Source organism: Lepidothrix coronata, unplaced genomic scaffold (genome assembly GCF_001604755.1).
Source record: "Lepidothrix coronata isolate B3197 unplaced genomic scaffold, Lepidothrix_coronata-1.0 Scaffold12, whole genome shotgun sequence".
NCBI classification, from domain to species: Eukaryota; Metazoa; Chordata; class Aves; order Passeriformes; family Pipridae; genus Lepidothrix; species Lepidothrix coronata.
The window spans coordinates 3,925,432-3,997,520 of NW_016690192.1; the positions used below are offsets into that span (position 1 = coordinate 3,925,432).

General features: G+C 45.6%; 1 protein-coding gene across 1 annotated transcript; it reads right to left on the minus strand.

The window, feature by feature from the left end:
- Window positions 1–11,113: 11,113 nt before the first annotated feature.
- Window positions 11,114–55,345, minus strand: PLPP3 (phospholipid phosphatase 3). The gene is made up of 6 exons (XM_017805578.1): window positions 55,164–55,345; window positions 30,629–30,786; window positions 25,714–25,997; window positions 24,615–24,672; window positions 17,339–17,515; window positions 11,114–12,940 (listed from the first exon to the last, which is right to left on the minus strand). Exons 1-6 carry the CDS (start codon window positions 55,300–55,302, stop codon window positions 12,815–12,817), a joined length of 942 nt encoding a protein of 313 aa, XP_017661067.1. The 5' UTR covers window positions 55,303–55,345; the 3' UTR covers window positions 11,114–12,814.
- Between the last annotated feature and the right edge of the window lie 16,744 nt (window positions 55,346–72,089).

A 72,089-nucleotide genomic window follows, 5' to 3' on the forward strand; every position in this document is an offset into this window, starting at 1 on the left:
CTGCTCTCCAGGAAGTGAATGTGAGACCAACACCTTTAAAAGCTTTCAGATAGGAAGACAGCTCATGTCTTGTCCCACAGCTGGTCACAGTCCAAACATTGGGGGATAAAATAATTTTAAATACTTTTTTTGAAAAATAGTTAAAGCAGTAATGCGGTTACTTTGGCTGGATGAACCATATATTTGTGAACAGCCCAGACCAGCTGCACCATTCTGGTGAGACCACAACCAGGAGCTGTGTCGCGGATAGGGAGATTTTGCCATGAAATCTGACACAGTTCTGGGGTTCCCACATCTCCATCAAAGGCCTTTGTGGCTAAACCCACACATTTTTGGACCACAAAGCACCTTATGATGTCAAGAAACCTGTCTTCAGGAAAGCTTTGTTAGAAAGAGCTGGTTCCCGTGAAAAGTTTCTTTTGGAAGAAAACCAGAACAAATAAAAGACAAAGCAGAAGTAGTTCATCCAAAACTTCCCAGGTATCTCCTCACCATTAGGTTTTGGGAAACCTCATGCTAATCCATTTGAGACAGTAGGTCAGCAGCTATAGATTCTCCTTTAAATAATTCTCCTTTGAATCCCATGGACTCCTAATTCGTGCCACCCCCCTCATCTGACCACTAGTTTGGGACAGATGTGGTGTTTACCTTCCCTGCTTCTCTGCTGGTAATAATGGGAAGCGGTGACTGCTGCCTGCTTTGATGAAGTCTCCTGTGATCTACAAGTGAAAAATACAGTGTAAATGCAAGGAATGTAATTATTACTATCACCAAAGAAACTGCCTGCTGACCTCAGAGATGATTTGTAGATTTGTAATTGGTTTAGATCAAAATGGTGATGAGACATGTTTAAACATGTTTAAGCATTCCTGCTATGCCCAAGCCAGTCTTGGGGGACAGTAAATATTGCAAGCATAGTTAACCCACATTTCAGGACACTGCAATACCTTCACCTTTGATAATCTACAGTGGTCCAGCTGCCCCAGTGATGCTGGTATTTGGAAATTCCCAATCGATACTCATTGTGTCACACAAGCCAGGTTAGTTTTTAGCTTATGTTTTGCCACGGTAAATTGTGTTCAGACCTCAGGAATGAGAACCCAATGCTATTTGACATTTACAGGGAGTATTTAATTTCAGAAAGAGGTTTTGTGTATAACAGCAATGAAGAGCCCCTTCCAGCCTGAAAAACAGCTACTATTTATTATACCTTACGCTGCCCTTGAAAACAGAGGGTAAGGATTTGAATGTTGCATCCAGTTAAAATTACAGGAAAAGCCCCTATAGACCGAAAGCCATTTTCCAAATGGGAGTATAGCTGTAATTATGGGTCAAACAACTCCTCTTAAGTAAGAAGTGTCCTTATTTAATGATGTGACACAGCATCGCTGTAGGGGCTTTTCTTTTCAGCAGTTTTTTTCCTGCCTCTCATTTATTAAAATAATCTGGCCAGAAGGAGAAAACAACATAACCATGGGGAGGGCTATAAATCTTCCTGCTTTTGAGCAGAACTCGAGCCTTAAGCAAAGAGAGGTTGGGAAGCCACTTCCTCCATCAACAGGTTGTTCCATAATTATCCTCTCCTGGGCTTTCTCCACCTTCCCCTGCAGCCTGTAACCAGAGTTGGAGCCAAGATCCTGGGCAGAGTGGACACACTGCCAGCCCCCCTCTTTCCCAAAGTTGTGCAATGTATTCTCTGTTATCAGTGTCCTCGGGATCTTCCCACAGCTGAGACAAAAGGTCTGGGGTTATTTGTAGATGTCTATAATTTGCAGGGTCCTCCCTTTAGTTTGATTTGCTCTTAAATATAGGACTGGGAACTACTGTACAGAGTCGTCCCTCTTATTGCTTGATGTTTCCTGTGTACTAAGCGTGCTGTCAAAACAAATATTCCCCTGTCCTTGTTTACCACGTTCAAGTCTGGCATCTCATACATCGGGCCGGGCTTCCTCCCACCTGCTTATAATCACGATTGCCTGAACAGGAGCTATTAAAGGCTTTTAGCAGTTCTTTCCCACCCAAGAAAATTAACCCAATCATTCAGCTTCTTTCTGTGAAAACGGATGTTAGAAATCCACTTAGCTGCTGGGTAAGATCGGGATCATCTGTCCTTAGCTTCCAGCTGTCCCCCTGTAGCCAAACTGGCTCCTGGCTAGTATCCTTCGCAGATATTCAAAGACTTCTGTAGTATTTATCTCTCTTTTCTTTGCTCTTTGTGTGCTAGATCCTCGGATTTGTGTTCCATCAGTTTTCATTGCTTTTCCCATGTTTCTGCTTGCTCCCAAGGTTGTGGATAGAGGAAACCCGTGGAGACGCTGTGGATGGCAGGAATGAGACCATTGCATTCTACAGCTGCTCCCAAGGTCCAGCATAAGGTGGGGCTGGTGTTTCCCACAGGTCCAGCCCACAGACCCACCCTGTTTCACACCAGAGCAAAACCTCTGTGATGGAAACTATCGAGCTTAGGCTGAGTTTTTTTCTCCTTTAGGACTACAGGCTATTCTGGACTTGTGAGCTGCAAGGGGACAAACCTGATGATTTATCCACTAAGCCACATAGGCCCCTCAAACAGCTCCTTAATGTGAAACATGTGCTGCCGAGCCCCGCAGTTAGTTCTCACTTCTGCTTAGCCCCTGTTTGCTCAAATGCCGCGCATTCGGACGACAGATTTTTTCGGTAAGGAAAGCAGCATTCCTGGAAATCCCGTTGCTGTAAGAACTTGCTCTTTCTGCTGGCACTTATTTTGACTCTGGCCTGAGTTATTTACAGAAGGTGAAGGATGTTTTGCTTGACTTTTATCTAATTATGATGGGCTTACACAGATTAAGCATTATATGGCATGCTATTTGTGACAGCAGAACATGGGTGCGGTGTGCAGGGCTCACGCTCAGGACGGGGGTTCCGTACATAAAAGGTTATTTAGATCCCTTGTTTCCAGCTAGCAGTAGCTCCTGTTAAAATCTGCAGGAGCAGAGCATCCAAATAACCTGACAGAACAACGCCGGGATTCCCAAACACCTTTAGGTGCTTGGCAGATGCCACTCAGCAAACTGAACGTGAAACCAGAGCTGAGCGACTTGTATTGCTGAAGTCATTTTAACCCCCATCACTTCATTGTTGTTGGCATATTAGCTCCCACTTGTCCTACCTGCATTGCTCTAGGGAGAGGAAATGGGTCGTCACAATAAATATCACCTTCCCCGGAGGCTTTAGCACAGGGATGGCCTCACCATTTCTAAGCGTCCTCTAAAGCCTTAGGAGCGATTAGCACAGCTCGGGGGGGAAGGAGACAGGTAATCTCTGCTGAGGAACCCGGCAGCTATGCCAGGAGGACCGAGTTTTCCTGAGCTCTGGAGCGCGACTCCAGGCAATATCTCGCAGGATGGTAAGCAAATGCACTTGCACAACTGCTGTCTCGGTGAACACGAGCTCACCACACTTCTATCCCAGCCAGTGGGCTGGCAAAGAACAAGCCTTGCCACTACACTTACTTCAAAATAATTAATCTTCTGTTCCTCCTTGTACCATGTCTTGAAGCACTAAAGAAAAGAAAAATGTATGCCTCGAGTGCTTTGATATTTTAAGTGATGTTGGAGTCAAGGTCGCTTCTTCAGTGCTTAGTGCCTGCAGCTATGTGGGGCTGCACTGTAGAGGGGCAAAGAGATTTGCACAAAAATGCTTAACATTTCCTAATGGGGATTGTTTGGAATTTCCCATTCGATGGAAAAAAAAAAAAAGTTAATATTTTGATTTGCTGACTCGATTCAAAGGAAAACACACAGTAAAATATTGGAATTTCTCAAGGGAAAACCCCAAATTCAAAGCTGCCTTAATAAAGTGAGGAATGGTAACGAGAAACCCCAAGCATTTTTGGTGACCAGAAATACCAGCAGATTGGTTTCCTCTTCATAAGGTTACCTACCTTGGCTGATAGTGTAGATAGGGGGAAATACCATACGGATGTCTCTTGAGGATACACTTCCCTTCTGACTCTTGACACCCTCGCCGGTTTCCTGGAGAACTTAAACCCACCCATGAAAGGTTTTCCATGGGTGGAGCAGGGTGACTGCTTTACAGCCAAACCCACCTCCATGCCCCAGCCTCACTCCACTCCTGTTCACCTTGGCACCTTAGTTTTGCCTCTCTTTGTTCTTAAGCTCATTTTGTGTTTAATAAACCCCTTGATTACCTGGCTTTTATCTGCAAAAATGTATATATTTTCCTCATAACAAAAAATAAAGCACAGCAGCTGATGAACGGACGTGAACCGCCCCAAAAGGTTGCCCTTTCCCCACTGCAGCAGTGGGTGCAGGGGCAAATGAAGCTCTTTCCATGCCATTTCCCCCCCCTTCAGTACTTAAACAAAAATAGCTGCTCGTAAATATAAGCAAATTGGGAGAAAACGTCCTGAGGCAAACTGGAAGCTCATTACAGGTCCAGTGCTGTAAATGTTTGTGTTAGGTTTCCATTAAAGCACAATGTGTATTTTGGGAGGTTGGCTACAGGCATTCTGTTCTCTCCCAGAGCCTCTGGCTCCTTGCAGAGGTGCCAGCCTGTCGAAGGCTGTACCGCTATGTGCTAATATCTTCTCCCAGTGAGGTCTGACGGTGGTTCATTAGCTTAAGCAGTAATCCATGCTGCCTGTTCTTATTTGTATGGAGACCTGCTCTGCAAGAAAGCTGTTTTCCATGCTCTTTCCTCTGAACAGTTAATCCACCTGCTCGGTGCCTAACCCAGTTGCTTCTGCAGAACGGCTCCCTTCACTGCAAGATAAGACATGCATGGCTTAATGCCTCCAGTAAACCTGCCTTCTCTATTCAAATCTTCCTGCAAGAGCTTAGCCAGGCAATTGTCTTCCTATTTTCAGTGCCAGTTCAGACAGGGAGCAGGCACACAGTTATTTGAATATTTTGTCCATAATAAATAAGACTGAAGATGTAACCCTCTGTCTAGCCCTGCTAATACCCCTCCAGCCTATTAGCACAGGGTGGGTGGAAAGTCTTCTGCAGCCTTTTGTTCAGCCTGGGTTTGCTGGTGTCTGTGCAGTTATCCACTACCAACCCATCCTCTATCAACCCCTGCTGCTGCTCTGTGCTCTCAGCAAGGTCAAATCTGCATTCAGCTTTGCTCTGGCTCTGCTGGTACATCAGCTGCAGTGCAAGAATTTAGCATAGAGGTGACTTCCAGTTCCTCTGTAGCTCCTTTGGAAAGCTGTAATCTTTATAGATTGTTGTGCTCTGTGAGTTTAAAGGCACATATTAATCCACGACAAAATCATCTTTCCAAGACTTAACCCTTCAGCTTCACATCACCCCATGGAGTCATCTCCAAACCTCTAAGACTTTTGCCATATGTTCCCTGGCTCATGGTGGCCAAGTTCACTTGCCTAGCAGTGTCATACCTGATTTAAACCAAGTATAAAGGTATTTATCCCCCTCCCCCAAGCTTGGAAATGATGCCCACCTTCAATGTTGCTTGATGAAATGCATCTTACACATTGGTTTGGAAGTCATTAATGCTCATTTTGAAAAGGGGCCTCTTCTGCAGCTACAGACAACCCCATGGAGGGTTATCTGCTGTTCAGAAGTACCCTGAGGTCTAGCAGATAAGATGCCTGACTGAAGAAGGCTTGAAGCAGGGCAAATGCTGTCAAGCCTCTATTTTCCCAGGGCCTGGAAGGTGGAGGGGTTAAGACCTGATAAGGAATCTCTCCTTTAGGAGAGCACCAGATTAAATCTGACCTACAAGCAGAAGGTGCTCCTGTCTAATTGCTTGTGCAAAGGAAAATTGGTCCCCAGCTGGTCCCTTCCCCACTGATTTTGTGAGAACTTGCAGCCTTTCTCATGTTCTTGTAGGGGAGGCAAAAACCTGAGCAAATTTTAAACCTAGAAGCATTATTTATGAGTAAACCCCATGAAAAGTTAATCAGGGAATTCAGCTCCGGGAAAATGGCTCAATTTAACAAGAAAAAGCTTTTTTTGATAAATAAAAGGAAAAGGATATGGGACATGGGAACACAGAAGCAGTTATTAATGAAAACCAAGGGAAGAATTAACATATTTTTAACAGTGAGGCCAATGAGCCAGTGGGACAGCTGGCCAAGGGATGTGGGAAATCCAATTTAATCTGTTAACTTCACATCAAGCCCGGATGTCTTCCTAAAGGACTTGCAGTACCGTAGCCATAGGCAGCTAAGAGCTACTGGATGATTTCTGAGCAAGGGCTGGAGCATCCTACCGGCCTCAGCATTAAATAATTTGTTTGATGGTCACTGTTGGTGACTCTCAGAAGTAGGTGAGTTGGAAATGCCGTGTCTAACAGACTCAGATTTGCACCATATCTATTCAAGGGTTGGGTCTGCTGAAAAGAATTACCTCTCCTGAATTAAGTAGTGTTTTTTCAGCTGCAGTTGTCTCATCGTTTACAAGCAAAACTTTCATAGACTTTTTCTGGGTTTTATTGTTTTCCCATGGAAAGAAATACCTTGTAAAGAAAAAAAATCCCCATTGTTTTATTTTAAATAAAAGCTTGGATGGGCTTTTTTCTCCTTCCCCTAAGTCTTGGTAGCTATTCTTCCTTTAATTTAAGCAAGGCTTATATCAGTTGACGTTATTCTTGTGCTTACTTGACTTGAGGTAAACACGACTAATCCTGCTTAAAACTGAACTAAGAATATCTACACAGTTTAATGAAATGGATTAAAATTTTACCTCATATTAAACATTAACAACTTTTCTTGTTCAGACAAGCCTTGGGAGGCTGGAACAATGTTACTCATTTGCCTTCAACATCACTAAAATTTCTTTGAAAATAAGCAAATTATGCACTTGTGCAGAAGGCAGGTCCCTTTGAAATGATGGTGCTCATGGGAGATCTGGCTCCCTTCCTCCTTTGGATAAAAAGAGGGTTTCTTTTCTTTTTTAGATTTTATTTTCTTTTTAGATTTTATTTTCTTTTGGAGTTCCTTATTAAAACAGCACTGTTCTTTCTGCTCCATTCATGGTGTTTCTCCAGGGGAAAAATCAGCCTAGCAAGAATTAAATGCTCCTTTATTTAATTTATATCACAGGCTGACCTCAGCTCTCATGCAGTCACACCACACACCTGGAAATGGAGATGTCAAAGTGTGATGGGAAAGCCAAGATTTTCACACCAGTTCCTGTACAAATGAAGTGATGGCTTTGTTTCAATTTATTCATTTTTCAGGTGGGAAAGAGAAGTCACATTATTTCAAGTTTTGGTATGTTTTGAATCACTTCAAAGATTTCAGGAGCAGGCTGAATTCCCCACAATTCCCATTTCTCCCATCCATAGATATGTGTGTACACATAGTTTGGTGTTTTGGTGGTTCTGTTTCTCAGCTTTCTGCTGACACGTGGAAACACTAAAAGGTGTTTTTCTTAAATAATAGCCCATTGTTCCTGCTGGTTATGAACCCTTCACATAAAGTGAGATCAAACCCTGCAGAGTTCATGCCTTTAGACACCGCAGATGCTGATGCCTTTGCCACCAGCACTGAGTTGTCTGGCAGCTTCACACTTCACGTGTCCCGAAACGCAGCACACAGAGTCACCTGATGAAAGATAGAAACAAAAAAACAAAACAGAAGCAAAGATGGTTATTTTCTGGGTTAAAGACAAAAATTAAATGCTGCACGAGGCCACACCACTATATATTAAAAGCAGCGTTGCCTGCAAGCTACCGCCGCGGTGGCAGCCAGCTCTAGAGAGGGGCAGGAACTCGTAGAACAAGACTTTCTAAGGAAACTGGGAGATGTTCCTGGTGACTTCACTCCCTTCTAGCTACAGATAGGATGAGGCGGGGACTCAACACAACCAGCTGGATCATTATTACCCAAACACACACATAGGTGTAGTCTGTGCCCCGAGGAAATTATAACTCAGGACAAGCTAACGCAGGCACTCCTGCGCCGGCTGGTGCCAGTGGGGGTGGCGTGCAAAGGTGATAATTGAAAGTTGTTGGGTTTTGGGGTTTGTCTGTGTGTCTTTTTCCCCTCACTGAGTCAACAGGAGGTTGTTTTCTACCTTCTCTTTCTTCAGTGAAGGTGACAGCTTCTGTTCAGTTGTGATGTAGCTTGGTAAGACAAGCAGTTGGCCATCAGGACTGTGTCAGAAGCATCACCTGGCACCCAGGGAACAAGGGTAGGAAAGTCTGGAGGGAAGGGGCAGTAGGTCCTGTCTGTGGGCAGGTATAGGGACCATGTTTATAGAAGCCAGGAGAGAAGTGATTCACCTCATTCATAAAAGTCTGAACTTCTGATCTAGTCTCCAGAGGAAAACACAAGGTGGGAATCGCTTGCCTTTTGAGAAGAGAATAGTGGATGAAGGCAGAGGGTGTGTCAAAGGAAAGGGACAGTGGGGGGAGAAATGCAATTGAAGTGGGGTGCTGACTCCAAGGACAGTCATGTTGCACCCCAGGAGCATGGGCTTGACATCAGCCCTCTGGTGCAGCAGGACCTCAGCCTAACCTGTCCTCTAGCTCCATGGTTGAATGCTGGTTTCAGCTTTACAAACAGCTGGGTGAAACCTTTGGAAACCCAAAACAAGGAAGGTTTGGAGTATGAGAAAAACAGGTCTCTGCTTGCGGGATGAATCTCCTTCCTCCCCCTCCCTTGATTGAGAACTTCATATCCGAAAATCATTGAGCAGAAGTACAACAGCTTCAGCCTCTGAAGGCTGCCAAGCATTCTTGCTGAGTGAAGCTGTTTAGGTACACTGAGACATGGCCGAACCTAGCGCTTGCGTAAACCCTTCTTACCCTGGAACAAAGGACCTGCTCCCATGGCAGTCAGGTGCATGCACGAATCCCTGCCTTTGAAAACACGCTGAACCGGTCTCTGTGCAAAAAAAGACAGGTTTGACCAGAATGTCCCCTTGTGCAGAAAGGATCTGCCAGCCAGGCCCCAGCATCAAAGGCAGACGGCTGGGTGCTCCACAGCCTCCGATTAGCATCAGCATGAGCAGAGCCCAGGTTTTGCAGTACTAAAGGCCACAACCAGCATCCAGCCTCAGGCTCCAGCAACACGTCTTGTTTGCATGAGCACATCTGAGTTTGTTCATCTGTCTGCCTCGTCAGGATCACTGCAGGGAGCTACAGCATGCAAACCCCAAAGTCTCCTGGCTGCTCAGCACCCCAGCAGGAAGGATGAAACACCACAGCACCAGCAGTGCAAGGTGCAAGCATCAGATGCACCTGCAGACACTGCAGAAGTGGTTGCCTCAGGATCCAAGTGCTTGTATGGGTTTGGGTTTGTTTTCTTTTCCATTTCACCCATTTCTCTTTCACTTCCTTCCTGCCCCTCAGGAAGTGCTGGCAATAGATACGCCCTGTCACTGTGCTTAGGGCTTGAGGTATCTACACCTCTGCTCCTTTGGCTTTCACTTCTCTGTGGGGTTTCATTGAAATGCTCATTTAAAATCAGTGCTCATTTCCTTCCGTATCACCAAAACATTCCTCTGTGCTTTGCTATCCAGAAACGTCTCCATGGACTGTGACACCACATATCACCTTCTCCCACCCATGCCTCCAGTAATTATCACTTCATTTAATTCCCAACCAGTCAGTATGGGTGAGCCCCACCAAAGCTGCACCCACCCACCCAGCACATGCTGCCGTGCGAAGCTGCCCTTACCCTCCCGGGATCGGATGGAATCCGACAGCACCGGAGAGGCAGACAGGAAGCAGAGGAGGAAACGACCATTGCTCAGCCAGAAATAGGACTTGGCACTGCTGATGCTCAGCCCCATGCTATAGTGTCCAAGCCTGTTGCCTTCTATACATTTATCCATAGCCTTTTCTCCCTCTCACCAAGATGACCTACACATCCTGAGTGAGGTCCCATGACTCGCTGGCCCCACAGCCCTGCCCTGTCTCTTATCACCTCCTGTGCTGTTTCCCCTCTGACACTTCTCCAAGCCCTCCTCTTTCACCCAGACATCTGTATTCCTGTTTTTTCCAAGTAGCTGGGGTTAAGATGCAAGCAAACACTTTTCTCAGCCCAGGGCTTGCTGCACCGGAGCCAGCTCTGCACATGAAGGGCTCCATGGGGCCAGGCTCCTGCCAGGCTCAGGCAGACATGGCAGTGTTTCCTCCTCCCATGTGGATTAGTTATATCCAGGCAACATATTTTGGAGATAAACTGGAGATTAAGCGTCTGTCCTCAACAGCCATTGTCCTAAAGTTGATGTGTAACCTCTACAACCCACTCAATCCCCAAACACTTTTACACTCAAGTCACACATGGCACCATGAAAACTTTCTTTGCATTTAGGACAGGTGTGGGTTTACGAAGTTTTTCCACATGTAATAAAATATTACTTCTAATTAGGATAATAATAGCAAGTGCTAGCTGAGTTCTGCTGGCTTAATTTCCACCTGCTCTTTATTTGCAGTTTGATGTGGTATTCACTTCCTGTCATGCATTCTTGCATATTATTTCTGTGCTGTGTTATCTCGCTGATGTGGTTCACCCAAGGAGTGGTCGAAACGCAGCTCTGACCGTGTGTCACCACCAAGAAGTTCATTTGCTTCTGTAGGAGGAGGAAAATAACAATAATAAAAAAAATTAAATTCAGGGTTGCTTGTTACTTTTTTGTTTTGCCCTTTTGCTTTTTTGGGACCTTTTTTTTTTGGTTTTTTTTTTTTCTTCTTTTCCCCTTCCACCCACACTTGCAACCCAGTGAGCTGCGTGGTTTTTTGTTCAGCTGCAAAGTGTCTGTTTTTCATGGAAAAGGTGCTTGTGCAGGGAGCCCTCCTAGGCAGGGGCTGTCCAGGACAGCCAGCAGCTGTTAATTTCTTTAAATAAACATTGCTAAAGATGCCCTCAATAAAATGGGATTTGCTTTAAGACCAGGCATACCAAAGAACAGATCAATGCAAAAACCCCATGAGTGTCCTCAGCCAGGAGCTGGTGGGACTTTCTCACACGCCCATTGAAAGCACCATCAGGTCCTTTTTATCTAGATGCCCTCCTGAACCATCACATCCCCAAGTGTCATCCAACATCCACATCACAATCCCAACTGGGCAGGGACCTTATTTCACTGGCAAGGGAAGGGCAACCCAAAGGCAGAACACAATGTGCACTAGGATGTTTAGTTGTGTTATGAGCTTTTATTTAAAAAGCACATTTATACAGCAATAATTTCGCAGATACAAACTTCAGTTTTGTATTCTACAAAAGTCTTTGAATATTCTTCTCTTTACAAAATGGAACATTACAAAAATACAGACAATTTAATATGATTTTTTTATACAAGTGTCTCTAATTGTAGTTATTTTCATTAAAATATTACTACCACAGACCTACAATATTTTAGTCGACTATAAAAAAATTAATTCAATGCTTTTTTAAGCAGCAAAATGTAAATAACACAGGTCAGGACACAGTTTATAGTCATAGTGGATATATCTAAAATTGTTTCAGAAATAATATTTTACATAGTTAATTTTTAAGGTTTTATACATTATTTATATAATATTTATAATATAAAAAAAAATCATAGCTTGCTATAAGTTGAAATGATAGGACGGATTCTGTAAGAAGGATGTGCAAATGGCCGTTCTGCATGTTTTGCGGGATCCCTTTGCAAACGCGCTTGGTGAAAGGGCTGCAAACCAAGAACCTGTGGTTTCTGGGCAAAAAAAATTAGTCATCACACTCAATATCGGCACAACTGATTTACCACCAGTGTGACCCAGCGAAGCACAGGACCTGGTACCTGCCATGGCACACACCGGGGTGCCCAAGGGAGGAAGAGGAGGAGGAGGAGGAGGAGGAGGAGGAAGGGATGCACAAACCGACTGACACCCAGGCCAGGACGTGCCGCCCAGCAGCCCGTCCCAAAACTGCAGAATAAAAGTTTCCCCAGGACTCAGCCCTGAGGTTGTAGTGCGAACGAGTCTTCGGCAGAGCTGCCGCTACCCACTTGCAAACCGCCAGCTCCCGTGGGCACACAGAAAATCTGCTGTGATTTTTTTGGGGAGGGGGATGGCCAGGAAGTGAAGGATGCTCTTTTCATGAAGGGCCATGTTGGGGGCTCAGACAGGATGAACCCTCACCAGGGAGCGAGCGGAGAGGAAGAAATGTGGCTTCTCTGCGCGGAGGAGGGAGATCTCCAGCCTCACTGCGCGTCTCAGGGCCGCTTGTTAAAGGCAGGTAGTGTGAACAGAGAGAACAGAGACCCTTTGGAGATCTTGGACTGGGCAAGCTTCTTCTAAATTAAGTCACAGTATGGAATAGAGGAGGCAAAAATAAACTAGGATCAAAAGGAGAAAAAAGCATCTCTTACAAACCAACCCCAGATCTTGACTCAGTGCTGTTGCTTGTATATAGTGCTATACAATTCAGACATGAGTTGTTTTTTTTCTCGCAGGCATTGGAAATCTTCATAGTAAGAAAAAACCTAGGATGGCCAGCTTTCCAAAAACCCCTTAGTGTTCATTGGGCTATGAACAATTTGGCGTTCACTACAACATGAACACTCAAACCAATTGCACATCCAGAACTCCGGCACCTCTCTTTGTTTGTTCGGCTTTTGAGTTTTGTGGTTTTTTTCTTTCTCATTGTCACCTTTGCCTTAGTTGACCACCACCACCCCTTTCATCAAAATGTTGCAAGTTGAAAAGACCACAGAGTAAGACTTTACTGGTCGGGCAAGAAAGTCTCTCCCTACATTCTACTGTCTGATGAGATTTGAGAGCAGCAGGTAGTTGCTGTCAGCAGTCATTTTTTTGCCAAAAAAAAAAAATAAATTTAAAATAAAATACAACACCCATCTGATTTCTCGAAGTTCTACACCATGTTGTGATGGTTATTCCTCTCAATGATGTCCACAGGTGAAAGGATCTCCTTCCGGATGGGTGGTGGAGGCAGGCAAGTCTTTGTCTTGGGCTTGAAGAGATCTGAGACGTAAAACACCTGTAGAAGGAAGTGAAAAAGGCAAACTTAGCTACATTGGGTGATGCTTCGTTTGAAAAGTTGGTTTACAGAGTATATAGACATCTCTAATCTGCAAAAGTAGCTTTTTTTGTGCTATTGAATGCCTGCCTGTAAGACCAATAGCTGTGAAATCCCAAGTGCCTGCTACCACCTTTCTGTACAGTGCAGAAAAAGGCTCAAGCCTCTCAAAACAGTGTAAAAACATGACAGAACAACTTCATTTCTCACTGCGTAATCACCGAGTGCAACACCCAAACCTCTGCTGAATGGGTTGAAAAGCCAGGAAACAGATACACGACCTGCACTCCAATAAAATAACAAAGGTCTCCAAAGGGCTGTCCTCACTCATGGTGCGTGGTTTCAGGGACGGAGTCAGTGTGAAACAATTCATTCAGCCAGATATCAGGTAGGCAATTAAAAGCTTTCAAATCAAAGCTGTGTTAAAAGTTATCAGCAATGAGTCAATGGTGAGTGATGCTCCTCATACCCCCACCAAAGTACCAATACAGAGCCAGGGTTTGGTCTTGAAGCCAAAGGCTAAGGAGCAGAGGAGTTATTCCTGACTACTTCTTCCTAAATATCCCGTGATGTAAGCCCTCTCCAGGATGTGAAAAAGGTTGGCAATTTCGGAAGGTAGCAACACAATAAGAAACAAAATGCTGGGAGGAAACTTCCACATCCTCTTTTGGCAGCCACCGCACAAAGCTTATCAGTCCTCCAGGACCGGGGCACTTTCACCCTTGCCAGAGCTCAGCCCTGTTCCAGAAGGGAAAAGAGTCAGACAGCACAGATCCTCTGGACGGTGTGAGAAGTGGCTAAGACTCATCATTTTGTTACCTGGCACCAAAACCTCAAGCTTCCGTCCTGCCACCAACTGCCTCTGCCAGCCCAAATTGGCCAGCTCATCTCAGACATCCTTAAACCCTGATAATCTGGACCGAGCTGTGGGTTTGCTAAGCTGAAGTCCCAGGATGAGCAGCACATGGCCATAGGAATTAGCAGTACATTTGTGTTTTCTCCCACAGTACTCTAATGCAACATTTAAGCAACCAGATAAATCAGGTGAAAAAATAATTCCAAGATGCTCAAAGAATAATATTAGATTACTACTTCCAGGCTGGGTAACACAGGAAAGAAGCAAAGGTTTTCCCTACCTGCATCTCCATATTTTCTAACTACCCAGACCCCTGTGCAGCAGGTCTAGCTGTCCTTGGAAATAACTTTGGCAAGTCCCTATCAGCAGATAAGGCACCAAGCTGAACAGACAGCAAACCTGTTGTAAGCAGCAATTTACTCCTACAGTTGTAACTGGGAATGCAGGAAGCTGAGCTGTTGTTGCTTGGCTTTTATTGCCTTGTGGAAAAGCAGAGAAGGAGACAATTTATAAAACAGTTCTTTTTTTAGTGTATGTGCTGGTGTCTGGCCATCTAATCGTATAACAGAGACCATAAAGTTGTTTACAGGGCATCCAAGTGGCAGCATTTGTACCTTTGGTTAAATAACAGGATCCAGCTGACCTCACCAAGGATCACAAGCTGGAGTCTGGCCTCTTGCTGCAGCACTATGCTGTAAAAGCATGTTGAACTGCTCTGGCACTGGGTTTCTTTTGGATTGTTAATAACTCTAACCCCCCCATTTGGCTGGTTTGGTGCACTTCTGATGCCATCTCAAATACTTGTCCACCTTGGAGAACTGGATTCAATCAAAAAGATGTCGAACTTCTGCACCAAGACAGCCATGACAAATCAATTTATGGGAGGAGATTGCTGAGTGCAAGGAGCATATGGGGATTGCACCGAGTTTGGTCCTTATTTTGGACAGGAATGAGTTATGGTGGAGTGTCATCCTGGGTATTTTAGCTGTTACTGTGCTGCTTTTCAGGGTTTCATTCAGAGGCTGGTTAAGAGGTTTCATTTCTCTTTAAACTGTATTTCACTTTAACATGGTTGGAGGTCATATAAACATTTATAGGAATCATGAAACGTGATCTATGGGGGTTAAAAGTGTGTTAAATCCTCCTAATGCTTGAACTGTTTAACACAAAAAAGGACTAATAAACGTGTGAAGTTTTTCACTTGGATTAGCTCCATTTCCTGTAGAAGGTGCTCTCCACCCATAAAGAAAACTTGACAGGAGAAGGCTGAGAGCATTTTATACAAGTAAGCCAATATCTTATATTCCAACTTAACAATTCCTATTACTTTTCATTATATTGAAGAAATTTTTAATCATATACAGAGAGGTTAAAACAACTCATCTAAGCTAACCAGAGCAACACTGGGAGCATGTCCTTCCAATATCCCCCTTTTCTCTCTCCCTCAGATGAGACATAAACTACACAACACATAGCAAGCATATAAAAACTATTTCTATTTAAGAATTCCTCATCGTATTTCATCCTGGATCCAAGTCTGAATGTTTCATCAGCTGGAAGTGCTTGACATTAATGTCTTCTGCTTGTTATTTCAGGCACTGAAAGACAAACGTGTCTGCTGCAGCACGACCTGGATTTAAGCTCTGGCAGCCTTCAGAGATGAAATCCACAATTGGTTTCTTCTGAAAATTATGGCCTGATAACTGTGGTGTTTTAACAGCTCTTGACTATCAGCAGAGTGGACTCCTGGGTGCTTTGCCGGGGAAGGGGTGGCTGAGAGCACCCAGGGTTGGAGGTGATGAGCCTCCAGGTCTCTCCCTCTGCTTCAGAGGCCCGGACACAAGAGCTGGGCAAGAACCACCAGAACATACCAATAATTTTAGCAAAAAGCTGCTAAACCACTCATTCAGTGAAAACTCCAGGGAGTGCCAGGATGACTCTTCCTCTTGTCCCTCGCTGCCACGCCCCAAGATGGAGGAAAGTCTGCCAGCCTCTCCTAGGCAAAGGGTCCCACCACCAAAGCCAGGTTCTAGAGAACAGCAACATACCTGATGGTTCCTTGCAAGCTGATGAAATGGGACAAGGGTTGGGTTTAAACCCTGCCCTGAATACTAAGCTGCGGCCTGAGACATTCCGAGTCACTGAGCTATGCCTGCAAAGGCCTTGGAGACAACTGCCCCTTCCACAGGCCAGCTGGGAGAGCAACACAGGTTGCCCCAGGCTTGCAGGCAAACCAGAGCCTGCCTGGGAAACTCCAGGCAGCTGCTTCCTATGTCGGTTTACCTCGACACAGGAAAACTAACCCAGCACCACCACAGCCTCCCCTTCCCAGCACAGCTTCCAGCTGCCGGAGGGCTGGGAGGGGACAGCTAGGCCTGCTGCTTGTCCCAGCCAGGAAGCAGCCGGACACCCATCCCGAGCATCCGGAGAGCTATTGTCTTTCTGAAACCGCTGCTGGGATCCTGAGATGGATTGTCTGGTCCCTACTCCCCTTATGTATTGCTGTTATTCCACTTCTCAAGCATAAAAACACACACACTTCTCTCACTTCCCCCTCTGGATTTGCCAGCCCCGCATGGGACACCAGCATCAAGCAGTGGGAAAACCCAACAGCTACTGCTCAGAGAGTTAATAATACTTCATAAAAACTTTCCAACAATGACATTTTTATTTCAGCTTTGGAATATTATCAATGAGTGGGAAGTACATAAATAACCTATTCTCTCTCCTTGCAAAATGTAACATTAGTGAACTTAACTCCTTGTCTCCTAGGCTGACATACTTTTAGACCAGCTAAAAAAAAATTTAAAAAAAACAACCCAAAAAGTGGTGAGCTGTTAAAATCTTGCTTTCAGGAGCTTGCACAGACACAGAAACTACCACAACCTCCATCTCCTTTGTGTCTATCTGAGGCAGCTGCCTGACCTGGTGTTCCCCGTCCTGCCAGCTTGAAACATCTTCATGTGTCACTTTGAGTTACGGGGCTGTGCAATCAGGTCACCCTTTGGAAAGCAAATGGCATGAGAACAAGCCCAGCAGCTGAAGACAAGAGGGTACAGCTTTTGTTTGCCACTTTCTCACAAGCTCTTTTGCTCCATGAAAACCCACCACCCATCAAAGCAGTCTGCCTCCCCTTATCGGGCAGACACAGCTCCCATGCCCGGGAACAGCTTCTGGATGGATTGTATTGGGAAGTGCCATAATCCCAACTACCCCAGACTCTCTGCTTGGGTGCTGGTGGAAAGCCTTGCTAATGAGCCAGTGCTCATTACTGAGAACAGCTGGAGAAGCCAATGCTGCTGGGCAAGAGGGAAATACTCTCCCTTGACTGAATGCCTTCCCAGCACCCTGATCTGCCTGGACTGAGCCTCTGGAGAATGCTGCCTCCTGTCACTTCCTTGGATCTTAAGGGGAGTTACCTGAGATGGCAGAGGCATCTGCTGTTCCCCAAGGACCCTCCAAGCATCCCTGGTGCCATTCCCTGCCCGGTTTTCCATACTTACCACGCAGTAAGCCACCAGGGCTCCCTGTGCAAAGCCTGCCAGCACGTCGGTGGGGTGGTGCTTGTGGTCTGACACGCGGGACAGGCCGGTGTAAAATGCCATCATGATGAGGGTGAACTGGAGGAGGGGACGGAGCAGGCGGGCTCCCTTCCATGTGAATCTGGCCTGCAGATAAAACTGTGGGAAGAGAGGAAAACAAAAAGGTTGTGTAATAATTTGCCCAAATTTGCCCAAAATATGCACATACAGCAGCAACTGCTCTGTGGGGCTGGCCGTGGGGAACCCACAACCCTGTGGGTCACGGAGGGGGGAGCTGTCAGAAAAGAAGGATGCTTCTTGCACATGTGTGGCCTCCATCATGCAGAGCAGAGTGGAGCTGGAGGGATTTTAACTCATAGAGGGGATGCAGACAGAGGTGGATGGGTGCAGATCCTCCTCAGTGAGCCAGGATCAGGGGTTTGGGAAACCCTGCATCCCGGTTCACACCGTGGCCCCACTTCAGCCTCCACACAACATCCCATGGGGCTGAGTAAGGAAATTCCTCTCCATCGCTATTTACTATGCAACAGAAGCAAGGTCCCAAATTTGGGGTATGTAGGACTCACAGCATCTCTCAGAGGCAAAAAAGGAATCAATGCAGGATGCTACACCTTCAGAGCCAGTCCTGAGAATTTCCAGACATGGCCACAACCACTGATGATGTGCACAATGCCATCCTCTAACATGGGAATTCCCTCACTGGGTGGGAATGACATGCAAAGTCCTGGCCCAACCCAAAAAGATGATGTAGACATGATGTCAAATAGGCATTGTACCCTTGTCGTGACTATCTCAGGCCCATTTCCGTTTTAGTTGAGGGGCATGGCTGGTTCCTGTGGGAACCAGGAAGCTGGGCGGGAAGAGAGGACAGGAAAACGGCAACTCACTGCCCATAGATGAGCACAAGGAGGAAGGCTACGGGAAGGGAGGGATGCCAGAGCAACCTTCAGGCTTGGGGAGCAGAGAGACTCAAAGAGTGTAAAAGGTGTGGCAAATGCAGCTCAGCTCCTGCAGCTCAGACCCACAGCCCATGGGCTCAGCTGCAGTAGGTCTGTTCTGCCTGTTTTTAAATGAAGCACTAGAAGTCAGACCTGGTGTGCTTCAAGAGACTCTGCAACGTCAGAGGGCTGGAAAGGGGTTTAATTCCCATTTATGATCCCTTTTACACACCCAGAGCACTTTGCACTGCCTTAATATGAAGGGAATGAAGCTCTTGCTGGGTTCCCTGAAACCACAAATAACTTAATGACACCATTTACCTATAAAAGCAGAACTAATTGGGAAGCTGATAAGGGGGAAGCATCATTTTGGCCAATTTAGTAATCTTGGCTGTTGCATAAACATTGTATTTACCCCTTTTTAGAAAGAACACACACTGGGCTCTTCAGAAGAAATGAAACATCATGTCGTTTAAATGGAGCAGATGCTCCAAATTATCCAAATTGTTATCCAATTAACATGGAAGAGAGCAGTACCAAAACAGCTTGGTGCTGGCTAATGCACACTATGATACTGGGGAATATACGTGCAAACCAGCCCGAGCCTGGGAATGGAGCCACATCCCCACAGTGCACACCCCACACCATGAAAACGTGTGCACACAATGTACGGGATGAGTTTCAGCTCTCAGACCCCACAGCAGACCCACGCTGATGCAGCCCAGCACATAGACCAGTGGGGTGGTTCTCTAGTTTGTGACAATAATTTTCATTGCCATGGTATTTGTGCACCCAGTGATCTGCCCCTGAGAGTAACTGTGCAGGCACAATACAGTTGTGGATGCCCCATCCCTGCAAGTGTTCAAGCCCCAGGGTGGATGAGGCTTTGAGCAACCTGGTCGAGTGGAAGGTGTCCCTGCCCATGGCACGGGGGTTGGAACTAGGTGATGTTTAAGGTCCCTTCCAACCCAAACCATTCTAGGATTCTATTTTCATGTTCAAGAGCCTCAGCTCAGCCCAGGTGACAGTGCAAAATTCAGGTTCAAGTATCTGCTGAAGAGCAAAGTTAGCTGCAAGTATTATATATTATAAACCATCACTCTTAGTTCTACCAGGAAGACTTGAAACCTGATGTCTTATTTTAATCTTGTGTCTCTGTCACATCAAACCCCTTAAGAAATAAATTTGCTGCCAGATAATCTGACATTTGTCACTTTAGCAGAGTCTTGACACCTCCTTAAATCATTCCATCCCACAAGCGTGGACTAAACAGGTCATTGAGAGGTGAGGATGCAAAGTATCAATTAAAAATTAGCAATAAAAAGCTAATACCAGGTTTGAACACCCAATAAAACAGACACTTTTGGGGCTGAACTGTGTGCCTAACTACATACTTTAGCCCTGGAAAAGGAGTGCAAAGGCAGTGTGGCACCATACAGGGTGTGCTGGGTGTCACTCAAGCCCCCAGCGCTCAACTCACACCCACACATGCATATCTTGGAGGAGTAAAACCCACAGGAACAGATGACCCTCAGACACTGCACTACCAGTGTGAGGATCTTTGCTGACTTCCTTTTACTGCCACAATAAAGGTCATGGAAAAAGTGCTCTTTATTTCCCCACTCACAAGGAAAAAGAAAAGGAGGGTAACAACACTTCTCATATTCCATAAACATATTTTGAACATGCAGTATTATGGAAACTGCTCTGAAACACCAGGGTGCTGAGGATCCCCTAAATACTTTCAAGGCAAGACTCAGAGCGCTCCAAACCTTGCCTCTGCCCTTAGTATGAAAGTAAAACCCAGTTAATAAGAGAAGATCAAAAAGTGAAAGTAGAATTTAGGGGCTGAAAAGATTAGAATTTCCCTAAAGCAGGAATTAGTTCTATTTCCAAGAAATAGGAAGTTCCTGGAAATTTATCTGAAAATCTGCTTATGAAGGTGCTTTGTGTTTTTTTAAACCCGGGAGCAGATCTGAAGTGCTGCCTGCTATGGACTGCCAGATTTGTATGGGAATGTATGGCTGGATGGAGCCCTTCCCGAGAGGGGGTGGGAGGAGCAAGACCACAACCGGGGTTATTTCCACTGCAGATCATCACAGGGCAGTGAAAACCAGGAGCATCAACAGGAGAAAGGGTGGATGGAATGATATGAAATGGGATCATACAGAGCAGGAGTTATTTGGAGTTCCCATCCACTGTCTCCTGGCAGAGGCTGAGTTACCACAAAGCAGATGGCTTGAGGGATGTCACATCACTCTTCTTGTGCCAGGGGACTTCCACAGTGCTGGTGGGGACAGCCCACAGCCACACACAACCCCTGGGCAAACCCATCGAGGAAGAGCTGGCAGGGGACACCGTCTAAAAGAGTCATGTCCAGCCTCCCGGGGCTTTCTGCTATCCAGAAATCCCATCCTGTTCACGCTCTCCCACCACAAGGCTGAATTCCCTCAACCACGACCCTTAGTCACACCTAAAGTTTCCCTCTGGGAAATGGCTGGGCTTGTTTCTGGCTGTCTGACCTGAAGTGACCTCCGCCTCCAGCCCCATCTGCAAAGAGAGTGGTGCCTAAAGTGGTACAGGGACAAAACCTCTCAAACCCAGACTCACTCCGGTGTAACACATTGCTCTGGCTGGACAAAGTCAGCTAGAGGACAGGGAATGCAGAATTTGGCTTTTAGCACCAAGATGGCTAGAAGAGAAGGACAGGAGATGGGCAAAAACCTCTCAGGGCAAAAGGCATGTGCTGTTTGCTTCTTCCCTGCCTTTGCTGAGCATACAGCATCCTCCCACTCCATCAGGAATACCCCCTTCAACTCAGCAATGCAGTTGACACCTCAGCCTTGGCCTCTGATGTGATTCCAGTTTATTTGCTTACTTAGGTCACTGCTAAACTTGACTCCACAAGTCCACAATCACCACAGGGGTTCCTTCACAAGGGCACATCATTTCTCAACAGCACCAGGTCACTGGACCTTCTCCGCCCTTCAGCAAGAAGCTCCAGTGAGAAGCCTCATGCTCCCCCTCACAAAACCAAACATCTCTAATTTTTCATTTAAATCAGTAGAACACACCACAATCCATTCTGATCTGAAGTCTTCAGCCTCACCCATCGACACACAATAAATACACAAGCTGCCCTGGTTTACTTGCATTTTATCCAGAATCAGTAAACATTGTTGAGGGATATTAATTTAGATTTTCTGATACTTAAATTTAGCTTTTCTGCACCCTCTGTGTGGTTGGCTGTGATGTCAGGCAACTTCATGCTGCAAAAAATATCAGCATTATGGTCTCACATGCTTGAGGGGTGCAGAAAGCATCCACTGCTCTCTGCAAAGACTCCCCCACATCCAGAGAAACAAAACCAAGAAGTGTGGGTCAGGTCCAGAGGGCTGCCTGGAATAAGCTGTTCCCTACCTCCTCTTTCCTCAGCCTACTATAAATATATATTACAGCTCACTCAGCCAAGGAGTAACAAAGCAAGGAAAATTAAGACAAAGAGGATTACCCAAGTGTAATTTCCCTTTTTAAATTTTTTATACAAAGGCCTGATGTTAATTGAGTATTCCTGGTGACAAGAAGGCTGCAAGAAACTTAGCTCTGAAGTCTCAGCATTTAGAACGAAATCCCAGGGGATTTCCTGTATTGCAAGTGCCTTTCCCTGGGACTTTTCCTCCAAAGCCCTCCAGGGCTTGGCATCTATTGGTGTTTTCCTACCAGGAGCCCGTGGATAATACAGGGCTCTGCTGCTGGGCTGGGAAATGGGGAAGCCATGGTCACTCATCCACTGCCCACAAAATACCTGGACAAATCCATCCCCGTGGTGCAGGCAAAGCCCTGTGGAATGCGTGGGAATTTGCGTATCTTTTAATAGACTGGCTGAATTTTTCTGGCACCCGTCTCCATCAGGTGAGGCAAACAGTTTAATTCAGAATGGGCTCTGAGAGTGAAGCCAGGCAACGCCAGGAAAGACGGGAAGTGACTTATCCTTGAAATATGAAGTATTGTTCAATCGGGAACACACTTGGGATGCAAGTGATCAACCAAACCTCTGCAGGACACACTCAGCCCCACAAATACCCCCACTCTGCAGAAGCTCCTGGCAAACTCCTGGTATCCAAAGCATAGGCAGCAACCTGCTGCAGCACAGCCCTCACTTCCTAGGAACCAGTGAGCTCTTGATTGAGATGATTCCTTGATTAAATCCATCAAACTCACCTCCTGCAGGCACTGGCATGGTGGATTCCACATTTCTAACCAGGTTGAAAACCCCAACTCATTCATTTTTTTTTAAATTATTTTTTGGTATTATCAGCCTCTCCCAATCTGACAGATGTTCTGCTTCCCTTTTTCTATAAGATTTTTCATTCAAGTTCAGTCAGTGATCAAGGATCTGGATGCTGCTAGACATGTTAGAATCATAAAATCATTTTCTTTATTTAAAAGATTCTTAAGATCATAACTTCATCACCTCTGATACACATCACATCACAATGTCTTGTCACAAGTTGCCTTTTTCTCCCTTCAATTTATGACCAAACACTTGATGTAATTTTTCCCAACTTCTTAAGGCACAAAGCAACTGGACAACTAGTCAGACAGAGCCTGCTACCAGCCTTATCACAGATTTGGGACAAGTTAAAAATTAAAAATAAAATAATTTGTAAAGGGATTGGCCCCCCATGGAAAGGGATAAGTGGAGCAGCCTGTCCTCCTGGATCAGGAGGTGTGTGACAGGGGCTGCTCAGTGCAGATAGCTCAAGTGCTCCCATACGGGGAGAGGGAACGCAGCAAAGGAAGACCAGAGGCAGCTCTCTGCTCTGATGCCTCACCCTCTGAAGCAGGTCTTCCGTGCATTCTGTGGGAATGTTGAATGTACTCTGCAGTTTTGGGGTCTCCAGTGCACTCTCTGCCACCAGCCCCCCCAGCCACTGTATTTCCATTTGTTCCTCACTTGCTCCGCAAGTGCTGGATTTTCAGAAAAACACATGGAAAAAGAAACTGGCAAAGCAACAAGGTTTGTCCAGCACCCTGCAGAAAGAGGGTCAAGCTCTGGCAGAGAAACCATCACCAACTTAATAGGGGCTGGCAGTCCTTGCTGTTTCCAGATGCTGGGCTCAAAGGCATCTCAGGGCTGACTTATCTGCCTGCCCACAGATCTCCTCAGAAATAAATAAATGCTGGTGTGAGCGATGGTTTCCAAACTCAGCTCAGAAAGTTTTACGATGGGCTGAGCCTCCTGTGAAGCATCACCAAGGCAGCTCTTCATTGTAACATGGCTGGGAGGAAACGGCCAAAATCTTTACTGAAGAAATTCACAAGTTTTCCAAAACCAAAACAAAGTAAGAGGGAAAACAAAGAAATAATTTAATATGCCACCCACAACTGACTGGAAAGTTCAGTGATTCAGTTACAGAAATTGCTCAGAGGGAGGGGGCATCCAGGGCTGAAAAGGCAGGAGGGAGCAGTGGTCACTTATCTTTGCAGAGGGTAGTGGATTGGGGGAAGCACTGCTCATAGATAAAAGCTCATGTTTAATGTTTTTATCAGTGCTGTGCTGTTTCTCTGGTTGTTAGTTAGAGCTCACAGGGGATGGAGGAGGTGTACAAATCTTAAAAGGAATACAAAATCTTTTTCTGCCTGATTTTTTACAAAATAAATAATTTTTAAATAGGGAAAACCAGACACAAATCACTATCCAGACTCTCCCAAATGCTGTGTGTGGGTCCAGCCCATGTGGGCAGCGTGCCTCCTGCAGTCCTGGCAGGAAGCACCTTGGCAGCCACCCCAGCCCCCAGCCCCAGCACAGGAAGGGCAGAGCCATTTCTCACTGACAAAGAAAAACAAGTCCCAGCCCTCTGCTCCGGAACCAGGCAGGCAGAGGCTGCTCCACCTGCTCCACTGGCACATTTCAGAACTGGCCATCACACCCTGACAGAGCCACGACTGCCCTTCTTCCCCCTCCATCCATGAAACCTTTTGCCTCGCCCCAAACTCTCCTCAGTGGAAACCACAATATAGGGTGAACAAAATTGCACAGGTCATCCACATTGGTAGGATTTAGATTTATTTGCAACCTTGGCTACATCCCAAAGCTGCACAGCTCAGCTATCACCCCAGGAGTCTCCATCCTAAATAATGTCTGAGAGTGGACCTTCCCACCACCAGTTCACTCTTTTTTTTTTTCAACCAACTTTCTATCTCTGATGCTCATAGTGCCATTAGTGCTATGGAACGTGGGTGAGTGCTGCAGGAAAGGGGGACAGGAGATCAATCAGCTCAGTGAGGTTACTTACCACTAAATACAGCATGGTGTACAGGGAGAAGGACGCGTGCCCGGAGAAGAAGGATTTCCTGCAAAACAAAGCAGGTGCTAAGAACCAGCCAGCAAAAGCTTCAATGTTATAATTTAAATACAATACAGTGACTCTCCTGCCTCTACTGAGGGTGCCAAAGCAGAAGGATCCACAACATCCAATCCTTTGGGTTATAAAACCCCCACAACCCCCAATCCTTTAGGTTATAAAACCTGTGTTATCCGCCCTGCTTGCTCATGAGGCAGAAAGCGAACGGATGGACAGGATGCTTGCATTGTTTGTCCCTTCCTGGTCTACTCGTGGGACAGCAGTTATTTCCAGGATAACCCGATAACTCATCATCTCGCCTCAAATAACCAGGAAACTGTAAAGAAATAAGAAGTGAGCGACTTCTCCGGTCGCTTAATTGCAGTATGTGAAATGTGTCCCTGGAAAAGTCAAAACTGACCATCTGATGGATTTGATAGAGAGCTCGAAGGGGAGGCACAGCAGCCCTGCCTGTCTGGTGGAGCCTTTCTGAAGGAGAAGCTCTCTGTTCCACCACACAGGACAGCTCAGGCTGTTCACCATGAGCTCAGCTCATAGGGTGAATTCCCACACTGAGCAACAGCTCTGGGGAACAATAGTGTAGGAGTACAGAGAAAGGAAAAGAAATATTATTCAGCCAAGTGCCACACTTCCCAAGGGAAACTGCCGGTCACTGGAAAACAGATTTATGGCCTTCGGAGAAAAAACAGCATTTCATAGAATAACCAAATGGTTTGGGTTGGAAGGGACCTTCAGGATCATCTAGTTTGAACCTCCTCCCATGGGCAGGGACACCTTCCTCTAGACCAGGTTGCTCCAAGTCCCGCCCAACCTGGCCTTAAACACTTCCAGGGACGGGGCAGCCACAGGTTTTCTGGGCAACCTTTGCCAGTGCCTCACCACCCTCACAGGGAAGAATTTCATCCTAATATCTAATCTAAACATGCACTCTCTCAGTTTCAGATTTGAATCAGCTATTGCTGACAGAGAAGCTCCTGAGACACCTTTAGTGGCAGCAACTCATCGCTTCAATGCCACTTTGGGCTCTCACCTGGCTTCCTGGACCCTGCTGTCGTTTCCCCTGCAGGTGTAGTTCTGGATGTAAACTCCCTTGGCACAGTTGATGACGGAGAAATCCACGTCACAAACTGCCAGGAAATGTGGCCGCAAGCGCCCGACGGACACTTTGGCAATGTCTGTGAAGGACTGGCTGATGGCACAGCCGAAAACGAAGCAGCCCACTTGCTTGTAGAGCGCTGCCACGTAGGGGTTCTGGATAAAGGAGCGGGATTTCTCCTTCAGGTAGTGGATGCGGTAGAGCTCTCCTGTTATAATCTGTGGAGGAAACAGAGAGGTTAGAGAGAAGGAAAAGTGCTGTGCAGGACCCCTGATGCGTGTAAATGCAGGGCTGAGATATCTCTTTGTGCCCTGAGCATCTCGAACCAGGAATCTGCTCCCTCAAGGAGGAAGGAGAACCCACAGCTCAGTGTCTCTCCATGCTCCTCTTCTTCCCTCTCAAGAAGAGATTGCAATGCTCAGAATGTTGTTTATGGAAAAATCCGATACACAAAAACAAGGTAGATTTTGCATTAGCACACTGGCATAGTTTTAAAGAAGTGAAATAGCACCCCAGAATAGTGGGGGGAAACATTAACATCAATGAGATAAAGAATCAGTTCGTATTGGGAAGGAGAGGCCAGATCCACTACCCTCTTATCAAACTGATTTTGGGAGAAAGTAAATGAACAACCTGCTTATCTTACTCTCTTAGAATCATGAACACAACAAGGGAAGAACCAGAATGTCCCAAACTTCATATTCTGGCCTAAAACTTGCTGCCACCAGACCCAATTCAAACCTCTCGAAGCCTTCATAAACGCCAGTACTTCAAGGCATTTCAAGGGGTCTTGCATTTGCGTGGCAGCAAATTATGTTTTTCTTGTGTCAGGGGTGCTGAGGTTTGACAATATCGCCATAAATCACTGTCAGGGAGCAGAGGACCCGACTTCTCACATTCATGACTCTTAAAAGGCAGGTTAATGAAAATCAGGCTGTGAAATGAAGTCCAAATGTCTCACCTCTCCCAAAGAGGCAAAGGCTTAAATTGTTCTCCGTCACGCTACACACCTAAGTTTTAAGTTCCAGATTTACAGCTTTAGGATTTTATTCATTACTTTAAATGTTTTTATACCTGAGTAATAAATCGAGGCAGAGGATTTTTTTTGGGTGCCCCCTTGTCCCTGCTTCTCTCTAGTCATGGAGACTATGATATGTAAAATTAACTGTCAGGAAAAATGCCTTCATGTTAATCCCTTTCTGGAGCAGCCAGCAATATTCCTCCTGGTGTGGCAGCCTGCCAGCTGTAAACAGCAGACGAAGCTCCCCTGCCTACCTTTTTTAAAAGCTTGGCACAGCCCTTGGAAACTAATAAACTGGAAAAGTATGGCAATTAGACTAAGAGGAGATGAAGCTGTATCATTGTTTGAACTCACTTGTACCAGGGCTTGAAAAAACAAAGGTTGACCTAAGGCAGCTGAAATTGCAGCTAAGCAAGCTTTATCAAAGAGAGATACAACTAGAATAATAAAAAATAAAGGCCAAGCTAGAGTGTGCTCTGCTACCGTGCACAGGAAAGCTTTTGGTGGCTGCACCATCATTTTGGAGTTTACATGTCACAGCTGAGATTTACTCTTGGAAATCTGTCAGTGACCAAGAGTTGTTTAGGCAGCTGCAGCTAACCAGCTACAGCATCATTTTAATTCTCACAGTCTCCAAAGACCATGGTTTATCTCCATTTTGGACCATTTTCCAGTACAAGCTGGCAAGCCAGGAAACTTACTGGCATGAGGACTGCAGGATCAGGTTGTCCTGGATGCACACAGAGGCTCCTGTACAAGGTCAAAGCACCACTTGCACTCCTGAAAGCCTAAATTCACATGAAGGGGAGCTAAGAGGCTCAAAACTCATGGCTTTCACAGGGGGGAGATGAGACAAACTAAGGATGATATCTCATACTGGCAGATGTGCCACTACTCCAAACTCACAAACACGTAAACCTGAGGCTCTTGGCCTTGGAAAGGCATGTGACCATTTTAAACAGGGACCAACAAAGGTTTGGGGATTAATATTTTTCTCTCACTGTTGGTGGTCTGGGTAATTGCACACATGTAGCAGATTGTAAACTGGAGCCTTCATTCCTTCACTAACATGCTGCTGGGTACCTATGAACCCTCCCCACTCAGTGAAAGCCATGGCTCAACCGTAATGAGAAGGTAAAAATTGGGTAAACTTGTTTTTTTGGCAGCGATGTCCCAGATGAAGCAGGACGGTGAAAAACTAATGCAGCACAGATGTGCATGGACTGGAAGGACATCCTGAAAAGAAAACAAGTTTTAAAGATATTAAGCTCTTCTCATGCCTCACATTTCTGGCAAGCCATCCACATGGGACATATGCCATTCCCAGGTGATGGGCACAGCTCCCAGGGACTGTCTCACACATTTAAGAAAGATGGTCACTAGAGAGAAGTCAATATCAAACTTTTCTGTCAGTGAATGCTTTTTGCAGACTTTTGGTTGTCATGCCCATTTTATTCTTATTATAAGCAATTCAATGAGCCTATAATTACTTTTAGAGCTTTTCTAGTCACTTATGTCTCTAGTGTAATGTTCTCTGTGCTAATCACATTGGTGTATCACCTTCAACTGTAAAACACCCAGCTAACCCAGCTGTGTAACGTAGATCACCTAGGAAATTAATTTTCCTAGGAATATTTCAAAGGCTTTCAGGTGTGGGGACACAGGAGACCACAGCAGTGGTAGCTGTATGAGGCTCAGGAAGAGGAGAGTGTCACCTTCCCCTGGCCATCCAAGGGACCACCAACATAAAATTTACAATTTCCCAGCATGAAGAGCAGTCAGGAGAGATGTGAGAGTGCACAGCTCAGAGGCACGAGCCTATCCAGTGTCATCTGCACAGAAATTTGCCTGAAGTCAGTAAATATACAGATATTAAAACCAAATGTATATCCTCTCACATCCTGATTGAAGCCAAGGACTCATCTCTGCCGTTTACTTAACAAGCTCTCTGGGTGTCCTCAAGCCACTTAAAACATGACCTGGACCTTTTACCCCAGGCTACACTGCCTGTGACGCCACATAAAGCAAGGGCGTGAAATTTTGGCTGCCCCATCCCAAATGCCAGCTCCGTGGAAGTCCTCACAACCACCGTCCCGCCTTCCGAAGGCAAATGATGGGAGCGAAAGGAGCAGAGTCAGTGCTTTGTGGATTTGGAAGGAATTCCTATTATGCTACAGTAATTCTGGTATCTGGGTTACATCTGAAAAAAGAGGTCAGGCTGACTTGAATTTTCCATGCAGGCTGCCTTAGCAAAGAAATCTGTTGCTTCAATTCCTCGTTAGCCATTTGTGTCACTCAGCAGCAAATAACTGAGCTTTTGAATTTACCTTATTAAGTTACATTTGTTGTGGGCACAGTGAAACCAGGGCAGAAACATCAAATTCTTTGGGGATTTTCTTTCTCTTTTAATTGACCTGCTATTTCGTGGTAGAAAGTTGATGGATCACATAGGCAGCTGATTATGTTTCCAGTCTCTGTTCCAACTCCTATATTTGCCACTGCCTCATTACAGATCAGAAGAGCACTCCACATGGAGCTGGCGTGCCAATAGCTCAGGCAGTAATGCAAAAATGAGAGGCTTTTTCATTTTGTTTTTATGGCTTTTCCACACTTGGGGGTTATTCACCTGCAGGGTAAAATTCTGCTGTGTTTATAGAATTGGGGGTTTGGCACCTTTTGGGCTTGCTTTGGGAAGGGAGGGGGCATAGGAACAGAGCAGTTTTGGGGACCCGCTTTGCTTAGTGAGTGTATGTGGTCAGGAGATGATGGAGAGATCAGGAAGTGATGCAGATATTCATGTCAGGAAGCAGCAAGGCTGAGGATGGGGTATTACCAAAACAGGCACTGTGCCATCCTAAAATATCTATTGCCTGTGACATTGCTCCTATGAGGAAAGACAGAAGTTACAATGAGAATAAGTATTCCTGACCTCTCCATCACCATCCCTCCCAGCTGAAGGACTGAGAGGAAGGCAGTGTCACTGGGAAAGCACCTGAGCATTTCTGGCAGCAGGTGAGAAGGAAAATATAGGTACTTTTCACAGGAGAATTTCATCTTAGCTGGAAGCGTTTAAGCAACAACCAGGAGACAGCTCTTGTCTTCTGCCCCAGCACCAGGTACATGCTGGCATAAAGACACTCAACTCTGTGAGCTGAGTTCAGCATTTTGGCTGACACTGAAAGCTCTCACCATGCAATCAATTCAGGTCTAGGGAAACTATCAGGAAAAGGAAAACTAAGAGACATTGGGAAGGTGGTGCATTACCTACTTTTTACAATGAGGACTCTGGGAATATGCTCCCCATGGAAGGTTTTAATTGTCATTTGAAAATGGCTGTAATATGCAATCTCTTAAAAACCTAATACTAACCTGTTAAACTTTTCCAGGCACTGGCTAGCTGAAAAGATGTATCCTTTCTTTGTTTTTTAAACCTTATGAAATAGGCAAATACCAAGAGTGATTTTAATAGGGACAAACTATGCCAAGTCCTTACTGACATTCAAGTGTATTTGCCTCTACTCTGAACTCCTACCGGAGGGTGAAAAAGCTCTTGTGAAGCTCACAGACTTGCCCAAACAGCTTTGGGCCTGTTTACGGGCTTCAAGACTAATCTCATTCCTCTCATTACATGCTTTCATTTGCAAATGTTTGCTGCCACGCTTACAGTGAAGTCAAATCATTGCAGAGGAGATGTGAACCTTAGTAGATCCTGTGAACACACTGGCAAGACTGTGTTAAACTCCCCTGCTGACGGGATGTTGGTGCTAAAAGAGGTGACAAAAAAGCCCCTCAAGGGACAGAAGAGGAGATTTCAGAGGTGCTACTTACAGCGAGGATGGCAATGAGGATGCCTGCAGCACACAGCACTGCATCGTTGATAGTCTCCACATTCTTCTGTGGGTACCTGATGCTTTCATCATCGCAGTAGAAGCCCCGCTGGTAGGGCTGGATTGTGCTCGTTTCAATGATGAGGAAGGGCAACCCAGCTACAAAGAAAGGGAGAAACAACCAAACCCATTATCAATACAGGCAAACACAAGCAGCTTACAAAAAAAACTCAACTAGAAAACCCCTTGCAAACCACGCAGCACCGTCCCTGATGCTTGTCTTTCCATATTCCTATCTTTCCAAAGGGAATAGGTTTGGGATTTGTTTTTCCAAGTCAGTCTTGCGGGGAAAAAGCATCTCCTCTGTTATGGTTATCAGATGTCTGTGCAGCCTGGTTTCAGTTAAGCCTTGTGCATTGCAAATATTAACTTACAGGAACAGACCCCTGAAGCAATCCCTCTGCAAAAGGCCATGAAAACTAATCTGGCACTTTTCTCTAGGGAGGACCCGATGCTCTGCCGAGCGCCCGGTGGCCGGGCAGCCCAGAGCTGTGCAAATAAACACTGGAGGATCGAGTATCTGTATGGCTTCTACCTGGTCAGCCCAGCTACACTCCAGGCCCATCACTTTTATGCCTTTGAAGCCTTTCTTGGCTCACCCCTCTCTGTATTTACAGGGTATATGTGTGTTTGTACCTACTCATGCAACAAGTATGTGCCTTGAGCAGCTGTGGGATACCCATCCTTGACCCACCCATGCAAGGACCAGCCCCTCCACAAGAGCCAATGGAGTCCCATCAGAACCTGTTCACCTTCAATCACAATAAAGCCATGTGAAATCTGTTTTTTAAATGCTATTTGTGAACCCTCTGTGCAGGATTTCCTGCATCTGCACAGCCTGGCTGGACCTTTGCACCAGGTAGGGGGCAGATCTGCTCAAAAACATGAGGCTAGGACATACAGTGAAGGGAACACCTGGAAATTGCTAGAAATGTCTGTAACTCCAAGTTCTTATAAGTTTTTCAGAGAAATACAGCCTTGCCTCAAAACTAGAAGGAGAACCCTAGTGTGTTTCCCAGCCACAATGTCACCTTGGGCAGGGCACCCTCCTTCCCTTTGCCTCAGTTTCCCCATCCACCTTTGCTATTAAGTCCATCACCAAGAGGAGCACTACATCCCCACCAAAATAAGCCCCAGATTCCCCGAAACCCACATTCAGAGTAATCACAAACCACAAGGTACAGGAAACCCTCCTCCCACTTGCAGAGCGAAACCCAGGTAAGGGGAAAAACAAATGCACAGTGGTTCAAGCTGTCCTTGGGCCAAGACAACAGGTCTCACGCCCAGATCCTACAGAAAGCACTAGGGAATACTTGTCGACCACTAACTTGCTTAAGTATCTGTGGGTTTGTTTACACAGCTAGAAGTCAAAGACATCAGAGGGTTTTTCCTTCTAAAATTAATAAAAAAGGAAATAAAAAGTGAAGTGCTGTTGGGTTTGACCCAAATTTGTTCACAGTACATTTGTAGTGAACACAATCTACTAGATGTGATTAGCAAGGGCATCATCCAGGTTGCTACAAAGTGTCATCGAAATAATATTCCACATGTTCTCCACATGAACCACTCTTTGGATCTCACTTTGCGCAATCCCTTTTGGCTCCTCTTCCTGTACGTTAATAGGTTTGCCTAATCCAGGATTACTACAAGGTTTTCTTAGTCTTAAGAAAAAGGAAAAACTCCATCACCTGTGAGCAAGGACAACACACACAAATATGAAGCTATTCAGGGAGCCAGCAGCGGTCAAGGCCACTGCTCAGGGCCCCTTTCAGATCCTCTCTAAAAGCTCTGGAAGTAGGTTAATTGCAAATTCTGGGCTCCGTGGTGCTTGGCAAGGCAGAATAGTTTCCACCACATGTGTGAACCAGCGAGGAACAGTTTCAGAACTGCCTGCCCAGCTCAGATTTGGTAAATAAAATCGGACATCTCGCATGAATCCAGTTGATCTTCATTCCACTATTTAACTGTTTTGATGCCCGGCCAGCTTGGCCCCAAAACGCACCTCTGATGCCAGCAATCCTATATTAATAGGTCACTTAAAAAATCTTTAAGTTTCCAAATGAAAAATGGCAGGAGAAGCGCTAACGCCGCTCGGCGCGATCCGATTTTACACGCGCTCGGAGCGGCAGCGTAACAGTTGAACTCGGGGAGCAGACATGCCACGGTTACGTGGCTTATTGTTATTCCTCCAGTTCCTCTTGTTAATAGCTTTCACATGACAGGTCTGTAAAACACATGTTCCCACAGACAATAAAATACATCTGAAAGCTAAAACTGGCTTAAAGAAAAAAATTAAAAAAAAAAAGACAATAGTGTTCCTATATATTATGTGAACCCAGGAATAATAAAGATTTGTTTTCTCTTCATTCATTGAGCAGCATGGGGTAGTATTTCCGCGATTCAATTATGTGTACACTTGCCACAGCTATAATAAGAGCATAAGTGACCTATATGGGACACATTTTCATAAAGCACATAGGCATAGTTTAGAAAATCCAATGGGTTTGTTTTCTCTCCTACAAACTTGTGGTTTAGTGGGATATTGCCAATCAAGTCTTGATATTTTTCCAGCAAAACAGTAACCTCAGATTACCTTTTTTTTTTCCCTTCCCCTTTTTTTAACATGAGAAACATAAACACACTCTCCATACCTAAACGGATATTACTTATAAGACATAACATGCCTTTAATTTTGAGGGCTGGGTGAGAGGCTGCTCTTTCACCCAAGGAAGAGAAGACCCCGGCCCATGGCAAACAGTAAATCGTGCTCAAAATGGCTCTTCTTCCACAAGGTTATTTCTTGGAGGATGGGTTGTCTAAGGGACTAGGTCACTGCTCATATTTTTTTTGGCAAGGGGGTTGCAGCACAGAGAAACTTGTACCAGTACCAAAAGACAGCCAGAGTATGGGTTTTGCAAAAAAAAACTCTACAGAGGGAAGTCTGGAAGAAGATAGAAAATTAAATGCCGAGAGAGATGCCCTTGGAATCCCCAGCAAAACACTAGAGACATTATTCACACTAGGAGATCTGCCAGAGGCAAAGGTATCCAGAAGTGGGGCTACAGCCCACACACCTTGGAAATGGAAGGCAGGCCGTATAGGTGTAGGGTTGTACTGTGAAGATGAAACATCTGTCCCCATCACCTTTTCTGCCCCAGTCTGCCTGTTGGATTCAGCATTTTAGTAGGAAATTCAGACTGTGCATCCCTGGCTACAGGGATTTGGATGTAGAGATTCAACAGCCAAAACCCATAAAGCTGCTAAGTCTTCCCACCCCTATACATGGTACAAAACTATTGAGAATACAAGAGGTACATTTCAGAAAACAGTAATTAATGGTGACTTGCACTGAAGTGAACAATAGAAATACAGGACAGGCAAAAAAAATTACACTGATTTTGGGGATAGTCACCCTTCTCTGAAAATAATCCTGCCCCCTTAATACTGGTATCTCCATGCTAAGAAACGACACAGCAGCCTGTGGACCATGTCCTAAAGCATGGGGGCAACACTGGTACATCCATATAGAACTGTGCAACCAGGGAAGGGCTGCTATCCCCACCTCACAGACACAGGAAACTAAAGCATAAAACAAAGGGATTTGCTTATTCCAACGTATAAAAGGTAAACGGAGCTGAAATTACCTTCTGAACTCTAACATCATTCACAAGGTGAAGCAAAGTTTTTTTCGTTATACAAAGGGGATTTTTTACTTTAATAAAAGAACAAGGGAATCCCAACCACAATCTTTCATCCAACTATGCTGTAGGAGATCAAACACAGCTCCAAACCATGAGCATAATAGAAATCTCTTGAGGACTGATCCTGCCCCATCCAAACAGGCTCAGCCCTGCTCCAAGTGTCATGGAGCAGGTGTGGACACTAAAGAATTGTGCAAGGCACTGCAGGATGCTGTGGGACTGGACATTGAAAAATGATTGCTGGGAGGAAGTCCAAGTGACTTGGTGACCTCTAACTGCTGGTGTCCTACACTAAGGTATTTCAGAGTAGGGTTTAAATTTACTTGTCTTTCCATTTAATAAAGCCAATCAAGTTTGGAAATCTAGCACCAAGGAAAAAATATTCCTTTCTCTGGTCAGCACCTTTATTAAGAGGCAATTAATAGGCAATAATCCTGGGAAGGCTGGCAGCATGAAAGCTAAAACCCCACCACCAAGCCTAAACAAAACCCCCGTGTACTCTCTGACCAGCCTGAAATGTGCATAAAATCAAAGGCAGGAGAAAAAAGGGCTCTGTGTTGGGTACAGCACTTTGAATCTCAGTCTTTGAAAATTTAACACTTGTGCAGATTTAATGGGGAAAAAAATTTAAAAGGGGATAAGCTTTCATTGGCCACTCATCAAAAAGCAGAAGGAGCGGAAGGCAGGAGGCATTTCTGCAGCGACCCACCCATGCCACTCTCATCTTCCCAGCCACACAGCCCAGCCTTCACCTTTGCACCAAATTAAACACCATCACTGCCTTTTTCTTTCTAAATGTTTGGTTTTGATGGAGGTTGGGTTTTTTCCTCCATTAAATCTTTCTTCTTTCAACCCTGCAGGTCAGTGGGATGGTGCTGGCTATCTCAACAAAGCAATGGTAATTTCTAACAAGCATTCCATGATGTGTTTGCCTGCCTGTGTCCAGGCCCTAGGTGTTCTTAAGGTTTTGGTAGATTAGACATCCAGCTTAATAAAGTGAAAAAGACCATTAAATAATTTGGCAGGGCTGAGTGGAGTCTCTAATTCCTCATTTAAATCACACTCTGTAAATATTTGGGTACCTACAAGAGATAGGCTTTCTATTTGAAGTACTTAGTGGCTGATCTTGGGTACACGTAAACCTTATTTGGTTTACAATACTTGTACATATTTTAAAATGCATAAAAACTAGATTAGCCTACGGTAGGCTTTTATTTGGGCTTTAAAAGTTGGCTTCCCCAACTTGTAGAGAGGAATTGCAGCACTGCAAGACCAGCCTTGGCAACTGCTACAAGAGTGAACAGCTCTTGCAGCCAATTTACATTGTATGTATGTGTATATATATATATACATACACACAAATAAAATGTAACAACCCAAAGAATAGAAGTATTTCCACATTTTCCACATTTCCACCATATCAGGCATATGCTGTCAATCAAAACAGAGGCCATTTATGCACCAGCACTGGGAGCATCTGAAGGAATGGTAGGAGCATCACCAACCAAAAAATAACCTCAAGGGACCAGATCCACAGCCCAGTGGCAGACAAAAGAAGGATCCTACCACAGACTGGATTGAGCCATTATGTTGGGATTTTTTAATGTCTTGAAAGCAGCAGTGATGCACCTCCAAGACCATGGTTTTTGACTGAATATGGATAGTCAAGGCCCATATATTCACTAGGACAAGAAGGACTAGGATGCAATTAGGCTAACCATCAGCTCTGCTATTTTATTACGTGCGCAGTCTTAATTGTTCTTCACCTTGGTTCCAGCAGTCCAGAAGATTGCTCTGTGCATATGCCTGTATTTTGGAAACACATCTAATATCTTTGTTTGCAAAACAGATTCCCATTCAACTCTATTACAGTTCCACTACTCTCAGCTACACAGACACATGAGGATAGAAAATTCTCCACACAAACAAACCCTAGACTTTACAGTAAAACAGGTACCTGCTTTAGAGTACTAAAGAACCTATAAACAAGGATCAGTATATATTGCATTTCTCTGATTTGACCTGTTCAGAAAAGTTCTAGGATACAACAGGTTGATTTCCACAAAAACATAAAAAAGGCAACAAATTATTAGTTAACTTCCGACTTGTTGTACGTTCTTTCACGTAACTCACATGAACGTTTGCCCCTATCTATGTCAATCTGTCTGGTGCTCTTCCTATGAAGAGTGTGACATTTCCATCCACTTTAATATTATTAGTTATATTTCAGCCAAATCATAGGAACTTTAACGTAAACCTCACCATTTTTAGGTCCACCAGACGCTACAGAGTCCAGAAGACTTCCTAGTGGGCAGACACAGATTCATTATGAACTAGATGATATTTTCTGGGTCCTTACTTTTTGGGGGGGTTTCTGTTTGTTTTTTAATAAGAACTGGTTAACCAGGAACACAGAAAAGCATCTTCTCATGCCTGCTAGTGCACTAGCAAACAAGAAGAAAGCCAGGAATATTCACCTTCTACATGGACAACCATGTAACACTGATGACCCCAAGCTGCAGAGGTACTTGAGATGCACCTTTAAAAGGAACCAAATGTGGTGTCAGAAATGACAGGTGTCTTTATTTGCTGCCCAAGCCCATCCTCCAAAGACATATCCATCCCTGGAAGTGTTCAAGGCCAGGTTGGACGAGACTTTGAGCAACCCGATCTAGTGGAAGGTGTCCCTGTCCACAGCAGCAGGGTTGGAACGAGACAAACTTTATGGTCCCTTACAGTCCAAACCATTCTAGGATTCCATGATATTTATCCTTTTTGGTTAATACAGCCCTGTGCAACATGGAGCATGTTTATTGACCCAACCATCCTAGGAGAATATTATTATAAAAAGGTTCTTGGTCACAGGTACTTTAAACCAAATGTCAAATTATTCTCATGCACTGCAAATTCCTCTGGATTTGAAACCTCGGTAGAAACACTTCCTAAAGTGGCTGGAGCACAATGTGCCAGACCCACGCTTTAAGAATCTCCAGATGAACAGGAATGCTGCCATTGGTTTTGCTGGGAGAAATAATGCTTTCACTGAGTACCTGTTACCTATTTTCAGAGGTAAAGACCACATACAAAGGAAGAAAGAGAAGAAGGGAATTCTACTAAGAGTGTTAAGCTGTTCCTCATGGGAGTTTGGCATGAGCTGATGTATTAAAAGAGCTTTATATTAAAGAGCACATATATTTTTAATACCTAAAAATGCATTAATAAGACAAAAGGTCTTATCCAAGCCACAATATGTAGGTGCATATAAAAGTTTGCATTTGTGGGGTAAAACAGATTTAAACCAGACTGGCCAACCAGCAAATTTGGAGAGGGTGAATAAAAAAAGACATTACCAACAGGAATCCAGAGCCAGCTCCAGCAAAACATGATGGAAACAAAGCCATAATTTCACATTGTCTACAACAAGGAATAAAATGCGACACACCATGAAAATTCCAATGCGTCAGCATCTTTTGAGGTACCTCTATACATCCATGTGCTTTGGAAGTCTCACAGATATGACAAGTCTGACCTAGGATAACCCAGCCTGAATAGAGGGGAAAAAATGTAAAAACAATAAAAATGTGCCTGTGAACTCTGCAATACTGAAGGCAAACAGATTGTGTGAAAAATACACTGTGGTGACTATTATGTTTTCAATTACAAACAAAGCGAACAGGGTTTACTCTGCCGGTCAGTGGGGTTTGGAACAAGCCTCACCATTGCTCCTCAGGGCTCAGCCTTCGAGGAAGGGCTCAGACCACTGCCCAGCCCCACCAAAACCCAACACCCTGTTTCTTTGGGGAAAATCTAAGAGTTTTCTGTCAAATGGATGCAAGGATGAGCAAAGAGTCTGCTCCCTTCATCCACCTGCACACACTGGCTGCATGAGCCCTAGTATTTCCCCATCTAATAACAACTCTGTTTTCTACTCATATAGATTCATAGAATGATAGAAAGGCTTGAGTTGGAAGGAACCTTAAAGATCACCCAGTTACAACACCCTGCCATGGGCAGGGGTGTCACCCACTAGACCAGGTTGCTCAGGGCCCCATCCGACCACTCTATCAACTTCTATTCGAGAGGAAAGTTTTGTGAGCTGTAGGCATTGTTTTAATATATAAAATCTCAAGCAAAGATTCCTTATCTCAGCTTACTGCCCCCCAACACCCCCACATACAAGCCCTGGCTCCTTCTCTTTGCACAGCCACCCCAAACTATAACAAGAGCAAGGGGACCCAATGGGATGCAGTCAACAAAATCCTCTTAATTATTTTTAAATCAATAAAGACGCAAAGCACTTGAAGCAAAAATAAAGCCAGTTAACCTGGTCAAAATTCATCTGCTGAACTTCCCAAACTTCCTTCCCTCATTCCTGAGCATCCTGGCCAGGCACTGCCATTGTAATTAAGCACGTTTTCAGGAGCAACTGCCCCTGTGTAGGAGGCAGCAGAGCCCCTGGCCACAGCACTGATGCCTGCCACCAGTAGCTTTTTGACCCAGTTCTGTCAATGTACCTATTGTAAATGCAAAATCCTTCTTCGGATTTGAAGCAGCAGCCACCTGCACAAATAAGGCCGGGTTATAACTCTGTAACCCAATACAAGCACTGGAAGCTTAAAAAGTTTGTATTACAAAAAGCACTTCTGACCTCTTCCTTGAAAGTTCACTAATCACTTTTAATTCATAATTTATTTCCTCTTAATATACTTGCTTTATGTAATACCCCCCTTTCCCTCCCCTCCTTTCTTTTTTCTGGAAGTTCCCCAGGAGAAAATGGTATTACACAACTCCCTTGATTAACTGGAAATGAAACTTTTCCCCCTCGGTAGTCGCGATTTGGTGGAGTTTCCAGGATATAGTGCACAGCACACAGTGCTGAAAGGCAAAGAGACGTGAGCGTGGGTGGAAGTGATCCAAAGGGCCCTAAAGTGATGGGGGGGTGATCTCGGTGGTCCCTCGAGCAGATCTCAGTAAGGTTTTGCCTGTTCACCAATAGGTTAAAAAAAGCATAATATTATCACTTTTCTGGCTTCCCTGTGTTTTGATTGCAGTTACTACAGAGAGTGACATCCTAATATAGAGCAATACATGATATAACTGAGATTGCACTGGTAGTCAGGTAATATTAAAAAAAAATCATGCACCTAATTAAAATAGCTTTGTACTACAAGGAAGGGAAATTTTGCAGGTGGAAGGCAGAGGCTGCTGCCTTGGCCCTGCTGCCACCTTGCTATCCATAGAAGTTTGTGTTTCTTTGATGGAAAACAACTGTGAACGGGATACTTCAGAGACATGACATCACCTGCAGTTACAGAGGTGTCCACCCTATACTGCTCACAAGAACTTACTTATACTGACCCTATCTGCCCCTGGATGACACCCCTATGAATTATTCATGTCCCTAGAAGTCAAACAGATTTTCTGGGGACAGCGTGGTTCCATGTTGCACACCATCTTGGAGTTCTGGGTGCTTTCATACCGCTAAGAAACTGAAAACTCTGCAAATCCAGGTGATGCAGCAGTGTAATAGCAACACTGAAAATGTCACCACCCTCTTCTGCAAGCACAGGGCCAGCCACAGTGGACACATCCCCCTTGTCACACACAGTGTCACACCAGCCCCTTTCCCATGCACAGCCCAAACCTCCCCTTGACAGCTGCATTTTGCAGCCAGGTGACATTTCATAGCCCCATTTCCTTACGGGACAGTATAAATTGGGCCACATCTGACTGGCACAGGCAATGGCCAAGCCTCTATTCACACTGACTCAAGGGACACAACATGTACCATGCCTTTTAAAATCCAAAATGGATAACTCCCAATTTCCCTTTCCAGCCTCCTGTAACAATGCTGTGCCCTGCTGTCAAGGAACGTGTGAATAAATTGAGGAAAAAAGGTTAAAGAAGCCCAAGGGAATAGCAGTCTCTTTTTCTTTATTGCAGTTAATTTTGACAAAGGCTCTTCTGTTTCCTCCCTTTAATTTTTTTTTTTTTTGAAGGGCTTCGTGCCAAGCTGCATTATTCCTCTTCACCATGGTACTTCCATGAAGCCCGCCTGGTATGTTTGCCTGAAAATCACAGGTTTTCATGGAAATTGTTTTTATCTCAACAACTACTCCTTTTGTCATCTCAGACATGAAAAGAGGAAGATAAGGGTTCAGGCTCAAATCTGATCCCAGCAACAAAGCATCCATTAAAAAGCACCACGACCTTCCAAATCCAGCATCACGAAAACCTGCCCTCCCAATGGGGCAGAAACCCTTCAAAAACCCTTTTAACTACCTCCCTCAGAACACCGATGCAACTGCAGATCCATGTGAAACTCCGAACCCCACTTTGCACAGCCTCAGTATTAAACACTGAGGCTTGGGAAAAAAAGCTCATTGTATTGGTAGGATTGTTTTGAACTATTTTTAAGTGGAAATAGTTTCTTTTCTTGCAGCCCATCATGGCAACCAGAGCCCACTGGCTCCTGTCAGCGAGGCAGGAGCTCAGCAACTCCTTGGGGGTGTTCTCTATTTCCAGCCTATTTACTGCTCTGTTGAGAAAGGCGCCTATAGATGCTCCAGTTCTCAGATGGGAGTTTGGAGGGACTCGGTTATTCAACAAACCAACCCTTTCTAAACACGGTCAAAGGAGTGATTTGATGCCTTTCAGTGCTTACTATACAAAACGCTGAAAGACCAGCGGACTTCAAAAGCCGCAGAAGCGGAGCTGGAGTTTGGCAGGAGTTCATTAGCTGCCTGTGTCCTTCTGTGTGTGGCTTGTAATTACATGCAGACCTGATGCCAACTCCTCATCTATTGAGGGGTACCAATTAACGTGCTGCTGGATGATTCACAGGTAGCTAATGTAAGGATTTATACAACTGGCGTGCCAAGTATCCCATGCTTTATTATTATTATTATTTTAAGCTGGCCTTTTTTGATTCTCTTCAAGTTATCAGACAAAAATGTGGGTTTGGCAGTAAAATTGGGATTGTTCAGCCTGTTCCCAGGCCACACACTGGTGGGCCTGATCCTGCTGTCACTGTGTACCACATCTGCAGGGAAATGCACATCTCTCGGTGCATTGGCCAAGGGCTTCCAAGTTAAACCACCTACTGTATTTTACCTTTGTATAAAGCATAGTTTTCTGCTCCAAGGAGAAAATTCTAAAATTGAGGTACAATTTGTCCTCCATATTTGCCTTTCCTGCTGCTTGCATCCTCTTACTCCTACAGGTAGTAAAACAATAACAGCAGGAGCTTAACAGCAGCTGGAGGAGCTGAGGAAACAGGTACCTAAAAATGATAATTCATTTTTTGGAGGGGAAACGTACACAAAACTGCATCTCCTGCAGGAAAACATAACAGTTATTAGCTCCTCTAAAAAAAAAAAAAAAAAAAAAAAAAAATGAAAGTCTTTCTTCTTTTACTTGAAATCTGCATCCCTTTGCTTTTCTTACTGGAGATCTGCATCCCTCTGCAGCCAGCTGGCTCTCAGTGCAGCCTTTGGCAATTAAAACCTTGGGAAGTCAAACACAACAGCATGGAAGTGAGCCTTTTGTTTTCCTGCTTTGTCATTCTTGTCTTGTGTTTCATCCCAAGAAGATTTCTCAGGCTACGGGGGAACCATGGGCCTAGTGGAGCATCTTGGCACTGACCTGGAGCAGACCTCCAAGCACACTGTTTTCCAATGCTGATGTTTTTCCCATGGAGAAAAGGAGAGCCAGTCCTCATTTCCTTCTTCTGCTTGACTTTCTACTTTCCAAAAGTCAAGGTGAGTCCACCGAATTTCCCCTCCTCTCAGTCTTCAGCATTTCAATGGCCTCTTGTCCTTAAAGCCACCAAGAAATGAATGGCACATGAGACGGGCATGATTTTAGATTTACTAGAAATTTGATGCTCCTGGGCAGAAATGAGACTGTAAACATGGGCAGCAAGAGAGAATTTAAAGAAATTATCCCAGCCACAGGACAGCTACGCACTCAGTCATGGTGTTGGATGCATTATGGATACACATATAGCATCCAGAGACCCTCATTAGCAGTAATTTGGTGGCTTTTGTTTTTCTTCCTTTATCTTTGTCATACAACTTCCCCCAGTATTCAATTTCTGTGTTAACCTTTCTGACAGTGGTCCAGCACACAGACACCAATCTGTATCATTCTCCCCTTCAGACACCCCCATTTCCATACATCTTCCTCTCTCCATAGGAGAAGCAGTTTCTCCATCACACTTTTTGCTCCAAGACCCTTGCATAAGGCCTTCAGCCCCGGGGGATAACAATTCCAGGAGGGCTGCAAGTACAGCCCAAAACCCACACCATTTTATCCTTCTAATAAACCTTTCACTGCATTTGACACAATACAGGTCTTGTCCAACCATGAAAGCTTTCTTGCTTATCAGGAGAATTTTTAATCAACTAGAAGGGAAAACATGGCCTGACATTTTATTGCTTCCTTGCACTTTGCTTTTAGATGTTTTGGTTTCTCCCAATTTGTACTCTTGCTAATCTCTTTAGTCAGGGATTGGTGGAAAGCCTCAAGTTTTCCATGCCCAGCAGCTTCCTTCAGATCATTTGGAGGCAGGGCAGGCAGAGGAGCATGGAGGAATGGGGAGGCTTATGGTGGGGTAGGAGAAGAAGGCACCAGGCACCAAACTCTCCACTCATTGCAGGTTCTGGGGCAGGGTTTTGTCCTGGCCACAATTACAAAACAACAAACAACGTCTGTGGGGAAGGGTCATAAGAAGTTCAGCTTTCCTCTATTAAAACCATCTGGCGCCTATAAAAAAAATCCAACTGGTTGGTTGGGATGGTTGGTAGCACCTCCTCCCTGCTCAGCTCTTCCTGGCACTTCTCGGGAATGTGGTGGCACCAGAGGTGTCACAGTGAGGGAGAGGGCTGCCATGGGAACAGGGGACTTGGCAGACACACTCCCCACTTTGCATGCCTCCTGCTGAGAAGAAGGTGCCCCAGAATACACCTCATTTCACTTCTTATCTGAGCCAAACTCCTTTACGAGGTGTCTGTCCCCTCAGGAACACTGTCTCCTGCCAGAGTGCTCTCAGTGAGCCTGTGAGAGGGCTGAGCTTTCTGTGCAAAATAAAACATCCCTGTGAGGCCAGCGTGGGACCCAGCAAAGGCTTTCTCCAGGTCAGAGTAACCAGTGGGTCCCCCTCCAGCATCAACAGTGAGAGGCATCGCCAAACCTGCAGGAGATGGGAACCTTTATTAAAATAAAAAAAAAAGAAGGCCTAAACCTCTCCTTTGTTTTCAACAGAAATAAAAGGAGGGGAATAAAAAAAAAAAAAGAAAAGAAAGGAGAGGAGTGCTTACAGCCAGTTCCCCAGCCTGTAACACAAAACCACGCTGTGCTGGGAAACCTTACACCACGCAGCATCCAGCTCATGTACTCCTGCTCCGCTCGCCGCCTCCCGGATGCTTCCCCAAGCCCAAACTGCCCTTGAGAGAAGCCAAGCCTCAGCCTCTGCTGAAAAGCCTCTTTGTTTGGATTCGCTTTCCAAATCAGCGTATCCTGAGATTGAACTCCCTTCCACCCCTCTGCAGGGCTTTTTAATGTTCAGATGCCTTTGGCAGCAGCCAGATTTGCCAGCAGGTTTGCGGTCCCGTAATAGCGTTCAACCCTCGGTGCTGGGGCACGTACAGTGCTAGGAACTTTCTTCATGATAAAGGAGAGAAGGGGAGGGAAGGAAAAGTATTGCAGAATTACTTCAAACGATCCTTTAATCATGAATTGTGAACATAGGAGCTAAGTTCTCCTTAATTAAACAATAGCTTTAATCAGCCTTCAGTAGCTGACATTACTCAGAGGGTGGTGAGGCACTGGAACAGGTTGCCCAGAGAAGTTGTGGATGCCCCATCCCTGGAATTTTTCAAGTCCAGGTTGGATAGGGCTTGGAGAAACCTGGTCTAGTGGAAGGTGTTCCTGCCCATGGCAGGGGGTTGGAATGATATGGACTTTAAGATCTCTTTCCACTCAAACCATTCTAGGGTCCTATGACATTAAGGCACACCAGTGAGATGACCATTTTTTCTCAACTGGAATAACTGAAAGAAAATTAGACAAGGCATCAAAGAAACCCAGGCAAAGGGTCTAGACAATATATGCATTATGAGAGTGTTTGACTCCCAAGTACTGCCATGAGCTTTCCACGCAACCTCAAATCCACCACTCACTGAGGTCCTCAAGATGGACCTCAAGTCCGCCACTCACTGTACAGAGAAATTAAATGCATTCTCTTGGACTGCCCACTCTCTCTGCAAGCTCAGGGCACAAATGTGCTACATCCATACAGCCCCTAACATGCAACAGGGTCTCCTGTCTCCCTTGGGGCTTGCAAGCACCCCAAAATCCTGCATTCTCACAAAAGGCAAGAGATATGGTACTCCCAAGGCAGGACTTCTGCTCTAGCACAGACCCAGCTGAGACCCACAAATGGTACCAAAGCAATAATTTCAGTTACCACTCAGATCTTGCAGCAAGGGAGTGTAATGGGAATGTCAACCTGGCACATCACCCAGACACTAAAGGGAAAGTCAACCCTTTTCTTCAAAAACAGCCTCAGGCCCAGGACTTGAAACAATTTCATGGGGGGAAAGTTGTTTTTCACTGGCAGTTAGCTTTTTAATCGACCTCAGAGTTACATCTTTCTCTGTGACAGCTAAATGCTGAGTATTTAAGCAGGTGGATTTTCAGACTGTGGACACAATACCCACTTGTTGCAGACAATTTCAGCGAGAGCAAAGGCAAAGTACCTGTTGTTATATCCACAATCTAGATATATCTAAAACCCTATCCCACTTCTCTGGCTGTTTTAAACATGCTGCGTGCCTAGATTCTGCAGTAGCTCTGAGAGTTTTACACACTGGAAAACCTCTGTGCAAATGCACATGGTGATTTATCAAAACAGGCTTTCTCCAAAATGCTGTCTGGCTTTTCTATGGCTTTTGCATTTGACAAAGATTCATACCAGCTCAGTCAGAAAAATAAATGCCACAAAACTTCTCCTTTAAGGAAAAAAAAATCAAAGCACCCAATCCTCACAGCCCAATGCTTTAGAAATGCTTCCACATGCTAATCAGCCTCCTATTCAGTTCCAGACTGAATAGGACTTCAACAATGACAAAGAAATACGCTGAACCTATCCCACATTTCATCCCCTTCACTCAAAATGTTGCTGTTACCTTGGTTTTCAGCTGCTTTGTGGGAGCTGCAGCAGAATGACAGCTGCATGCTAAAGCTGCAGGGATGGTCAAGAAATGAGGAGCGCTGGATGAAAAAATATCTGGCCCAGATTATGGAGGGGAAAAAAAGAATTATTTGAGGAGATAGTAACAAATGTTGCAAATTTTTATAAGAATTAATAAGAAAAAAAATCTACAAAAACCCTCTTGAGGCCTCTACTAAAAGCACATCCTCTTCTGATCAGGCAACAAAGGGAATCTTTTTCTTAGCCTGGCAAGTATGAGTAGGATAAAGCCCCCTCCAAGCCATTCCTGTGAGAATTACCCATTTGTGTTATGTATTATCAACTGGCAGATGCCTTAGTGCACCTTTTCCTCTGAATCATTAACCTGAAAAACTTCAGCTCTTATCTGGGAAAGGACAAGCCAGCTCCCGCTGCAACGGGTGAATCCAAGATTGTTTCACTTTTCTGCAGAACACAGAAGCACAGGAACAGAGCCACCTGGGGAAGTTTTTGCAGGAATTAGGGTGGGAAGCTCCAGGACAGGTGCACACATGTCCTAGGGACATGCTTCAGCCCAAGCCCTGGCAGCCACAGACTCCTCCACAGTAGTGCGTTGCTGAGGATCTGATTTCAAAAGATACTTTGGAAGGCTGGTGATGGCCCGGCAGGACTGGCAGAGGCACTGAAGTCTGCAGTTTCAATGAGGAATTCAGCAAAGAATTAGAGGTTCCTCAGTAGCTCCAAAAGCCCCACTGGGCACCTGGGTGCATCTGTACTGGAAACACTGCCTTCAAAGTGTGCCCTCCCCGGGCTCCAGCACCCTGCCCACGCATGGAGGTGATGCTTCTTCATGCTCCCTGTCTCCTTAGATTAGAAACTCCCAGAGGCACAAACCTCTCTGTGACTTGCCTGGGCAGGACCAAGGGCAGCAAGGCTCACATCCTGGCACAGGGATCCTCTGGGGCTTCAACCCAGCAGTCAAACAGAGAAGCAGCTCCCCAAAAAGCAAGGGCCATCTGATCAGTGATCAAAGAGCCGCTTCAGAAACCTGCTAACACCAAACTGATTCACAGCTATCAACTTCAAAGGAGTTTTGCTGCCTGCCATCAGCTCAGCAGCCATCCAAAATTACTCTGTGAGCATCACTCAGAACATAAATGTACCCAGTGATCACTGACCAGACCTGCTTATCATCATTTTGCCACACTATTTTTGATTTTCCCTTTGGAAACTAACACTTTAAAGAGTGGTGGGCTTTGCAGAAAAGCCTTGGAAGCCCTCAAAATGCTTGGGATGTGCGATTGATTGCCACTGCCACTGTGCTGCTACAAAGACCAGAGCAAAGACCTCACTGTCAGCATCAGTGGGAATGATAACCAGGGCTGGGCTGCCTATTCACTCCAGCCAGCCTCAGGCTGAGCCTTGCAGCCAGGCTTAAAGGAAGGCCCATCACACCACCTCAAATCAGGGGTCATAAGTAGTGTGCTGAGCATCAGGATGATAGGAAGCCCAGACCCCATTTGGCACGCTGGCTTTCAAATTCAGTGGCTGGACACTTGGAGGCATATGATGATATCTCAGCTTCTGTAAGCACACGCTGAATTAACAGCAATGTAAGTAATATCTACGTTCAGTGCCTGTCTCCAGCACATGCATGATCGGACACAGCGGCACTGCTGTAAAAACTTTCAAAAATGGCTGCACTTAATTTACAGCAAAAGCAGGTGAAAGCTAATTGCAGGATGCCATGCAGCTCTTTGCTCCCTTTGTGCTGACACTGCTGGAAGAAGTGAGACCTCTGAGGGAGCATCATTTGTTTCAGGAGGGATGGCTGCCCAAAACCACTAACCAGTAACTTTCACTTTTTCTGTTTAGAGCCGTGGAAGGAAGAACCACACTGTTCTCAGCTCTGCCAACCAGTAAAGGTGATGCGGCTCTAAGAAGTGCAGCTGCCATCTGCAAACTCACAAAGCAGTGAAGGACACCTCCATGCCACAGCTACCTTGGTGTTCAGGGCAAGGTCTGAGTGAGCCCAGCAATGCCAATCCAGCCTTAATTCGCTGTGTCTCCCAGGCATCATAATCTAAACCCACTGGTATGTTTTATCAGAAAGGCTGGAGGCATCTCCCAAGCTTCTCTGTGCTATAATCAACACACTTTCATGTTTTTCTGGGCAAGGGATGAAAATCTATGGGAAAGTACCAGAGGATTATGAACACTCTCCAGTGAGTCAGTGCCACCATCACTGTCAGACCAACTGCAGTTTCATCTGGGCTTTCGTTGTCAGCCCCAGCCAAATTCTGATGGAGAGCACCATATGCTCTGATAAAACAAGCTCATATATGGATGCAATCTGCAGGCAAGGAACATCCAAGGCTGGAACAAGAACACACAGCATAAAGAGCACAGGCATTTTCAGAGTATCAGAAACTCTGGAGTTAAATTACATGTTCTGCTTATAACATTTACTTGATGCAGAGAGTCTGTTTTCAACCCTCTGTCTTCAAAACATCCAACACATGTGAAAAACAAGCCCACTTACGTGACTGACTTGAAAGGATGGAGTCCATAGGAATTTCTGATACTTAGAAACCTGCCAGGACAAACCTAATTTTCAAATTCATCCATACATTCCCTTGCTAACAAACTTATGCTTAAGACAAGCTATCTAACTGTTTTTATCAAAAGCTGTATGAAGACACTTCGAATTCCCCATTTTTGATGATGTTCTGCCTTCTCAGGTCCAACTTTTGGAGCAGCTTCTGCTGATCCTGATCCCACTGTTGCAACTAAGCCATTGCGTGCAGCTAAAAGGCAAGAAGGGATTCTTGAGCGTAACTTCCCAACAGCTGCTTCAACACAATCCCAGGCCAGACATCCGATCCACATGAAGAAGCTTTCCACCTGCTAAAATTGAGAGCAGGTAGTGCCTCTCCAAGGTAGATGTCATGGGAGAGGGTGAAATGGAGATGGGGTGGCTTTGAAAGGGATACGAATGCCCTTCTGAGAAAGGGGCCACGTTGATCCATGAAGAGATGTGACAGATAGGGCACCCTTTTCCCAACTTTTGGCAAGGCCCATCCAGCCGCGGTATCTGCAAAGGCAGATGGAAGGCTGGGAACAGGCAGGACCTCCAAACATATTAGAAAGGGTGGAAACACAGAAGTGTATTCAGAATGGTGACTTCAGATATTATAATTACAAAATAAGCCTTATATTTCTTTAATTCTTTAATTCTCCTCTTTTGTTGAGCCTTTATCATTCTCATTTTTAAGCCTTTTTTTTTTTGTTTTAAATGTGAAACCTGACCTATCAACAGAACCCAACACAACTGCAGAAGCCAAGGCCCTAAGACAGAACAAAAAGGAAGAAAGAAAAAAAGTAAATATATGACAGCACTTGTACCAGACCCCAGATGTCATCCTGCTTTGCAGGAGAGAAAGCTGCCCTGGGGAGGGGGTTTTCCTGCTGCCCCCCTTGCCGGGACACAGACCCCAGGATGCCCAGGGAAGCCGCTGTTCCCAGCACCGGCTGTGTGGATGCTGGGATAGGAGGGTTTGAGGGCTGTTGCCTTTCCGTTCAACAGGCAGCCCTTGTTCGAGGCGCAGGCAGACCGGGCGACCACAACGGTCCCTTCTGGATTGCCATGGATGAAGTGGGAGTATTGTATGAACGAAGCGGACAGGATGGAGTCTGCTCTGCCAGAGTGAGCCGTGGAGCAGAGCTGGGGCTTTCCTCCTCCCCCTCCTCTTTTAAGTAATTTCAGACAGAGATGGAAACACACAAACACCTTTCCTATCTCAGATGCAGGCGCTGAAGAGGAGCTCTGGTTTGCAAGACGGTGCCCGTGTGAGGGTTCCCCAGCTGTGGTATGCAAACCATTTTTGGGCGGTACATGGAGGCACAAGCATCTGGAGATACACCGTCAGCCTGTATCTAGACAAACAAAGTCAGACCAAAACAGCCTAAGAAAGGCATGCATATTAAATTGAGATTTAAAGGGTATAAAAATAATCCGTTTGATCTGGGAGTGATGTTTATATTATTTTCTGTGCTCACTACAAACAGACAATTAAAAAATGTCATCTGCTGTAATTGTGATCCCATCTCCTGCCTGTCTCAGCAGCAGGTACACAGGATTCAAAGCACTTCTGGCCATGAAGCAGTTGCACGTAATCCTGCTTTTCCTGGAGACACATCTTCAGGCTCGCCAAATTCCACCAACTCAGGAAAGCCAGCACATTTATACCCCTGAGGACTCAGTCTGCCATAGGTACAGCATTTCCTTGTTCTGCAATTAACACCTCAAGTATAATTGTCACTAATCTCCTTTTGATAGGTTGGTTGGTTTTTTGGTGTTGGTTTTTTTTCTTGTTTTTACAAAGCAAATCAAAGAAAGTGGATTTTAAACACCTCCAAAGTATTTCTCTTGTCTTTACTTCCAGTTATCTTTGGCTCCTTTGGTCTTTCAGGAGAGGCACCAAACTACAGATTGGTATTGCACTTAGATCCTGACTGTTGCTTTAATAAGAAGCTTCCCAAGGCTCAAATAAAGCTCCTTTACTCCCAAGTCATGGTAGAATCTAACTGCACAACCCCATGCCAAGACGCCACTTCTGCCAACCTGCCTTTGCCAAAGCATTTCCAGACCAGCCATCCCTGCTGCCTCGCAAGGAGCTCATGGCCACCAAGAGATCCTACAGGTATTAAGTGATACATAAACATCAACGGCCAAACCCCATCTAGGGATGCCCAAAACATGATGACAACTCTCCACCCACACAGCTTCTTGCATGTGGTATGGACTCAGTCCTCCCCACCACAGAGAAGACACAGCATGGAGAAGGCAACACCAAGGGGTTGGGACTGTCCAGCTGGTTTAGTACAGTCAGGTCTTGTTGTCCCTTGCTGAAAACCAGAAATCATTGGCTCAGCAGTTTCTTCAGGTGTATAGAAAGACGTTACCTACACGACCAGTGAGTGCTGCACAGCAGGATAGTCTCAAAAATAAAAACAACAACCCCAACCCAAACAAAGTAAAGTTGCTTAGCTCATCAAATCCAGCTTTACAGCATCCAAATAACTCTAACCTCACCCCTCATCTTTAATTCCTCCCACTCCTTACACTTAAATGACAATCCCAGGCCTGTTTGCACCAATTTTTGTGATGAAGCGACAGGGTCCATGGCAGAGCTTAAATCCTTTTTGTTCTGAAAGCTGGAGGATGATACAATTTTCTACACAGAAGAGGAAAGTTAATAGTAATCTAAATTGTTAGCCCAAATTATAAGATTATATCCCCACTTATATAAACATGTCAAGGTCCAGCTAGTGTAAATATTTACTTTCAAAGTTCATTTTAGCATCAAGCTTGTTACAGAAGAGGAGATGCTAAATTTGTAAGAAAGTTGCAGAGATATTAAGGTTGTAAGAGGTCTATCCATCTGTTGCTTCAAAAACCTCCGCAAGGCAGTAAAACTTGTGTTGTACAGATTAACTGGAATTGACAGAAGAGAGAAAATTAAATTAGAGGCAGAAAATAAGAAGGGCAGTAAATTATGTGCAGTTTACATCCCACCAGCCTGAAACATATGCTCTCATAAAGCCAAATTCCACAAGCCTCAGAAGCAGGTATGCCAGATGAAATCCCTCTATTTTATGGCACAAGCAAGACTTTTTGGAAGCTGTTCTACCTGCGCAAGCTGCACAAATACAAGCTACTGAAGACCCTCATCTGCCCTATCGCCCTTGCTGACACAGCCTTCCCCTCTTCTGAGATTAAACGCTTGACTTAGCACCCATCAGCAGAGCACAGGTGGCTGCTCAGAGTTTGTTGAGCACAGGGAGTCCCTGCCAAGGGAAAAAAGCAGGTCTGAGAGGAATAAATTTAACCCTAGATGCTACATCTGTGGGGCCAGGCTTCCAAACATCCCACCTTAAGGGTCAAGGCAGAAGGCTTTTCCCCACCTGACCTACATCTCCTGCATCAGGAAGAGGTTGGTGGCTGGTTGCAGAAGCTCTGTGCAGTGCTGCATCTGGGCAGCAAAACCCCAAGGTACTGGGGAAAGCCCCATGGAACCTGCCCCAGCCAGAGTCACCCCAGTTACCCCCCTTAACAACTCCATGCTCCAGGAAAGAGCTGCAAGGAACTGCTGGCAAAGGGACAGGCTGCAATTGGGCTGAGGATGATCAGATGAAGGTGGAGTGAGGTCCTCCCATCATGCCTCTTGTTTTGCAGCTCAGAGTTCCCCACAGCTGTACAATGTGAAGACACCAACCGGCTCAGCAGGGGCAGCTTCAGACCCACCCAGCTCTTCAATCGCATTTTCAGATGTGTTGCAGTGACCAGTGAGACAGGGACAGGGCAGCAGGGACTCTTCCACACCACCAAGCTCGCCTGTGGCCCTAACAATTTCAGGAAGTATCTTCTAAATCTCTAAATAGAGCCCTCCCGAGAGGAGGAAGCAGATGGAGAAAGTTATTTTCCCCCCTCGGATGACCTGCTTTATTAATAAATGCACACTCAGTTCTTTTCTGCCTTTTTTACTGAGTTAAGTGCAGACGTGGAATTTCTGGGAAGTTCACAGTGTTGGTGATGAAACCTCTTGTTCATGCAAGAAACCAAGGATTTATGCCTGCCAAGTGCACTCATTAGAAGAGTAGGTTGGTTATTCAATAAAATCCAGCTCCCTGCCAACTCAACTCAAGTTGGAAATGCAGGAGAAATTGGAGGTCTGGTTCAGTGGATCTTCATCCAACTTACTCCACCAGCAGTGCTCTTCTGGCAATGGCTCCATGACTCTGCTCCCCAAGATCCTCAAGAAAAGAAGATAAAAATCTTCCTCTTATGCATTTGCTATCAAGATAACCATTGTACTACTTTTAGATGAAAGACAAGAGTGGATCCTTCTAACAACTCTCGCCAAATTAAAGCTGAAGGAAGCTCCTGATAGCTCTGCTTTACTAATTCAGACTTTCTTAGATGTTTATGATAATTTTCTTCTGGGTAATTTGTTTAAATTTGTGTGTAAACAAAGGGTTTGTACACATCTACAGCCTCACAAAGAGTGTGTCATTTCTGAAAGACATTTCAGCCATAGTTCATTCTTTTCATTTTCCCCTCAGAGAAAACCAATTCAGGTCCAAATTATGGCAGTACCTGCTGTGGAAGCCAGTGCAGCGTCATAGGCCTCTGCAAATCAAATGACCAGTTTTAACATTTCCTAAAGTGGTCCTCAAATGAGGAAAAAGCCTTCTGTTTTCCTGCTTCTGTGAATGTCTTCGGGCAGCTGCTCAAGAGGCGTAACTCAGTTTAACTGCACTGGAGGCCATTGGCCTTGTGCCTACATGCACAAGTAGAAGACCTTAGATGAGTCCCTCCGCCTTAAAAGAAGTTATTTCATCCAATTGTGCTCCTCATTATCTTACATAGGACTCTTTCCCCCCCCCCCAGAACATGTAAATACCCACTAACTTGTACCTGTCCAGCTTTCTCTTACAGGAAGGATTCAGCTAGGGCACCTTTTTCTCCACTTTCCAAATGTTTCTTTGGTTCTTTTTTTTTTTTTTACAAGCTCAGAAAGGGAGAAAATGGAAATCAAGTGCTTGGAAACTATAGGCTCATAGTCTTCCCTAGCAAAAGGCAGAGAGAAGAGCAAGCCAAACCTCCTGTGAGTGGGGCAGCTGCTTTCACAGCAATTCATGCCCAGTCATCCACTGGCAGGTCCGATACTACTGGTCTGGGTGTATTCGAAAAGCCCATCCCCAAACATGCATCATGGGCTATCCATCCCCAAACACACATCATGGGCTATCCATCACATAATCACCTTCCTTACCATGTCCCACCCATGCTCTTCACCTGCCAGTGATCTAAAACAGTGATCTAAGCTGTTGAATTCATGTTTTTACTTTTAAATGCTCCTCACCCTAAAAAAACCCTAAACCAACAACAGAACAACAACAAAAAACCCCAACAAAAAAAACCCAAAAACCCTTAACAAGCCAACTCTGGTGTTTACCTTCCAATTTCCACCTGTAGTAACCTGAAACAAAGCAACAATCACAGTTTTGCTGTATCACATTATTCCCTGCTAACAATGCCTTCCAGTGATGCTTGATAAGTCCTGTTTACCCAAACTATCACAAGTAGAATAACACATGTCAACTAACTGCTTTTTCATTTAGGACCCTTAGTCTAGAGAAGGGGAAGCAAAACCCTTTTCCCATTCAAATAGCACCTACTCATGCCAGGAACGCCTCAAGTTAGGAAAACTTGCGTAAATAAAAGTTTAAAAGTTCTGATCCTAGGAGTTGTTTTACTAGGAATCCAAACCTTCTGTTTAAATAGGTGAAGTAAGTCAAGCTAGTTATGTTTCTACTTATATTAGTTTGATATATGGGATATCAAGTATTTTTATTTTTTCCAGATCCGAGGAGATGAAGCTTTCTGCACTGGCCTCTATTCTTGTGGGAATATAAAGAGAAAACCATGCCCCTCTTCTTAATGTATTAGTGCCTCGTAATATACACCAGATGATCAATAAACTACATAAAAATTAAATCAAACTGACAGTCTTTAAAAAATGGGCTCTAAGCAGAAACAATTGTTTTAAAGACTGTGGTGTCTGGAGTATTAAACTCACGTGCTGTTGTGTTATTAATCTCTTTGTTGGAAGCCAGTTGATTTCCCCTGCCTGTGTCTGTCAATTAAATATTCAGCATCGCAGCCACAATGGAAGGGGTAATGTTTTGGAATGCAAAAAGTTTTTGGGAGACACACTGTTGACAGTTCCCTTCCATGCCATATCATCTCCAAAAACCAAAGCAGCTCCAAAAGCCATAGCAGGCAGGTAAACCCAGACCTCTGCCAGCGGCTGCGAGATGCCTGAGAGCACTTTAAACTTTTAAAGGAATGAGTTTAGCGAGATGTGCGAGTGGGGCGAGGGGAGAAAGAGAGAAGCGCTGGTAAACCGGACACCCGAGCGACACACAGTAACCAGAGCGGCAAGAGTTTCTGTTTTTCATGATTAACCAAAACACGAGTCACCCCGGGCTGGGCGGTGGAGCAGCCGTAGAGCACTGCCTCCACCTGGAGCTTGCCCCGGCGCCACCGAGGTGCCGCCGACCCTGCCCCGGGGTGCGGGGCCCGGCGCGGGGGGACCCCCGGGGTAGCATCCCCGAGCCCACAGTGCCCCCTGCGCACCGTCAGCGCCTGGCCGGGCTGCTCCCCCACCCTCCAGCGCCGCTCCGGGTGCGGCAGCGTGGGGAGCGACACAGAAATAAAACAATATCGATAATACTGAGCAGATCGGGGTGCGGGGCTGCTGTGCCCGGCGGACACCCGGCTGTTTCCCGCGGTGACCACCCGCGCTTCCCGGTCCGGCCCGATCGCTCCCCGGCCCGGCTCTCCCGGCGGCCCCGCTCCGCTTTTGTTTGGGAAGCAGAGCGGCCGAGGCACGGCCGAGCTCTGCCCGCCCGCCGCCGCCAAACTTTCCCAAAAGTTTTTCTCGGTGGTGGGAGACGGGCTGGGGGTGCCGGGAGCGGGGAAGAAGGGTCGCGGAGCCCCCCCGGTTGCTCACCCATGACGAGGCAGAGGCAGTCGAGGCAGATGAGCAGGGCTTTCTTGCTGCTGCTCTTGGCCGGGTTGTTGTTGAGCGCCGGGCTGCCCCCATTCTTGCTCTCCGGCGGGATCGCCTTATCGTACTTGTAGCTCTGCATTATCGGGGGCGAGCGCCCGGGGCGAGCCGTGCCGAGCCGAGCCGGGCCGTGCCGGGCCGCAGGGAGCCGCTCCGAGCCGGGCCGTGCCGCGCCGAAGCCGCGCCGCGCCGCCGGGGCTCGCACGCCGTGCGCCGGGGAGGTGCTGCCCGCGCCGCCGGAGCCGCTCCCGGCCTCTCCGGTGGGGCACGGGAGGCGAGAGGCAGGCGGGTCTTCCAAAGGGGAAAAAAAAAAATCAGAGCAGCAAAACAGCAAAACAAAACCAAACCAAGCCCAAAACCACCAGCAAAGGGGCGAAAGGGGGAGCGAGGGGAGAAGTTTGCGGGTGTCCCAAGGCGGTGGAAAAAGTCCTGGAGGAAAAGCCGGGGGGAAGGATTTAAAAAAAAAAAAAGTGTGTATATATGTTATGTATATGTATGTATCAAGGTCTCAGTCCGCGGGGAAGGAGGTGCGGGGCGAGGAGCCCGGCGATGCTGCCCCGGGGGCAGGTGGGCTCCGCACTGGGCTCCGCTGCGCTGCGCTGGGGGCTCCCGCCGCGCCCGCCCCGGCCGCTCTGGGAGCCACCGGCTCGGTCCTGCACTTTTATTTCGCGAGGCCCTTTCCACCCCTCAGGAAAAAAAAAAAAAAAAAAAAAGAAGAAGAAGGAGGGGGGGGAAATCAGTCACTTCGCTTCGGATGGGATATCCAAGTAAGCACAGCCCCTTTCCTGCATCTGACATTTTACATAGATAATTAACTCCACATTTTTTTCCTGAGGGAAGTTTAAAAAAAAAAAAAAGAGTTAGGAACTAAAGTTTCTCGTAGACCAGAAGGAGGGAGGGAGCCTCTAGCGTTCATACAGGATTGCAGGGCGGGAAGGAAAACAACCAGCCGATCCAAGGCTGGAGGACTCCTGAAAGGTGGGAAAAATGTGAAGGGCAGAAAACTAGTAACAAATAACTTTAAACATTTTTCTCCTGTCTTTTCTTCCTGCCCTCTAGCTCTGTTCCATGTGCTGAGACAGGGCCTTTTGGAGGGGGCATGGTGTGTGTGGTTCCCACAGACTCTGGCAGACCCCACCGGGGCAACCCTGGGCTCAGGGCTGAAGGACAGTTTGGCTGTGCCACCCCACCGGGTACCTCCACTGAACTGTAGCAGCACCACCTTCAACAAATGAGTGTAATGAGAGAGCTGGGAGTTGGGTGAGGGACTATTATGTTGGTTAATCGTTCCTTTGGTCTAATTAAAAATCACCAAGGAAGTAAACGAAAGATTTCCCAGGAACCCCAGCTGGCAGGATGGCGATGCTCACAGTTCTGAGCAGGGGGTGCAGGCAGTGGGAAGAGTGGTGCTATGCAAGGGAACTGCTCAGGACAGTATCTAACCACTTTTCTTCTTATTTTTTGGTGTTGTATTTGACCTCAACCTTTCATCTGTGTGCAGGCAAACAACTGGCTGGCGAAATCCTGTGCTGAGGCACATATCCTGCTGCATCCCTGGTGTTTCCCTGCTTGCAGAGGCAGGGAGGGCAGGGAGGGAGGTATGACAATGGTCCCCTTCTGCTTTTCATGGAGCTTCAGACTATAACTGGAGTGCTGGAGATTGTGCCTCGGCAAGGGCAGGTTTTCCAGGAATCTGTTTAGACACATACCTGGGCATACCGGGGCCAGCCTGGGAGGAAGAAAGCAAAGTGGTTGTTTTTATATTTTACATTTATATGTGCGGTGTAAAAAGAAAGGGAAAACAGACCTTGGACGTTCCTCCAAATCTTTCATTGTGCCTCAGCAACATGCACTCAGGTGCCACTTCACTTTTGAGGAGATAGCTTTCTTTTGCCCACTATCACCCCATGGCATTGAGCACAAAACCATCAGTTTTGGCCCAAAATGGTGCCCCATGGTGACAGTCACCCACTCAGGGGACCAAGCTGCCTGTGGAGGACACATCTCAAGGTCTTTCTCTCTTTCCCCTAACCACGGCAGAGGTGCGGGTGCCTAATTTAGCCTCCTCAGATGCCTGAAGCAAGTGGAAAGAATCTTCACATGGGAATTCTCCCCCAGCTGAGAGGCCAACCCCGCGCCAGCTGCGGGCACACTGCACATCCCAGCTTGCCTTCACTGTGGGGCCAAGCATCCACCTTTCCCCACACCCTTCGGAGCCTGGCCATGCCAAGAGGAGCCCATAGATTTCAGCAGCTGGCTCCAGCCTTCCCACATCCTCAGATCTGCTGGTTCCCTGGGTTAAATTCCATTTTGTGTTTAAAGGAAGAAAAAAATAAACAAAAATTGAGACTTATCATTGTAGCAGCAAATAAAAAAAGAGGCTTTCTTGTACTTAAAGGGAAATTGAAATTATAGTTTTATATTCTCATTTACAAGACCCCTCAGGCTACTAATGTTTGCATTTTCATAACAAAAAGATTGTACTGTTAATTGATGCAAGCCAGGGCATACAAATAAGTCTGAATCTTAGACAATTTCTTAAGGGAGCAGCAGCCACTACAATTGTCCAGTTCACACTTGACAATGGGTAAGTCAGTAGCACCAAAAAGCAGCTTCTGTGCCTTTGTCAATAATATGCAAGAAATTCATTGGTAATAATTATGTATTCACAAATGGAGTTATTGAATGCACTATGCAACAGCTATCCTTCCAGGCCTCAGCTTTTCCTTTCAGTCAGACTTGAAATTCCCACTATGGACTGAGAGTTTTCTATATGTAAATTACATGAACCAACCTAATTTATGTTACTAGTGAATTTTGCCCCACATCTTTGGAGAAAGTTTGATCTCACAACATTTTCACCACCTTCCCAGCTCAGCTGGACCAAACCTCTGGTGAACAAGGAACACAGCACCGATATAATCTCTGGGAATATTAAACATTGCTGTAACACTTGTTCTTGCCCAGACTGAAACATTAACTGGGATATTTCAGAACCCAACAATATTAAAAGAGGAACTGAGTTTTACTCATTCAATTTTGTCATTTTAAGAGAATCAGCTCCACTCCTGAAATGGGAAAAGGGGTGGTAACTTGTTGTTTCCCCTTGTACCTTTGTATCAGTGGGTCATAACTATGTAGAAACGTGCTTATTACATGTCAATAACTTAAAAATTGACAGAAGCTCTTCCTGATATATCATGACCAATCATCATGATCCAGGCCAAAGGATATCTATCAAAAGAAACCAAAAATAAAAACAACAGTAAAAATGTTACTTTTTTTCTTACTTATCCATAGAAGACTGTATTAAAGTGGGACAAGAAGGTCTCGTTTGGGGAAAGAGGAGCCTGCTGAGAGCTTGTGTTTCCACTCAGTACACATGGTGGGTTTGGGGAGAGAGAAAGGAAGGGAGGAGGCTTCAGTTTCTGCTCTGTGGCTCATGGAATTAGTTTATCCCACACATTATTTAATGCAAAATAACTATTTATTGGAGTGGGGAGTGAATCTGTAGCCCGCCCTTATGCTCCCACTTACCCCATTCCACTCCCCTTGGCCCAACACAACTTTAATTAGTCCCTACAAAGTGTTTCATTAGTTCAGCATTGATGCTGGGGTGCAGAGACAGCCTGGCCAGCAGCACTGCCCTTGGCCAGCACCAACTCCATGCTCCTGGGGCTGCTCCTTGGCCAGGCAGGATGTGGCCCCAGCACTCTGGGCTGCTCTGCTTACAAGTGTAGAGGAGCAAAGAACCATAGAATGCTTTGGATTGGAGGGGACCTTAAAGTTCACCTCATTCCAGCCCCTGCCATGGGCAGGGGCACCTTCCACTAGACCAGGATGCTCCAAGCCCCATCCAACCAGGCCTTGAAAACTCCCAGGGATGGGGCAGCCACAGCTTCTCTGGGCGACCTGTACCAGGGCCTCACCACCCTCACAGCGAAGAGCATCTTTCTAATACCTAATCTAAATCTAACCTCTGACAGTTTAAGCCATTCCCCACTGCCTTGTCACTCCATGCCCTTGTCAAAAGTCCCAGTCCACCTCTCTTTGAGTCCCTTTAGGTACTGGAAGGGGCTCTAAGGTTTCCCTGAAGCTTTCTCTTCTCCAGGTTGAATATCTTCTGCTCTTCCTGATGTGCTACAAACACAAATGATGTTGCAGAGCAGTTTGATGTCCAAAGTGTGCATGGCTGAATGCTCATTTTGATGCACTGTCCAGTACCAAGCCATGACTCCCCTCTCAGACCTACAGCAAGGTTTTACTTGGGAATTCATTTTGCTTTTCTGTCACAGGGAGGATTTGGCAGCAACTCTTCTGGAGAGGGGACATGCAGCGTGGGAGGACCAGGCCCTGCCTATTGTATTTCTTGTAGCTGTTAATGACCATGTCTATAGCAATCCTAAAATAAGAAAGCGAGCTGTGTTCAGTTTGCTGATTGTTATCCGTTATCTGAGATTGTTCCCCACCAAAGGGGGAAATTGGAGCAGAGTTACGTGCTGCACATCAGGTGGCCTAAATTGGAGTCACGAGGCCGAAATACCAAATACCAAAAACTACTTCCGAAAAGCCCAAAGCTGAACCATCACTACCCTGTTCAAGACTATTCTTAGTATCAGCAGCTGCTGCTGCTGAAGAAAACACCCTGAGAGGGGCTATGAGCAGTGGGAGGGAGCTGGGGGCATTGCCAAGCCCCCCCTCAAAGCAGGAGGAGGTTAAGGGCAGGAGAGCTGCCGTGTCCCCTGCCCATGTTCACATGCTGGACACCTTCACTGGTGCCAGGTTGTCCTGGTGCAATCAGTGCTGCCCATTAAATGTTTACAAAGGCTGGACTTAGACCTGTTGTTGCAGACCGAGGCAAATAAAAGTGAAATCCAAAGGGGGCCCAGTTCTGCCCTCCCCAGTGCTGCTGTAAAGGATCAAGCCTCATAAACCTTCAAGTCATTAAAAGAAATTAGCTGATAAATGTCATCCTGATGCAGCATTTGGTGCTGCTTGGGAAATTGGGGATCCAGATTGATGCAGGCCAGGAGGGTCATCCCTCAAGCACGTGCCTCAGTGACCCATGGGGTAGGACATTCTGTGGTCACAGACCTGTTCCTGGCATCCTGAATTACTCAGGGTCAGCCACATTCGATTTGCCAACAACCTTCAAGTTCTGTTTTGAAACTAGCATCTGAACTCCTGCCAAGTTTCACAATCCTGGTGTTTCTCCTTAATTTCATTTAGTTCCCCTAAGTCTTGTAGGCTCCTGACATGATTAGAGGATTCCACTTCATGTTATTAGAAAAAGAAAAAAAAACCAAAAACATGAAAACCAGAGAAACTACAAATGACACGAATTCAACAAAAAGTTTGAAAACATTACTTCAAAATCTCATCCAAAAGATCAAAACAGAGAAGCTGCAGAAAAGGATGTTGTTTTATTTATTCTGAAGATTTTCTGAAGCCCAAATCCCATGATTCAAAGGAGCCTGATTTATTAATTGGGCATACTGAGGACCGGTAACACCTTGTGCATAGCCCTAGTTGTGCCACCTCTGTTCTCAAAAAAGAGAATAACAGCACCATCTACTGCCCTTCCTCAGCATTTGCTTGGGAACTCCATCAAAGCATCCCAGCAGGTCAGGGTATGGATGGTTTCCCAATGCCTGGTGATATAGCCCAGTATTGATGGACAAACTGGAGCAAACTCAAGACTGCAAAACCCAAAAATCAGCACCTCAATTACAAACGATGTGTGTTAATTATTAAAAATTCCAAGTCTGAATAATACACCTTCCCCCCAACTGGTGGCATTAAAAAAATGGTTTCAATAGACCAGTATTTTCATATAGTTCCCTCAAATCCTTTCATGTGTTTATTAGTGTAGCCTTAAAGGGCTGTCTGTAGAATTTCCAATTTCTACCGGGCAGGCATTTTCACCGTCAACAACAGTTAATGAAAGAGGTGGTACATCACCCTCATTTCCAACCTGGTAAAATCCGCGTCTGTGCTCCGCGCTGGCGAACTCCCAGGAGTTTGTTTGAAAGTCAAGAATGTGCCATGGTTTAATTACGCTTCTAGGTCAGGATCTAAATGAAAGCCCCGTTATAAACAGCAGTCTCAGAGGAAAGGTCCGCACTCGGGTTTTTAGCCCCGAATTGATTACCAGTTAACTCGGGGTAGTTAACACGTTTGTAATGTCTGGTCCAGACACTTCCCAGCTGTTTGTTGCAGGATACAAACATTTGTGGTTTATAATGTAAACAGGTACACCGACATTTTTTCAGCTTGGACTGATTTCTGGTCACAAACTATCTCAATAACCTGGCTGAAAATGTTCAGTATCCAAATGAAATGTGAAAGAAAAATTAATATATTTTTCCACATCTAGACTAAGTCATTTTATGGGCCACCCCATAGCTTTTGGCATCACCTTCAAAGTGTGAAGCCCCTGATGATGAACACAGGCACTAATGGGGCAGGTGCATGGTGGCCACTGGCACCATGGGGCAGCAGGAAAGATGATGCTGAACATGGGCTTGTTCCTTCCCAACATAAATGAAGACTCTGTTCTGATGGGATGGTACTGGAGGGGCCTGGGTGTGTAAATGGGGAAGCAGGGAGAGGCTTTTGAAAGACATTTCAAGCAAAATATATACATGGAGCAAGAGTGGGGCTCATCGAGAGATGAAGCAGCGCAAGAAAAAAGTGAAGCCTGTGGCCCCACGTGTGGGGGATCTTCTATCCATCCTGTCCTGCACAACTGTACAACATGACAATGGAGATGCACCAGGGAAGAGCTCCAGCATAACTCCTGCTGCCTCACATGAGCTGTGAGGGCCAGGCCAGGTATTTGTATACAATGCTCAGGTTCCTGGGGTTATCTGCTCCCAAGTCTCTATCTTGATAATACATTGTCTGTGAGCCTCAAGTATTTAAATGTGTTTGCAAAGGTCAGGCTGGACCCTCCCCAAATATTTGCTCCATCATAAAAATTGGGTTCACTGTAATCTTGGTCATCCATCCATGCTGTGATCCCCCCATGCCATGCAGTGCCAGGGGCTTATAAAGGAGCTGCACAGACCAGCTCTGCCATAGAGGAGTTTTCCTCCATCTCCATTGAAATAGTGAAGGAACTGCTCACAGTAAAACAGGGAGAAAAGAGGTTTTTCAGGGGTAACACTGCAATGCTGTGGCTGAGCAAAGTTGTGCCACATGTTGACAAAATTTAGATGATTACACTGCAGCAACCCCTTGAGCAGGAGGGGATGGCAGGACCTCAGTGTCCCCATGGGCTCTGAGTTCTGCACCGAGCTTTTAAGGGCCACAGTACACACAAAAATCTCAGCAGCAGCCTTTCAAGCCTGCTCTTTGCACCCATTTATCTTATCTAGCACTCCACTGAAGTATGGATTTACATAATACACACCCCATATATTAATGTTCCTATTCATCAAGGGGATCTCGACACTGTTTTCTTTTAAAGTCCTGTTGAAAGTGGTCAAGCTCCTTATAACAAAAGAGGGGTTTATAGCTCTGAAGAGGATTTTCTCCCCCATTTGTATTCTGAATCCTTTCACAGAGGCTGTTTGCTTCTGTGATAAGAGCCAGGCCCAAAAACTTAGGAGTGGTAGGATCCATGATTTGGATTAGTAGCACATTACAAAACTACAGCACTCAAATTACTGACTCAGCATGAAGCATTTGTTTCACACCCTCTCTCTAGCTAAATTTTTTCCCCAAAATTATCTTGCAACACAGCATTTTAATAGCCAAAGGGGGGCAAGTCAGGCCCATTCCCATTTGTCACACACATTTCCAGTTAAAAGCCCTTTTTTTTTTTTTAACTGTACAACCCTCCCTTCCCACTTCACTTTTCTGTGCCAGTTTAATTATTCTTAGGACACTGGATTTCCAAAGGCTGAAGAAATGTCTGTAAAGAAATGTCTGTAAAGAAATTAAATGATGTTCAAGTTATGATATTGACCTTAATACAGTTCAAATTACTTACCAGGCCCTGCAGATCACAGCAGCAAACCACTAGAAAGTTCCTCTGTAAAGCCATGCAGATTCCCTGATATATATATATCTTTTCCTTTGTTTTGAAAGGGATTAAGAAATAATTGCTTTTATATGAATGTTTAGGCATCAATTATTCTTCTACCCAAAGGTAGACTAAGAAAAATGAGAAGTACATTACCCATTTTATATCAAATAGTGATAATGGTCAGATCTTGGAACAAATTTTTGGGTATTGGGTTAGTGGCTGATCTTCCTAGCTTCATATCTTGCCTTTGTAGAAGACATGATGTAGTTGAACACAAACTATCGCGCTCAGTACAGGAGAGGATGAAGATAAGTGGCTTCAGCTACCCAGAGACTCAGACTATGGCATTAATGGTCTCTTCTGATTTTCAAAATCTGCAGATTTGCTCTGAATCAGGGATTGTGAAACAGCAAGGAGTAAATCCCTTTAAAATTGCCAGTAAATGTCAGGAAATACACTAAACACATAAAGACACAGGTTCACTGACAGTTGTTGCACAATAGCTCACAAATAGCTCATGTGCTCCATCATGGACACCTTATCTCTTTTATCCAGTATTGCCAACATCAAACACTGAATGTCAAAATCCTCCTCTTTCCAAACCACAAGACTATTTTGAAACAGTGGAATCCAAAAATTAAAGAAAAAGACCCCACCCCAAAGTGATGCATTCTTTTACTTGTCCTCAGCTACCCACCTTTCCCTGGCCATGCACCCACTTTTACAGCCCTGTTTGCAATCTTTAGCAAAGCCTTGCACCACCAGCTGCTGGGAAAGTGGAGTAAAACACCAACTGTGAGGTGACTTTTGGGCTAACAAACCCAATGCCAAAAGCACAAATCACACAAGTCTGACAAGGCAGCATTTCAATTTGGTTTTGTTTTCATCTTATTTTCAGAGACTGCCAGCCTGGGTGGCTCTGTGTGCTTGTGTCCCTATGGGCACAAGCACCTGATAGGCAGCCAAAAAAATACTAGTAGGGCACGACATGCATTAAGGAACCCAGTCCTGATGTTAGTCTTTCCTACTGGACTTTGATGCAAAGCCCCTATTAATGGTTCTCAAAGAGAAAACATGATCATTTCACAGAATCCCAGAATGGTTTTGGTTGGAAAACACCTTAAAGATCATCTCGGTTCAAAACCCCTGCCATGGGCAGGGACATCTTCCACTATCCCAGGTTGGTCCAAGCCCCATCCAACCTGGCCTTGAACACTTCTAGACAATCTGTGCCAGTGCCTCACCACCCTCACAGGGAAGAATTTCTTCCTAATATCCCAACTAACCCTGCCCTCTGTCAGTTTGAAGCCATTGTCCCTTGTCTTTTCACTCCATGCTCTTGTCCAAAATCCCTCTCCAGCTCTCTTGGAACCCCTTTAGGCACTGGAAGGAACTCTAAGGTCTCTCTGGAGCCTTCTTTTCTCCAGGCTGAACACCCTCAGTTCTCTCAGCCTGTCTCCACAGCAGAGGTGCTCCAGCCCTCTGATCATTTTTGTGGCCTCTGGACTCAATTCAGTAGCTCCATGTCCTTCTTATAATGAGGACCCCAGACCTGTACACAGTATTCCAGGTGGGTTCTCCTATGTCTTGACACATTCTTGTTCATCTTTTCCATACTCAGACAGCACCTTGCTGTCACAAGCTGAGAACCTGTTCTCTATATCACACACCCCACCCGAAGCCAAGAGATAGAACACACTAAACAGAAAAAGTGAAGTGCAAATAAATGCAGTACTTAAACTCACATGAAAAATAATTGCATAAAGGGGAATCTTGCTTCCTAAAATAGCTTGGCACCAGGCTGTAACATGAGACCAGTTTGCTGATGCCAGATGAGGAGACTGAGCACAACATGACCGCCTGCCCTTACAAGAACTCAGCCTGGACAACATAGAGGTCTCTCTGCTGCGGCTTAAAACCTTTGATTTTAAAAGAAAGCAATAAACAGTACCTTGCTTCAAAAGTTTCACGATCCATAGAAATTAAACTTGGCCAGTTCAAAAGGCTATTATTATTAATGTGCCTTCTTGTGCAGATATGATCTCAAGAAAAACACACATGTAGGACTAATAATAACAAATAATAAAGTTATTCATACAGCTGCTGCTTACATGATGGCAATTTCTCCATAATTGCAGGTAGAAGAAATGGGCACACAAACAGCACTCTGTAGTACCTCTGCCTACTGAGGGCTTGGGTTGAAGCTATTTCTTGTAGGTACATATACTTTTGGGAAGAAAAGTATTTCAAACTCCAGCTGAACCCCGATAAGGCTCTCCTGCATCCCTGCCTGGAGCTGTATTCACACCAGAAAAACACAAGGAAAAGAAAAATAAAAGGCATGAGCACAAAGGTGTTTCAGAGGGAAAGTGGTTTCTGGGTGGTGATGAGCCCCAACCCCTTTTGGTGCCTGACCTCCAAGTGAAACAAGAGTCGAACCCCAACAGCTCCTTTCCTGCCTGTCACGTGAATCACAAGATAAATGTACGCCAGGAGTGAATACCTGTGATTGAGCGAGTGGGGAAACCAAGCGCCTGCCCCCGTCATTTCTCCCTTAAAATGCTGTGGGGGTGGCGAGGTGGGGACGGCAGATGCTCCGGCTCCAATAAGGTCAGGGCAGCTCCTTCCATGGGCTGTCTGGGCACTGCCGGCACGGGCAAGGCGGTGGGGATCTGTGGGTAGCCCCTGCGGGGCCAGGTGGCATACTCAGCCCTGAGAAGCCTTTGTTCATCTAGAGAGAGAGTGAAGAGGCTCAGGAGAGACGGCCTTAAAGTCCCCTCCAGGACCTGGACCGCGGCACCCTCCTAACTGGGGACAGGGCAGAGGAAATGATGCTGGCAATTGCACAGTGCTCGTTAAATGGTTAAACTCAAGGTCACCTGCAGCATGCAAACAAGGCGGGGAGGGAACGCCGTGCCCCTCCCATGGCTCCTGCACCTCCAGGCAGCCACCCACAGACACTTACTCATTACCTGTCTGCTCCTCGCACCTTCGTGTTCAACTCTGTGCTGTGCATAGCAGTGCCTCCGAGCCCCTGCTTGGGTGCTGGCCCCCAGCCCCACGTCCCTGAACCCATATGCGGCCAAGCACAGCTGCCTCGCCTGAGAAGCTGGTTCATGACCACAGTTTATCTGAGAGATGATAAAAGCAAGTAATTTGATACCCAAGCTGGAGGGGTGGGGGGCTAATCTTGCCCTCCTCCCAGGAGGGCACAGACATGACGCAGGGAGAGGTGCTGGACACTCCCCCTCCTCATCTCACATCATCAGAAAGACACCTTCAAGGTAAAGAGGAGAAAAAAATCTGCCAGGCAAGACCCATCTCTTGTGGTNCTGCTTTCTACCCAAAACCATTAATGTCCATTAAAGGACAATTTGGCTTGTTTAGAAAACAAGGTGGATGAAGCAAAGGTAATTCCTTCATTAGGAAATGTTTTCCATCTCAGAGCAGCTGCATTTCCAGTCACCTGCAGCTGTCCCCAGGCTGTACACCTTAGGTGACACTAAGGGACAGCACATGAACAGACACCAACATAAGTAGTGTGCTGCGCATCCAAGAGGCCATGAGGCTGGCAGCATTCAAAGGAAAGAAAGGATATGGGCGAATGCACCCCTGCAGGCTTTTATGCACCTTGATGTGTGAATGATGGCTTTGCTTTTCACCCTGTCAGATTATTTTCCTGTTTTGATGGCCCAGGACTCAGCTGCGATGGTGGAACAGACCTCAGAGCGAGCTGTACCCAAACGAGGTACAGGAGATGGAAAGCAGGAGATGGAAAAATTCCACTGCCTTGGCCCTTTGATTTTTTCCCCATCCAGATGGAATCTTTATTTTTTGATTCAGCTACAGTTATAATTTCACAGCCCAGGACTGCATTCAGGAGCCCAAATTCCCCCCTTGGATGCCATCTAGTGCTGAGTGCTGAGAGCAGAGGAAGCCTCGTAGGTGCCTGGAGCTGCTGGTAGGAAGGTCACTTCCACTCCTCTTCCAGGGACTACAGTCATTCTTCTGGCTTTAAGCTGCTGGCTCACACCAGATTTTATTTCCCAAGATTCCACTGAAAATCACCTGTGATTTTCTTTGATGAAGCTTCTTCTGACCATTTCTTTCTCTACTTTTTTTTTTTTTTCTGTCCCTGTAATGTAGAATAATTTCAGGGATAAGCAACCACATTGGGAGCACAGACAGATTCAGGAGTTAGGACAACTTCAGAAGGTAACATTTGTTGGAGCCATCTAAAATCTGTTTGAGTGGTTTTGTCTCCTGGAAATGAACCACCCAACTGAAGGGTTGGGGTTTGTCCCAGTGCCAGGGTGTGGGGCTGAGGATCTTCAGTCAAACCCCAAGATCCATGCATCCTAAGGAAGAGGGCAGTGTACTTTACCCAAATTCCAGCATTATCATTTTGTCCATTTTGCAGTGCTGCTGGTCAGCACGTTTAGACCGGATGTTAGGAAAAACTTCTGCACTGAAAGGGTTCTCAAACACTGGAACAGGCTGTCCAGGACAGTGGTGTAGTAAACCATATCTGTAAGGATTAAAAAACTGTGTAGGTGTGGCACTTGGGGACAGGGTTTAGTGGTGGTCTTGGCAGCACTGGGGTAATGGCTGGACTCAGTGATCTCAAAGGTCTTTTCCAACCTAAACAATTCCATGATTCTATGATTTTCCCACATGATTTCTACAGAATGACCACCCCACTGAGCAGAGCACATGCTAGTCCATAAAGTCCTTCCACCACCCAGCCTCAGTCTCCAAAAGCATCACAAGGCTCGCTGAGGCTAAAAACCTTCCTCCTCCTCCTCCACAGCCCTTTCCCAGAGCCCAGGGACACATCCCCCACATGTTCTGGGTGCATCGCAGCCCCATGGCTCCCAAGGACTAGCTCAGGTCTGTCTCGCCAAGCCAAGGTCTCACCTCTGCACTGCAATGCAGACATATCCTCAAGGCATGTCTATTCACCCTGCTCAGGCTGCTCTGCTCCTGCCCGGAGCTGGCAGGGTGCAAGTCAGGTCTGGTTTGGAAGCTGCTGAGTGGCATTAGGGTGCAGAGCCAGCCGAATTTGCCTGGGCACTGTGCCATGCTGGAGCAGCTCCACAGCACAAACCCAGCTTGGGGCAAGAGCAGCAGAGGCTGCGCAGACCTGCTCCTCCCCTGCCTCCTGCTCTGGCTCTCGGCTCACAGCTCCCCTTCACCATCGCTTCCCAAGAGCCATGGCACACTCCCACCCACAACTCATCCTGCTTTTCTTTGCCTCTGCTGGCATCTTCCCCCTTCCAAAACTGGCATGTCCTTGCTCTTGCTGCATCATCAGGAGCATTGCATCCCAGTACCCTTGGGGTCCTGCTGGAGTTGTGCTCCCATTTTAGAGGCACTGGGACTGAGCCTGTTTTGGTGGAAGCTAAAATGATTCACTTGCAGGCTTGCTTGCTGTTTTATTAATTCTTTTTTTTTTTTCATCTGCAGTTTCAAATGGTGCAATTTTGAGATCAAAGCCCTTCCCCTGCTCTAATGGCTCTGTGTAAGCCCAGCCTTCACACTTACAGGAGGCTCTGCCTCCAGGGGAGATGCAAGAGTCAATCTCAGCCAACGTGAACTAATTCACAGAGAAGAGAAACTGGACTATATTTTGCTCTCACTCATACCAATCCAAAATTAATTGGCTTTAATGTGGGAAGAACATACATAGTCTACTGATCTTAATCAGATCAGGCCCATCCTTGAAGTGTATTTAAGAACACCTATTGGGTAGTGCTGCCTGTGAAATAAGTGCAATTACCCCTGGCCTGCAAGGAGGACTAGCTGGACAGCGTGCTGCATGGAGAAACAGCTGGCAGGACACAAGGCAGGGGGCCTGCTGCATTTCCCACCAGGGTGTTTGTGTTGGGCTTCCTGAGCAAAACTCAGCTCCAAGTTTTTTCAGAGATGCTGTTTACACTCTAACTGGTTTCTTCAACATACTACTGATAGTCCCATGTGTGTCCTTTCCTCCACTATTCTGCAGGACAGAAAGATTGTAAATGGGGCCCCAAATGGGGCCATGGCTGTCTGAAAACTATGGAATAATTGGGTTGGAAGGGACCTTAAAGACAATCTACTTCCAACTCTCCTGCAATGAACAGGGACACCTTCTACTAGAGCAGGCTGTTCAGAGCCCCATCCAATCTTACCTTGAATGATTCCAGGGATGGGGCATCCATCATCTTTCTGGGAAACTGTGCCTGTGTTTTACTACTCACATCATAAAAAAATTTCTTCTTTATATGCAGTCTAAATTGACCCCCTTTTAGCTTAAAACTACTTGTCCTGTCATAACAGGCCCTGCTAAAATGTCTTTCCCCTTCAATTTTATATGCCCCTAAGAGAGAACAGAGCTCCCACCCAGCTGGAGATGCTGGTGGCTATTGCCTGATGTCATTCATGACATCAGGAACACCAGAGTTTGCATCTGGGAAATCTGCTGAAACCTAACCTAAGGTGAACCTGCAGAGAAGGGTAGTGAGACTTCATATTGGTTTAGACCTGTCATTGTAAAGCTTGGCTTAAATTGATTAGGAGTTGTTTTATGATAAAATGAAGCAAAAGCTGTCAGAAACAGGTGCAGGTCTGCACAGTAATTCAGGCAGGAAAATAACAGGGCAAGGACAGAGCCAACCTCACCAGTTATATCTGAATGTAAACATGGTGTCTACAGGGCATGGTTGAAATCCCCAACCTGAGGGCACAGGAGAAGAGCCTAAGGTTGTTCTAGCTGGATCTACTCTCCAGAATTAGCTCCCCCTTTCAACACAGTTCCCAAGGCAGCCTGCAGACCCTAAGTGATGCCCTCTCTCCCTTGGGTGCTGGCTGAAGCCATATGTCTGTGATGTGTGACAGCTCATGAATCACTCTGAATCAGGAGCAAACCAGCTACCCCCAGATTTGAAATGAGCCTAATCTTTTTCTCATAGACCTATTCCATCATTCCCCATTTAAAAAAAACCCACTTCACTCCTTTTGTTCTCTCACATGAATCAGCAAGAAGCAGCACCATGCTTCTTCACGGGTACTCTTTCCTATTAGAAATTGTTAGTGTATTTATTGTGCACAGTGCTTTTGATGTGTGTGTTGCTGATAAAACACAGGCTCTGGTTTACCAAATCAATAAAACCATCCTGTTCACAGCCCTTCTGTGCAAAGTGCTTCTGGATGTTGAATGTTTCCTTATCTAATCTTTCATACTTCAGCATTTCTTCATGTAAAGCATTGATAATTAAAAATGCAGAAGGGGATGATCATGAGGAGAGATTAAAGAACTTGAACAAAATATTTGAAATAATAACATCATTACATTACAGGGAACAATGTCTTCTATTAACTGACTGCTGTGCAACAGTGCCAAGGGATCCCAAGCTATGGCTCAAAATTCCTCTGTGTTAGGTGACAAAAACTGCTGTAAAAAGCACACAAACTCCTTACAGGATGCAAAAGGCAGCCCAGCAGATGTTTACATCTCAAATTTCTCTGACACAGATCTTTAATTTTGTCTTAGTTCTCACTGAATTCCAAAGGTTGATAAAACGCTTCCTGAACCAAGATTTTAGGAGCTCTATTCTTTGAGCTACTCTGCATTTTATACAGAGAGATTTGCATCAGATGATACATCAGTTAAAAATAACTGGGAAATATCAAGTAATCATAAGTACAAGTCCCACAGGTTTGCATATCTTGAATACTGAAATGACTTTAATTTATGCACTAAGTGATGAGTCCCCCTTTTGCCCTTGGAAATAGCATATGCAATGTCTTCTGTTTTGATAGGGTTTTGTTTTGGAAAGCTGTCTTAATAGACACTGCTCAGTGTTTATGTTAAAGAAGGCAGACCAAAATCCTCTGCTTTGCAGCTGGAGTAGAATGGGTTATGAGGTTAGTTCTCGTGGGATTTTTTCTTAGCAGTTTGTGCTGGTTTTGGCTGAGGTAGAGTTAATTTTCTTCGTAGTAGCTAGTATGGGGCTGTGTTATGAATTTGTGCTGAAAACAGTGTTGATAATATAGAGCCTCATCCTTCATAAAAACAGGAAAGCATTTGACTCCAAATGAAGGATAAGCAGCAAGGACTCTGGATGTTCAGCTATGAGTTCCACAAAAACCACAGCCTTTTTTCACTAGGGCTCAAGAAGTACTAGGGCTGCCTTAAGAGTAAAACTTGCCTCTACTCCACATGGAGACCTAAGAGTATCCTTCAGCGTGACCCTGTGTAAAAGGTTGGTCACTGTGGACTGAAGAGAGAGATGGAATTCAAAGCCTATCTGGATATCACAGCTCTTTTGCCAGTCAAAGGAAATGGGTAACTTCATATGCAGTTCACTATAAAGATCTGGCCATCCAGAGAAATTTCATTGCACAGCTAAGCATGAGATGGATCTGATTTCCACTTCTTCCTTTTAGCCACAGTACAGCATAGTCAGCTCACTTAAACCACAGGAGGGGAATCCTTGTACAACAGCACCAGTGTACCTTAAATTCCAAAAATAGGCATTAGCCAATAATCCCATCCACCATTTTCCATCTGTATAGCTCCAATCACTTTAGAAAGGAGAAAAAGTAGCTTTCATCATTTATCTATCATTTATCATTTGGAATACAATTCCTCAATACAATTAACTCTCTTGGTAAAAAAATGCTTCCTAATGTCCAGTGTAAACCTCCCCTGGTGCAGCTTTCAACTACTCCCACATGTCCTATCACTGGATCCCAGGGAGAAGAGCTCAGCACCTCCTCCTTAGGAAGCTGTAGAAAGCAAAGAGGTCACCCCTCAGCCTCCTTGACTCCAAACCAGACAAGCCTAACATCCTTAG

Excerpts from the sequence above, each read along its gene's own strand:
- PLPP3 (XM_017805578.1), bottom strand. The coding sequence starts at position 55,302 with ATGCAGAGCTACAAGTACGATAAGGCGATCCCGCCGGAGAGCAAGAAT. Across the intron at positions 25,998-30,628 it reads TCCTCATTGCCATCCTCGCT|ATTATAACAGGAGAGCTCTA; the intron begins GTAAGTAGCACC and ends TTTCCTCCACAG. Across the intron at positions 24,673-25,713 it reads AGCAGGGTCCAGGAAGCCAG|GAAATCCTTCTTCTCCGGGC; the intron begins GTGAGAGCCCAA and ends TTTGTTTTGCAG.